The 72,089-nt window shown below is 34.3% G+C and overlaps 1 protein-coding gene across 1 annotated transcript; it reads right to left on the bottom strand.

Annotated features, from left to right (window-relative positions):
- Positions 1-6,890: 6,890 nt before the first annotated feature.
- Positions 6,891-58,035, bottom strand: LOC115571995 (M1-specific T cell receptor alpha chain). Its single transcript, XM_030401719.1, has 5 exons — positions 57,981-58,035; positions 9,089-9,298; positions 8,729-8,770; positions 8,530-8,637; positions 6,891-7,283 (listed from the first exon to the last, which is right to left on the bottom strand). Coding segments are annotated over exons 1-5 (402 nt in total). The 5' UTR covers positions 58,021-58,035; the 3' UTR covers positions 6,891-7,281.
- Between the last annotated feature and the right edge of the window lie 14,054 nt (positions 58,036-72,089).

Here is a 72,089-nt window from a genome sequence, read left to right on the forward strand (position 1 = left end):
CAGGTCAGTCTCTGTCCTCAGGTCAGTCTCTGTTCTCAGGTCAGTCTCTGTTCTCAGATCAGTCTCTGTCCTCAGATCAGTCTCTGTTCTCAGGTCAGTCTCTGTCCTCAGGTCAGTCTCTGTTCCCAGATCAGTCTCTGTTCTCAGATCAGTCTCTGTTCTCAGGTCAGTCTCTGTTCTCAGATCAGTCTCTGTCCTCAGGTCAGTCTCTGTTCTCAGGTCAGTCTCTGTTCTCAGATCAGTCTTTGTTGCCGCACTGTTCTGTGAAGTGTGTGTTTGCTTTGTTGTATTATCATTTATAGTACGAGTTTTAATTAGCTTTCATCACTGTCAGTGTCATCGTCCTGCTTTAACTTTAACATGTCTTAAATCACGACTGTTGTTTTAAACTTGTTTCCTGGTTTTCAGCTTCACATCTGATCTCAGGCGACAGGCGAAAACCAGCCTCTGATTCTGGTGTTTGTAAAGTGATGCTGGTTAATAAAGTTATACACTCTCACTGAGAAATAAGACATAACAATAAAAAAGATAAAACGGGAAAAGACAAATATATTAATCTCTTGTTTCTCTTCTCATGTGAATTTTGCACATTTTGAAAAGTTTAGAACTTTAGAAAGATTTAACATTCGTGATGATTTGAACTGATTTGATCTCCTCTCTTGACTTCGTGAGTTCCCTCTGTGGTGTTGTTGTTTGTCTGCCTTTTATTTCATCTTGTTTTATTTCATCTTGTTTTATTTCATCTTGTTTGATTTAATTCTTCGTTCTTCGATGTGTATTTGGTGCATATTTACAACAATATGATCATTAAAACAGTGAGTATGTAAGTAAAAAGCTTTAAAGGTTGTCGGGTCTCGTGTTGGCTTCTGACCTCTGAGCAGCTGTTCTGACGTCCACCTGGCTCAACGTTACACCTGAACACACACTGAACACACACACTGAACACACACACTGAACACACACACACTGAACACACACACTGAACACTGAGTGACACACTGATCAGATCTGTGTGACCTGCTGGTTTGAATTGAGGCGTCTGATCTGTTTTCTCACGCTGAGTCTGAGGCCACACCTGATGAGGCGTCTCCACCTCAGCACCGCCTGACCTCGATTTCCCCGCCCACACACACACACAGACACACACATGCACACACACATCCTGTCCCAGCAGGCTTTGAGGCTGAAACCGCTGCCGCCTTCGTCTGTGACGCAGGCGTCTTCGTGCAGCTCGTCTTCGTCGAGCGACCACATCCTGTGGAAACAGTGAGGCTGAAGATTTTCCATCAGCAGCAGCAGCCAATCAGATCACAGCTACAACATCCTCCACAGAATGACACATGATAATTAAAACTTTTATAAAACATACAAACTTTTTACAGCGTGATAAACCAGAGAGATGTTAGTGTGAACATCATGTTCTTTTTACGTGTTTGTTTATTTATTCATTTACTTCTTCTGTGTCATATCCATGTTTATATTAATTAATTAGGTTAAATGTTTTTCTTTCTCACAATAATCTCCAGTTCTATTAATTCATCTGATCACTCAGACAAAGTGCTGCGTGTCTTCTGAGTGTGAATGTTGACTCTCATGATTCGTCCTCTTCGACCTCCTGAGGTCACGTCAATATGTCACCTTTTAGAATTTTACCTCACTGAGAAACATTATTTAAAACATCAATGTTTGTGGTTATTTTCTTCCATTTTTCAGTTTGAGATGTTTTTATGCTGTTTTATGATCTGTTTTTTCCTTAAATCTAAAATAATATATATATTTATACACACATATGAATATATCATGTCTTCTCCTGCAGTGTTTGAGGGAGTCGGGTGACGTTAGATGACCTTATTTTTTTCTAACAGACACATGAATGTGACTTTCCTCTGTAAGATCTTTCATTTTTAATTATTTATTTGCTCATTTTCTTTCTCTTCATTGTTTATACTGTTTATACTCTACAGCCTTTAAAGCACTCTGAATGACCTCGTGTCTGAATGCTGCTTTATAAATATATTGTCACGTCTTACCTAGAAAATAATTAAATTAAAGGATACGTTCGAGGTCTAATTTCTACATTTGTTTCTATTTCTACCACACTATAAGCATCATTATAATCAGTGTGTCTGAACTTGTTTGAGCTCATTTAATAAAATGTCTCCATGACGCTTCACACTTCTGTAACATGTTTCCTGCTCTTAAAGGTCCATCTGTGATTTTGCTTTGAGCTCCGTAGATGTTTTATTATGTTTTTAAATGATTTGTCTACATAACAATGTTTCAATATGACCTTTAACCTTTACAGCTTCCTGTCTGCAGAGACCAGGTGTATGCAGATACACAACATGGCCAAAAGTATTTGGACAGAGAAACATTAATGACTAACAGTGTAATGTTTGATTGTGGCACCAAGAATCAAGCTCTAAAGATACCAGTTTAAATATAGTGCAGAATGTTTAAATACAAGAGGACGTAAATTATCAAGTCTATAATAAAACATGAGACATCTCATATCAGTCATGAAGGTTAAAAATATTATCATGATGAAATGATTAACTGGGACAAAGCCAGTGGAAACCAGGTGGAGTGGAAGTGGGCGCACACACACCCACACACACACACACAGACACACACACACACACAGCTGTGAGTTACTGTGGTTTCTGTTGTTTCCATGTTGATGATTCTGATGTTCTCAGTTATCATGTTAAAAAGTTCATCAGATAAAATGAAAACATGTTTTTAATCTCGACATTTCTTCACGATTGTTTTAAGAATAAAATGTCTGAATGATGAGAGAAGAAATGTGCGACTAACATCTGACTGGAGACGTTCACTGAAGTCTCTTCAATGTCCTGTTGTTTTGATGCTCCACAGCCTCATTATGATACGATAATAATAATAAAGACTTTATTTTTACAGCTAACACAGTCACAAAGTGCTTCACATAAATGATAAAGTGCACAGGTCAAAGCCCAGTACAACCCGTACATCCATCCAAACAAACACCAACACATGTACCGACATGGTGAAGCGACACCAGGAGGATCTATGAGAATTCTGTTGTTCTAAACGGACCACAGACTCAGTGGACCTGATGGACCGACGGAGGCTGTTCCAGTGTTTTGTTGCCACCACAAAAAGCACAATCACTTCTGGATTTGAACCGTGAGCAGGGAACAAATAAAAGGCCCTGATCACATGACTGAGAGGACGACCACGAGAACTCGGCCTGTGAAGTTCTACGTGCCGGCTGGGTTTGACTTAAGCAACGTTTCTTGACAGACAGAATCAGGACTGAGGCTCAAAGATCAACTGTCTGCAGCTGATTCTTTGAGCTGGTCTTGATGATAATAATATTGATCGACCTACGTGCATTTTGATTTTAATCCAATAAAAGATGAATAACGACCCACAGGATGGCTCAGTGTGCCGGTTCTGCCTCTGTCAGCCATTTCTAAATAAACTGTTTTCATCCTCTTCAGACCTTCAGATTCATTGATGGACGCTGATCAAGTAATTGATAAGTGATTATTATTTAATACACCTGCAGGGATGTCTGTGATGGCTCAATGAAAATGTTATATGGCCAAAAGTATGTGGACAACATTGATTGTGGACAATTCTGCAAAATCATCGATTACATTTTTATCCAAATCTGTGTGTGAATCATTTGTGTTTATTGGTGAGGAGCAGAGCAAACAGAGCTGCCTGTCCACACGTCTGTCCTGGTTCGGGTCTCTTAGTTTCAGCGGAGGTTAAATGTTGATGCTGCAGCTCAAAATGTTCAGTTTTGTGTCAGCAGTTCGTCTTTCACGTTTTAAAATGACGGTGCCACCGTCCACAGAGCAGCTCCAGAAGACAAGAGTTCTCTGCACAAAGCCCGACCTCGACCCGTACAGCACCTCTGAGACGAAATACAGCACCGAGTCAGACCTTATCGCCAACATCAGCTGTCAATAACACGTGTGGTAAACCTTTCTACACTCACTCACACACACACACACACACACACACACACACACACACACACACACACACACTCTTATCTTGCTGGTGTGTTTTTGTGCAGCAGAACAAACAGGAAACCACAGACAGAATCGCAGCATGATCCAGTTTGAGCTGCTCTGCTGATCACAAACACTGATAACACTGATCTGTCTGATCAATAATGTTTAACACTAACAGCAAGTCACAGCTATCAGCGTGAAAAAACAATTTAAACGAATAAGAATACAGCAAACAATTGAGAGATAAACCCCGCTGGGTGAAGCTGAGCAGAGTTTTGATGAAGTGGCTCGACTGTGAAGTTTGTTTTCCATCGATCGGTTCAGATCTGAAACACTGAGCCGGTTCTGAGAAACGGCCCACATGTTTAAGGAAATGATAAAAACATGGAAAGTGTTAAATCTGATAATTCATCAAATGATTCAGTTCATTCCTTTAAATCAACAGAGTTCATTTCTCAGCATCTCCTCAGCACAGACACTCATCTCTACACTAATGACACAACTCCAAAACATCACAGATGAAAAATGTTGACGATGGAACTGAAAACTGATTCATAATGAAACTGAAAAGTCTGAACACAGTTCATAATGCAGAACATCAGTATGAATGTTCCCTTCAGTGTGTTTAATGTAGAAACGCTTTCATCTTTTCAACACTCTGATCTTAAACTGGACTCTCGCTCAGTCTGGAGCACCAACAGTTGATCTCACGTCCAGAACTCAAAGCACCAAAACATGACAACAACTTCAGTTGCTTCTTTCTGTTTGACACTTTTCATTAAAGTGAACCATCATTAATTAAATGAGCTCCACCTGTGTGACCTGCAGAAAAAGGTCTCTGTAGAGTGAGTTTGATTAAATCTATTCAGTTGAACAATGAGACGAATTGTAGAAATAGACAAACTCTAATCTCTAATGTGATGTTTCACTCTGGTATCAGCGTCCTCAAGTCTGCTGACTGATGTTCACGTGTATCATTGAGGTATAAAAATATGTTTTATACCAAAAAAAAAACACTCGACCACAACTTAGAAACATTTCACGCAGCCGTGTGATTTCTTTTCTGTCACAGATGTTTAATCATGTGTCTTAAAGGAGAGATTAGAGTCAGTGAATATATCTGAACTCACTGATGACCTGTAACATCACCAGCTGCAGGTGTGTCAGGGTTCCCAGTGGATCTACTGGGTCTGCAAAAACTACAGAGGACTGAAACTGCAGAAATCACAAATAAATATATAAATAATAAAATAAATATGAAATGAATAAATTTTTCTGTTTTAAAATGAACTATATGAATAATATGATCAATTTCTTAGTTTTATAGATTATGATAATTTATGTAGCACTTTTCTTAACAAGGTTACAAAGTGCTTCACAGAAAAGAAAGAATTAACAGCAGATAAAAACAGTTAATGCAACATTCGGTGCATTCAGTGACAAATTTACAAGTTGAGCCATTTATTGGTTTCTTTCTTTCTTTTTTAATTTTGGTAGTTTCAGTCTTCCATAATTATCTGCGTTGGTTCTGCCTCTTACATACAAAACAGAATCATCTGCATACAGTCGGATTTAAACTTCAGGACAAACAGATGGCCGATCGTTAATATATTGAGTGATTATTAGCGGGCCGAGGATAGATCCCTGTGGTGCACCACCAGGTAACTAAAATGACTGATTAATTGAATGTTTATATTGTTGCACTTCAATCACAGCACTTATGCACTTAAAATATCTTTGACAAATAGCAGTTACGATCCTCAGATGAGAGCTTGACAATTGTTTCTATATTTCCTTTTATTCTATCGACGGTGATGTTGTGGTTTCTCTCTTGTGACAAATGTACTTACTATAAGTCGCTTTGGACAAAAGCCTAAACGTCATGAATGTAAATGAATCGCACCATTGCACGAATCATATGTTGTTTGCTTCACAAGGATTACTTTATAACTGAAGTGTCATAATCTTTCTGCCTGCACTGTGTTTCTGCAGTGACTGTTGTTTCCTGTTAACCTCAATCAGTCTGAAGGCTTCGCTGTGTTTAATGACACACTTTGACTCAAACAGGAAGCACATCAGCTCACATCAACACCTCCGCAGAGAACAACCGACATCTCAAATGTCTGATTACACAACACGTCCTGGTGACACACTGACAGTAAAACCTGCTCAAACTATTATCCCTCTTTTCATGTTCTGGTTTTTAAACAAGTGTTTCATATTTCAATGATTTATTATTGACTTATGAGTCCTTATGCACATCAGCAAACACCTGCTGGCTGCTGTTGTTCCAATCAGAGAAATATTAAAGCCCTAAAAACAGTCCTTCAATCAGTTTGGACATTAAATGCAATTTCCTGATACTTGTGTATTAAGGATGATTCAGCCACATTTATTAATCAGAACTTGATACCAGATGATCGGTTGTTTAGTACAGAAGCCCTGAACATCGTCAACATTGTGGGTCAAACTCCATCTCCTCCATTTTTCCTGGTTGTTCCCTCTCATTCCTGATGGCTTTATGTTTGTTAGATCAGCAGTGCCGTGACAACATGCACACACGGCCTCTTAACAAATGTACCATGTTAATGTTTGATTGAGGAGCGCTCATCATTAAACATGTGTTATCCCTTACAGAATAACTAAATAAATCAACAATTTCAACAAAACAAATATATGCAGGTTGTTATCACGATTAAACCATGTTTGACCCATGGCCATTCAGAGCTTCTGGAGCTGTTATCAATCAAATCTCATCAACTTAATCAATAATATCTTTACTTATACAGATGCAGCAGTGAAGTCAGTGTGACTCCAAACATGAGGAAGTCGAGTTAAAGCAGAAATTATACATTTTAAATAAACACAACAGTCATTCAGTTCATTTTATCTGATTTTTATTGTAGCAACACAGAAGAAATAATATCACACAGCAGTTTTTATAAAGTTTTCTTCAAAGATGTTTTCTGGCAGCAGGATGCTGTCAGACTGTCAGACTGTGACATGTAACTGATATTTACACCAGCAGGACAGAAAGAGTCAAGATTCATTCATCAAAAGCAACAGAAGCATCAACTTCTCCAACATAATAAAGATTACACGCACAACAGAATGTCCTGATGATATTCAGAAGCGAACAGATGATTTGATATTTATACTCGTTATTTTACACGATGAGACAATGATGAAAAAAGAGCTCAGTGATGACTTGATCCAAGTCCTTCTGTGTATCCACCATCTTGGATCTGTTTCTGGTGAAGGTCTGATGAGTTTCTGCAAGACAAACCAGAAAAAAATATTTAATTAATATGACTATTTAATTAATCTGACCTGATAAAGCTTAAATATACACATACATCCACATTTCTTACATTTACAATCTGTGGTTCAACTTGAAAAAAGCATCCACTTCTGTTTGCAGCCTTTTAAAATATTACTATCCGTCAAATTACAGAAGTCACAACAGAACATTTTCATTTATCTATTTTAATTCACCTTTATGTTTCCAATACATCCCACTGAGATCAAAATCTTTTACAAGACAGACCTGGCTGAGGCAGCAGCCGAGTCCAAGTCACAACATGAAAAGAAAACAATGCAGTTTTCACCACATCTGTCTAAACCCAGCGGTACATTACATGTTCACTCTGTGGTCACAGTTAACCGGTGAATCAGTGTGTTTCTGTCTGTTCTATCAAGATGTACACGTTTTTGTAGGCTAAGTGAAGTTAGCATCGTCCCCGGTTCCCTCCATAAAAGGTCTATGGGATTTTTCACTTGGATTTTGGACCATTGCTGAAATTAATTTCAAATTTATGATACTTACACATTTTTTCAGCAAGATAATCTTCACAGATGAACGCCACTTTATGATTTTTGAAGCGTAAATGAAATGGCCAGAATTAAAAAGCTAATGTTCGGCTATAACAAGATGATGATGCGCGATGACGTTTAATGTCCCCGACAACCTCTGAAGTCTCATTTTGACACTTGTTAGCAACCGCTAACCGTTTTTTAATTGTATTTTATGTCATTGAACAAAAAACTCTTAAAAGGTGCAATATGTAGGAATTTGAATGTCTCAAATTCATTCTCCAAACAAATAGGGGGCAGAATATGACCAAAGAAGCTGCTAACTGCTGCTAATTGTAGCAGTCGTTAGCTACTAAGTTCAATTAGCGTTTGTATCAGCAGACTCTGTCCAGAGCGCCGAGCACGGTGGAGTGTTGGTTTTATTTACCCTCAGTATACATCAGCCTACAAAGTGGCTCGAGGCTAGCTGGTTAGCATGCTAACTTCAATAGATATTTCTGCAACATGACACATCTTTTACATTATATTTGAACTGTTGTTTCTCCACGTTCTGTTAATACATAGTGCACCTTTAAGTTCCATTTTTGACATGTTCCTGTGACGCTCTATAAAACAGGACGACTATTAAAACCTGATTTAACATAGAGGAAACAAGCTTCCCTCAGACTTCATGTTCTTTATATGAGGCGTGAGTTTTTGTACTCACACTGACTGATCCACAGTCGGAAAGTCAACAGGACGTTGAAGACGATGGTCTTGATGAAGATCACTCTGAGGCACAGGACGGTCACAGAAACAAAGTTCACCGTTGGATCTGCAGACGACGACATGACAAAGATTAAAACTGAAGAACAAACAAACCTTTAAAACACAGAAACGTCTGTTCAGGCAGATTTAATACAAACCTGGTTTGATACTGTCTTCACATGGAGTGGCCTCACTTCCACCTGCTGAAAGAACAAGACGAGACACTTTTAGTTTTCACAGCGATCATTTCTCTGAGCGGTGACACGCGGCGTCGTTTCAAAAGTAAAATGGAAAACAAAAATTTCGACTTTTGCCCCATTTTATAATTACAATCCATTAAAAGTTTTCCATTTTGGACATTTTAAATGATCTGTCCAAAGTCATTTATTTCATGTTTTAACTCCATCTTCCTTCATGTTGGTTTGACACTTTCTGTTTTTTTCTTTTCCAGCTGAAATCACGATTCTTTAGTCTCTAAAATCATTTACTCAGATGTCAAATGTATTAAACTGTGTTATTACCTTTCTCACATTTGTCCCCATCGTCACTTAACAGAGCCACCTGGTTGTACACCTTGTCATCTCCTACACGGACGGCCGCTGTTTTGTTGAAATATTCCTCGAAGTATGTATGGTCGGCTGTTCCATTTTGTCTTGTGAAGCCAGTAGCGAGGCATGCCGTGGTCCCATTACCTTCCAGTTTGTAGTAGTCCGGTTCGGCCAGTTCCTCTGAAAACACACAAAAAGACGAATAACGGTCAGACTCCACTTCAATGACCGTGTGTCCAGTTCACAAGATGTTTTCTCAGTTTGATTATGACTGAACAGAAATCCAAAGAAGATGATGTTCACTCACAGACACACTGTGAGTGAAACACACTCGCAAACATCAGCCCTGAAATCAGACGACTGCTGGAAAACATTGCTCATTATTCCTGAACTTGTTTCTGCAAATTTAACGTGAAGAGCACATTTTTTGATTCCTCATAAAAATCTGGATCTAGTGGATTTCAGTGTGTTGTATTTGATATTGGATTAGGACTGGTTGAACTGAAGAAGACTGCTGGCCCTCAGTCGAGGCTGTTAATCGTCCTTTAAACCTGTTTTTGGAAGATTAACTTCATGTTTACATCTCAAACTGAACGTCTTCATATTTATTTTCAAATAAAGTCCACAGTGTGTTGTCGGGCTGTCACGATATCAGATCTTCACCACACAATTATCAATAACAATAGAATCCATGATAACGATATTATCGCAGTATCAAGAGAAATTTGAAAGAATATGCTCGTGATCAAATTAATCTTTATCTTTGTTTACTGTGTGTTTTGTCTCCTTTTGGAAAATAAATTAGGCGACAAGATGGAGCAAGTCTGTCACAAGTGAACAAAAGGACAATTACACTCAGTTATAGTAAAAATGCAACCAAACGAGACCTTCACTCGTTATTCACGCTATTTATCATTTGTATTTTTTACACTAGTATTTAGATTTTAAATATCACAGTTGGCATGATGTCGTTACATTCTGTTTGTGTGTCGTCCACACTTAAATTTTTCGGTATTTATTATCAATAACTTACTCAACGTGATGACGACCTTGGTTCCTGATCCAAACAGGATTTTGTTGTTGTTGTAATTCACACAACAGACCGAGTGATGACAGAAACCGGTCGTCTGAGTTTTACTCTTCATTAGACTCTTAAACCCTCCAGACAATCATGTGACTGATATTTAAAAGTGATAAGATTTAATTTAATATTTCATAACTCACTTTTTTCATCACAGTCCAAATATGAATTTGTTGTGTTGGATTATTACAGCTCGTCAGGTAGATTTGAGTTTTTGTTAACAGTAAATGTTGAAATGAGTCTGTTGTGCCGTTATGTTACGAAGGCATTTTGAATTTAGACATCAAGTCGTTATCGTTATCTTTCAGTCGAGGAGTTCTGAGTTCAGTTTTAACTACGATACATCTCTCACACTTACGCGTCAGAACAACAAGTTTAACTCCAGATCCAAACTCAGTCCGGACGTCGTTCACACACACATTTATCTGACAGCAGAAACACCAGAGAGCTGAGAGAGCGTTGACTCCGTGCTGCTTTTGTTAAACATTGTTAATTAGAACAAATGTCAATAAAACAGAAAAGTAATAAAATGTGATTGTCTGATCAGAACCTCGTAATGGTAAAAGTTTAGAATACGTCATTAATAAAGGAACGCGTACACAAAGTCACGCTGATGATTAGATTAATAATTAGTCTGAATGTAACAACCTGGTCATGAACATTATAAAACGCACTCACGTGGTGATACGATAACTTTGACTCCAGATCCAAACGTGAACTTGTTGTTGTTCTGATTCACACAGTCAGTCAGCCGCATTCAAAAACCTCTGCAGAACCTTCAGAACCTTCAGAACACTGAAGTGTCTCAGTTTGTTTGTTCAGCCCAACAAAACTACATATTTTATGTATGCTGATTTGTATCTAGATTTTATTAATGTGGAGAATTGAATAACGATTTATTATCAAAACTTTCAGTTAGTTTTCTCTTGATGATGGTGGTTTTAATCATTAACCAAACTATAACTAATATTAATTAATTCTGCTCATATTTGTTCTTCTTGACTCACTTGTTTGTACGATTAAATGGATTCCAGCTCCGAAGGTGATTTTAGAGCCGGCAGCGTTCACACAGTCAGCAGCCACCATACGACAAACACCAGCAGCTCACACAGTCAATGTTCATGCGATCAATCAATACCAAATCAATTATTAGTAATGTGTGGTTAATTAGTTTGTAAAATTACAAAGATGACAGTTTTCAGAGTGATTTGGACAAAATCTTTTTACAAATTTTTAAAGTTTCACCTCAGACTTCCTGACGATAACCGGATGAAGGCTAAATTATTGCTGTTGAAAGATTTACAGATGATGAACAACTTACGATCCTGGACGTGAAGTTTGATCCCGTTTCCAAAGACTAACTTGTATCCAACGTTCACACACTGATCGACTCCAGAACAACAAACCACCACACACTCTGATCCAAACACTTTCAGCTCCAGCAGAACTCGGGATCGCTAGTTTACAGCTTCAACACAACGTTTGGTAACGATGACGGACAGATTGAAGCTCGAGTCGTGTCCAGTGACCAACGTGCAGCTGGACGACAGCTTAATAAAACTGATGTTCGTCATCATTAGTTCATTATTATCATGTTAATGTTTGTTAAATGAGCCTCTGGTTGAGTTTCACCCTCTAAATGTTTTCATAAAGATGTTTTATCTGTGATCAAAATATTACAATGCATTTTATCTTGAACGTTTGATGGATTTTGTTGTGTCAGAGGGTCTAACTGCCGACTGAAGATTGTAAACCAAATTTTAAACTGAGGCACAGTTTGATGGTGAGGTGTGAAGATTTAGGAAAAATCTCTTATAAGATCACTTTTCATGTCGTGTCATGCAAAGAAGCATCTAAACATCAGCCTCCACATTTAACAAGTCATCGTGATTTTAATTCTATTTGTCGTCAATAAACATTTTTTTTTACTCACTTGTTTGAATTTTCAGTTGAGTTCCTGAACCGAAAGTCAGTTTTCTGTTGTTAGAATTCACACAGTGTCGGACGGCTCGACAACAACTGATGCTGCACTCAGACTTCATACTGAACTCACAGATGTTATTGATTATGAAGATTGTTCAGCAGTCATTTGTTAAACTCAGTGAAACATTTTATTGTAATAAATGGTTTGATGTTGTGACAGCAGATTACTTTTTATATTATTGTGTTTTTAATAGTTATTATTATGAACTAAATGTTGTTGTCAGTTCTTATTCTTATTGTCTCTCATTCTAATGTATAATTTAAGTGTTGTCTTGTTTTATATTTGCTCTGCTCGATGAAAAGTCTCGCTGTCTCGTCTCAAAGTATCTTATTCGTCTACTGTCAGTTTTATTACACCTGTTGATGGACTGCAGGTGAAAATTAGCCTCAATGGCTAAACTGTCACATTTACAGAGAGAATATTAATGTGCCTGTAACTTCAGTTGTGACATCTATATAAACCCACTCAGTCAACAAACCTGATCTTACTTTTCTTTTTCGTACAACAAGGAAATATGTCACAGTTCATTTTTGGCTGTTTTTAAATCTTGACTCACATTAAAAAGGCTGTTGATGTTTTTTCTTTGTAACATTTAAACTGTCGGGCTGTTTGATGAATTAAAACAGGACTCACGTGTTTGTACAGTGACGCGGATCCCTGATCCAAACAAGAGCTTTTGGACTCCAGACTGAGTCACACATCAGTCGGAGCTTTAACAAGAACTGCAGACGGATCAACACGTGCCCCTTGTTTTACTTTGAAGGGTTCTTACTCTTCCTGTCTGTTATTTATCATTTATTTATCAAGATTATAACAATCATGGAGACGCTTCCTCTAAATGATGCTTAATTTATGTGAATTAACAGAAAGCAGAAGTCAGATCTGACCTGTAAATGCAGATTCAATAAACATTAAAAAAACATATTTAATGTGAAGGTTCAGTTTAATGTTTTAATCATAAAATACTGTCACAAATCATGACCAAGATAATTCTGTGATAATTGTGATTATTGAATATGCACATTACAGTAATTCACCAATATTAACGACTATCATTGATTTTTTTCTTTTTTTATGTCAATAACTAATCAGTCCAGAAGTAATTGCCAAAGAAATATTTACATTAAAATGTGTCTGGCAGCTGATGTTGTTGAATTTAATGCTAATCTTTTAGACTAAACTCTTAATAAGCAACTTATCACTGATTGATTTGGTTATTTTTCGGTTGTTGAACAGAAAATCTTACTGTTCTGTATTTTCAGCTCGGTTCCTCGTCCGAACATCAGCCGTCGCGTTCCGTCATTCACACAACGAGACGCCTGATGACATGAACTCAGTGAGCGGCTGGACGGATGTTTGAGTCAGGACAGTTTTACAGGAGCCTCCGCAGGACAAATCACTAATTTAACTAACATTAACTTTGCATTTGGTGATTTTAATGGAGGATTGTAGTTCTGAGTGTTTTGTTTGATTTCACATCATAGTCAGATTGATTGTTTGTAATTTCTTAGTTTTGGTGAAATCCAGCAGTGACTCCCGACCAACTGCTGGAAGAAAAGTTTACCAGAACACAATAAAGATTCTGGTCCTCTAACCAATACTGATCAGTTTAAAGGTTACACACATCTACAGTTTTTTCACAAAGAGTTTGCTCCGTCTTTGAAACAATAAAACAAACTGGACGAGCTTCAACTCTACTTTTAAACAGACTGTTAGTTGGTTTCTATTTAAACTCCATGATAACTATATTTATATGTTTTACTTCCCGTTTTATTTGAAAAAGCACTTTGTAGCTTGTTGTAGAAAGTTCCTAACATAATTCAATTCTTAGTGTTGTGCCAAAAAACAAATATTCCATTCTTACTGGATTGTACGAAGAGTTTGGTTCCGGTCCCGAACACCAGCTTCTGTGTGCCATCATTCACACTGTACATGTGATCAGCTCACAAACCTCTCAACTGATAATCGCTTCGTATTTAAACTCTAGAATGTAACAAATAATAATCTCAACAAGGTTATAAACTGACACAACAATATATTGGTAAAACCATAATCATTCAATATTTAAATGTATTTATATAGTTATACTTTAAATATTTGTCCATTTTAATGTAATTAGTCATTACATTGACGGGAAGAGTTTCAACTTGATTTGCATTAATTTGACAATTATAATAAGTTGAAGGTGTAAAATAGAAATCTTAGTGTTGATAAACCGGCTGAGAGCAAATACTGATGTTCATATATGAGACTCGAGCTGTAACCCTGATTTAAAACAGTGATCACAGTCACACATTAATATTCACATTAAATAGATTCTTCAGAGACTTACTGATGTGAACTGTCAGTTTCGTGCCAGATCCAAAAATCAGTTTGTTGTCTCCATAATTCACACAGTGTCACAGTTCAGAGCAAATACACTGAGGAACACTCTCTTCACCTCAAACCTTAATCAGACCTTTAACCTGACAACTTCACTAAGGTAAATCAAACACAGTGATCAAGTATCTGATCAAACCTGTGATTAGTGCTCAGGTTTAATCCACCCAACACTTCAGATGTTAAATCAACACAGATCTTACAAACAGTTTGACTCACGGTCGTAGACGACGAGATTCACTCCTGCTCCAAACTGGAGCTTCTGATAACCAGCATCAGTCCCACAGTTCAGGAGGGCTGATCAATAACTCACATCTTTCCTCCTCAGCTCACAAACTCTCACAAATTAACATTTGTTGACAAAACGTGAGAACTCGTGAAAAGTTGGAGCCAACATAAGTTATTAAATTGGTGCTATAAGTGATTCCCGCAATTACACAACATGTTTTCATAAGACAATAATTCAGTTAAAAGGAAACTAGTTGTTTTTTTTACGCAGACGAGTTTTTCCCACAAATCTTTGACTCACTGTCGTAGACGAAGAGTTTCACTCCTGATCCAAACTGGAGTTTCTGGGCTCCAGTTCCAGTCACACAGTTCAGGAGGGCTGATCAATAACTCCTCACACACTCTGAAGGTGCTCAAGGATCTTATCAGAAACTTAAAGACTTGATTCAAATAACTTATTAACTATTATGAGGTTAAAAACACGGAACATTAAGGTTAACGGATTCTCACTGCAGTGTTTTAACATCAGTGTTATTCTATTTAATCTGACTGTAAGTTTTTACATTGATTAGCTGATTGTTTTGTTCATGTGTCACATATTGTCAGAAGTCAGCAGAGTTTGAAGGAATAACTCTGAATTTCTTATCAAAACATGTCACATGATATAATAATATCATTCTTTTACATGCTATTGTCTATTTTCACATGTGAACTGAGAGTTAGTGAAAATAAAATCATGTCACGTCAACTCGGCATTTTGACAAGAGATGTTATTGTTACATTTAAATAAGTCAGTTTTTTTAAGCAGAAGAAATATACATTTTTGTTTGTAAATTAGACATATTCATATGCAATGTGCATTTTCCGCTGTAAAAATGTAACTTAGTGATTGATTTGGTTATTTTCTGGCTGTTGAACAGAAAATCTTACTGTTTTGTATTTTCAGCTCAGTTCCTCGTCCAAACTTCAGCCTTCCAGTCCCGTCATTCACACTCTGACACACGTCACAACACAAACCCACAGCGCAGACGGAGATCTCATTTTTGACATTTTTAAAGAAAAAAAAAAGAAATGTGGATTCATGTTTTTGTATTCGAGTGGAAAGTATTTGAGCGTTGAATCAGTTCTGTCTGATGAATCTTATATATCTTTATTTATGTTTGAGTCTGATTCATATTTGAAATGTAAACTTTAGTTTTTCCTATTTTTTCATTGACGCTGTATATTAGTTCATGTAAGTGTTGATGGACCTTTGAGGAAATAACTTTACAAAAGATCCTCCAACAATAAATTATTTTGCCGTTAACAAATGTAAAAATTAAAAAGTAAAAAGCTGAATTGTACATATTTTTATATTCACTGTTGGTTTCCTTGTCTTCAAATATAGTGTTATAAACAGTTTTACTCACGATGGTGGACAATGAGTTTAGTTCCTGATCCAAACTGGAGTTTTTGGTAACCGCTTGTAGTCACACAGTTCAGGAAGGCTGAGCAAAAACTCTCTTCACCTTCTTATATTTTCTTTTTGTACGTTTTTAGTTTTTCTCAGGAACTATCAGGTGAAAACTTTGCCGTTTGTTTTATATTCATGTTTATATTTCATTTTTCCAAAATAAGAGAATTAATGAAAAAGTCATCACAACACACATTAAGTATGACGCTGTGAAAATGGAGCCAATAAACTGTCAAATTAAACTGATGAACATTTAAATGTTAGTCATTAAGATACTGCACACATAAACATAAGAGTTAAGAAGAGAGTTTAAGAGTGAAAACAGTCACGTCTGTTGTATGAATTCCAAGTAAAGTGAAAAAGATGGAAAGAGTCTATTTTGGAAAATAAAAATTTAAGATTTGACTCACTGGTTTCAATAATTAATTTGGTTCCTCTTCCAAAGGAGAGTTTTCTGAGTCCAGATTCAGTCACACAGCGCGCAACTACAAACCAAAAACTCTAACGCTAACCTTCAGTTCTTCAGTGACTTTATTGATCAGACAGGGAAATATTTTGTGGAATTGTTTCTATCTGGAGACGTAAAGTTGAATCTAAACTTTAAATATCCTCAGTTACATTTTACAGTCATGTTTCATTCTCGAGACAAAACATTTACAGTAAGAAGAATAAGTGATAAACTACTAAGTGAAGTAATTTGATTACTTTCCATATACATTCTGTAAGAAGAGATTTTCTTACTGTTTTGTACAGACAGAGTCGTCCCGCTGCCAAACAGAAGTTTTGTTCCCCCGAGATTCACACAGCAACAACAGGATGAACAAAACCGACTCAGCAGATTTTAAAGCTACAGCTGATTAAAACGTGGATTTACTGCTGATAAAGACGGACTTTGTAAATAAATGAACCAGATTTCACCTGGTCTGAAATCCATTACATATAAAATAATGTGGAATTATTTTGTCATTTTTAAAGAACATTACATAAACATTATCTTCTCCTTTCACCTAGTTCCAAGCAAGTATTTCATCATTTCTGATATGAATAACAATGTCGACATCGATGCGTTTAAGACTACTTTAACAACTCCTCAAGCATTGTTTGTATTCAGTGTAGCTGAAGCTATTTAGTCCAGCATCATGTTATTTGGGTAACCGGTCTCCTCACAGACCTCAAGACTAATCTGATCTAATCTACATCTTTATTTTGGACATTAGGGGGTAAATTAGCATGTTTCTGTTCTGAGCGTACATGGAACTGGGAAAAATCTTCAGAATGAGAATATGACAGATATCTGCATTGTGAGTTAAATTAGACAGTAGATCAATAATCAATCTTTGGATGATGATATGAATTAAAAACTTACTGGACTCGACAGTCAGTTTGGTGCCAGAACCAAAGAGGATCCTATAATTTCCAGTGCCAGTCACACCGTGACAGAAACAACTACACAAACACCGACACTGATCTCAGCTCAGCTCTAATTCCAAAGAATTTTAAAATGTTTTTCACGAGAAACGTTACATCAGCACTGCAATCAACAATAATTCATTTCTTTGTTTCCATCATCATGAGTATCAGCAGATTTTTCAATGTGGAAATATAGTTGATTGTTACGAAAAATGAGAATATGAGAAAAGTGTGAAGTGTTTGAAAAAGAGAGAGTGGAGAGTATCTCAGATAACGTTTGCTGTGATTTTGAAGCTTAAAACATTTACCTGTCTGTTCTTAAAGTAAAAACATATTTTTTCTTACTTGTTTCTATGTGCAGAGTTGTTCCAGTGCTGAAGAGGAGCTTCACTCCATCATTCACACACTGGAAACAGACTCAACAAAAACTACTGGCCCCTTTAAAGAAACACCACAGATACATAAACCAGATAAATAAATCATTAGGCTGGAACTGAAGATATCTTAAAGCTAGACAAGTCACAACTTATGTAACCTATTAAGTATTGTGAAATTCTAAGATAAAACATTACAGATATTCATCATTATGGGAATTAATGGTTTAAAACAAATCTGTTCCACAGTTTGATATATAAATGATTATTAAATTATGCCTTCAGTTAAACATGAATATTGACTTACTTGAAGCAACAATCAGTTTTGTTCCAGCACCAAAGATGATTTTGTAAAGGCCAGAATCAGTCACACACTCAGAAACTCTGATACATTAAATACTGACATCACTGGAACAAGACGGCTCAGTAACGATGATGAGGTTCAGAGAATTTAGGCTTTTGACAACAAGAACAAGTTGAATGTGCTGTTTTGCAGAAACAGTGTAACGTACTGTTGTTTTGTTTTTTACTACATTAGTTTTTTAGAACAATTTAGTCCGCTCACTGTGTTCTGATGTCAGTAGACCAACAGAATGAGAGATTTTCTCTCATTACTAGATAAACAAATCCTCTTCTGTAATTATTTTTCAGTTATATAAATACTGTGATGAATCATGTGTACCAGGTATTGCTTGGGTTTTTGAAAGTGAATATATTGATGAGTGTAATTCAGGCTCAGTGATCAAAGATAATATGATTCATTTTTAACTGGAGTTGTCTTTGCACTGCTGGTTTAGTGTGTTGCAGGTAATATTATCAGGCATTAACTTACATTTAAATATTCACTGTGTATTACAGGTTGTAGGTTGTGTCATTGTGTAATATGTAATTGTAATTGTAGTCATTAATGTTTACAGTGAAGGTAAGTTTGATAGTGTTATCATATATTCAGTTAATTAATCTAAAGTTCTTAAAGCTCTGTTTATGTCTATATTAAATCTGTGTTTAGAGATCTCTTGGAGCATTTAAATTGAAGGTGTAGACCAGCTGAAAAAATACCAGTTCAGAATGAAGGATGAGATTTAAAAGCCCATATAAATGTTAATATAAACTTATAAAGTAACTTACTCGATTCAACTTTCAGTTTTGTGCCAGAACCAAAGATGATCTTCTGCCCATTACCATTCACACAGTAAGAGACCCAATGACATAAATCACACGTCTCAGAACAAAAACTTCCTGACCAAACAACCAACAGTTTAGCATCATAAATACTGCATTTTCTAACACTTTGACATTACAGATAAAACATCCACTGTTTCTACTTTTATCTTCCTAATTTTGAATGCTGTATGACTTCAGTTAAAATGTGTAAATCAGTGTGTCCTGCTGACCTGTAGTTGACTGTTGTCCTCTGAGGTTTTAAAGTACAGAAATAAAGGTTTCATCACAACTAAATAATTCAGTATACACAGTAATAATATGTAAGAATGTTTAATACTAAGCACAATATCTGTTCTTGTGCTGGACTTGGAGTGAGGTATTAACATCAAAGTTCAACTTTCACTTTGCTGCATAATTAAAACAACATAACAGAGGGCTAATAACGCCATAACCTAAAGCTGATATTTCCCCTGTCGCTGGTTTTTAGTTAATTTGTGTCAACTGTGGATAAATTGCAACAATAATAATCAAACTTACTGTCCTCCACAACCAGTTTGATGCCCTTCCCAAAAATGATTTTCAGGTTACTCGTCCCAGTCACACAGTGTTTGTTTGTCAACAAAAAACTATGCAGCATAAATAACAGTAACATGTTAAATATACCACATTTGACTAATAAACTGGCAGCACTTACTGGAATCAACAGTCAGCCTGATTCCTTTGCCAAAGATGAATTTCTGGTTTGCAGTCCCACATTGTTTCAGTCTTTAACAACAACTATTGTGAAAACCTCACAGAAACAAACTCCATCACATCGTCTGCAAACAGTTTAACTTCTGAATTCCTACTCTTCTAGCTGAAGGGTTTGATTGTTAGTGAAAACCATCAAAATTCTTCATATATAACTGCATTATTTGTAACATTATTAACTTCGGTGGCAGATATTTTTGCGCATGCTGAATTCTTTAAAACTTGACGATGACTGATAACAGTTCGTCATTGTTTCGTGAAGACATTAAGAGAACATTTCTTCCAATGATTACAGGTCTTTATGTTAAACTTGTCTGAACTAAGGAGAAACAATGTGATAGCTTGTGAGAACTTATTGTAATTTACTAATTGAAAATTGTAACTCTACTTACTAAACTCTACAGTCAGTTTGGTTCCTTTCCCAAAAATCAGTCTCCGGTTCGATCCTGAGGCAGTCACACAGTGGATCTGACCTGATCAATAACTACAAACTGTTTCCTCATCAAGCTGTAAATCATAAACAGCCTAAAGATTTAGAGTGAGCACTAAGATATTAATAAATCATATATTATCATTATACATTCAGATCTTGCTAATTAGTATTAACTTAAATTCATAACTTTTTTAGTAGAAGCTGACGACTTTCTCATAAATCACACTGATTTGAGTCTATGAAGATTAATCTTTTAAATAAACAGTTTTTAAAAGGTTTGAGCAGCCTGAGGTGTCAGACATCTTTGTGATGAGCAATTTTGTCTACATCAAAATATGTCAGTAGACTTGTGATGATGCTATAATGTTACTATTTCAATTTCAGACACACAAGTCATTTTCCTTTTAACTATAAAGAGTTGATACTCACTGCTCTCTACTTTTAGTTTGGTCCCTTTTCCAAAACTCAGCCTCCCAAGTCCTGCAGAGTCAGTCACACAGTGGATCTACTCTGAACAATAATGACTGTTTCCTCATGCGGATTCTCTTTTTACTAAATAATGATCGAATCGTTTTAGGATGGCTTAAAACTAATTGGATTTGAGCAGAATGACTGCATGCGACTGAATAATTTGAAACAAAATAATAAAATACAACAAAATATTTCAAAATTAACACTACAGCAGTGAAAGGAGTTCTTTACAAAGCTGTTTGTATGTTGATTAGATCGAACATTCGTTCTTACAAATGAATAAAGTTACTTACTTGGTTCAATTTCCAGTTTTGTGCCAGAGCCAAAGATTAGCTTTGAATTGGAGTAGCCACTCACACAATACAAAACACAACTACATAAACCCTGAGGACCGTGACACAGACCATGCATTACCCCATGACAATGCTCTATTTATATTTTACAAGGAAGAGGGAAAAATATATCCCTATTAATTCTTATGTGGCTTTAAATTAACTCTGCTTAAGATTAAGATATTTGTTCCAAATTCATTAAAAGGAATGTGATTTTAGCATGTGGCTCTTCAAGGTAGAAACGTTGAATTTACAGTTTGTATTTCTTGCAAATCATTAAATAACTTACTTGATTCAACTCTCAGCCGTGTGCCAGCACCAAAGATGAGTTTTGCATTTCCAAAAGTAGTCACACAATGAGGAACCAAAGTGCATAAACCCAAAGACCAACGACATGAAGTACTTAATCGTGAAGCTACTCGATTCAAATTTAAATAAAGATAATATGCAAGTAATCCAGGTAATAGTAATTAGAAAATAAAATAGCCCTCGTGATCATTATGTGGCTTACAGGGAAAATCATTTCACGACTGGAACAGCTACATCACACAAAAATCTAAAGTGCTGCAATGAATGTGTATACAAACAATATACAAAAGATTAAAATGGACCAATTACACGGATGGAATAGAGAGTAAATGCTCTTTTACTGCCTACACTAAAGCTGCATCTAGAGATTTCTTAAAGTGTTTAAGTTGATTCTGTAGAATAGCCAAAAAATACCTAATTCAGACAGTTCGATCAAATAAAATCCCTCATAAATAAAGGAAGTAACTTACTCGATTCAACTTTCAGTTTTGTGCCAGAACCAAAGATGAACTTCTGCCCATAATTATTCACACAGTAAGAAATCCAATGACATTAATCACAAGTGTCTGATGAGAAGAGATTCTGTGGCATCAAACTAAAGCTGGACATCAAACCAAGCAGCATAGATACTGTATTTACATCTATTATTATTTTGTGTGTTATTTAGAAAGTCACTCAGAGCGTTATTTATTGAAGGAATATTGCAAAACAAGTTGTCTCATCGCCAATAATAAAAAAAATTCCACTGTTTAAAACTGTATCGTACTCATTTCTAACAGTGTATGACTTGTTAAAATGTGAAAATCAGTGTGTCCTGCTGATATTTAATTTGTGTACATTTTGGACCCATAAACTGGAGATCATTGGCAAATATAAAAAATAAACTTACTGTTTTCCACGACCAGTTTGATCCCCTTTCCAAAATGTATTTTCCAGTTTGCTGTCCCAGTCACACAGTGTTCGATTTCTCAACAGAAAACCCTGCAGCTTAAAAAACCTAACGGTAACACTAACATATAATCACATTGTCTGCAAACTGCCACAATTTCACTGATGATTACAGTACTGATACACGGTTCTTTCAGGTTAAATTAATGCATTGATCTAATTTGAAATAATCTGAATTATTTTGAGATTATGTTGGATTTAAATATGAATCAAGATTTTTCAGCAATGGCAAATATGAACATCATAACAGATGTGTCAATAACTCTTGAAAATATTTCTTTTTAATACTCACTGCTTTCTACTTTCAATTTGGTCCCTTTTCCAAAAATCAGCCTCCTGTCTCCTGCAGTAGTCACACAGTGGATCTGATCTGAACAATAACTACATGTTCTACTATATAATCAGTCTAATAGCAAAGACTGAGAAATGGCTTTTAGAAAGTGTTTCTTTAAAACTTTAAAACTCCAGATGATCACAAAAAGAGGGTTTATGTGTCATTATACCATATTGCTCATCAATTTTTGGTCAGTGACATAAAACTGTCTCATTTCATTTGTATGTCAATGGAGCTCCAGATGTACAGTTGTTATCAATATAAAATAAACAATAATATATTTATATTTATTTGTACTTACTGGAGCTAACTGTCAGCTTAATGCCGGATCCAAAGATGAGTTTAGATGCAGCAGAGTTTGTCACACTCTGGGAAATACAGCTACATAAACCCAGACATGCACGACTGATGTTACTGAATGTATTATTGTTTGTATTATTTATATGTATCCTGAATAACTCTGACAACCTAAAAACTTTACATGACGTCATACATGTAATCATACAACTAAAACATTTACATATAAAGAACTGTGCTCACATCATATTTTAACCATTCTATCATTGATAATATGTCGAAATTGATATAAAGCCATTTAAAGGACATTTGTGAGGTGTGATTTTGTGATTTATGAAGAAAATAGAAGTGAAGTGTAATGAAATCTAGCTGTTATGATAATATTAGCCATAGATGGTTTACTTTGCATTGTGTCAATACCATGAATACCTTGGGGTGAGATTACAACAACACAGTTTAACGCCTTTCATACATTACAATATATACAACTTTTTATACTAACAGTTCACCACAGTGCATTTTATTCCTTCTCCAAGCTTTTTTTTATTAGATGCTAAATTATTGGTATTAACATCATAAAATCTGTAGAAGTAAGACTTTTTCTGACACCAATAAATGCTTTCTGCACTGCCTCCTGTAATTTATCTCATTTGTTTTAAATGTGTATTTTATACCCTGCAGTGGACATTTGACTGATTTAAACTGCAAATTAAAAAAGGAGATATTTGTACTTACTGGAGCCGACTGTCAGTTTAACACCAGAGCCAAAGGTGAGTTTACTAACTCCAGAGCCAGTCACACTCTGAGAAATCCAGCAACAGAAACCCAGAGGGACCAGCAGGTTTATCTATGTGAACTCAGAGAACTGCAGGGAGTCTAAATATCTTGAACACGGATAAAACTTAACAAAAGTAAGTAGAAAGTCCTAAACAGTGATGTGTTCAAAATGTAATTCTACGGTCTGCTCTTTCTTGACAAATGACCCATCTATTTTAAATTGTTAATCACATCTGCCCTCTGAATTCAATGAAAGCAAAGGAAGAATTCAATTGTTCAGGGAAACATGTTTCCTTACTGTGCATATGACATTAAACACTTTGAATACAGAATATTTTCTGTTATATACATAAAGTATGTATCTGCCCTGTCTTGTTTAGATTCAAGTTTCCACTGTTTTCAATTCCTCCAATTAAGAATGTCAAATGTATGTTTACACCAACAAGTGACAGAAGTATGTTCACTGAATTTTGTGTTTGTTGTGGTGCTGAAGTTAATCAATATTTTGCATCCTGTCAAAAAATGTGATCTTCACCTTAATTGCAACTAATAAATGAATATGTGATGAAATTATGACAATACTCACTGGCCACTACAGTTAGTTTGACTCCTTCCCCAAATAATATTTTCCAGGATGCTGCCCCAGAACCAGTCACACAATGTTTCTGCTCAGATCAATAACTGATGTGCCATAAACAGGGACGATTTAATTAAACAATCTGCAAACAATCATATTTGGATTTTAGACATAACTGGCTGTTTCATATGTGTGGATGAATAGACTAATCTCAAAAATAAGTTTGGTCAGCATTTGATTACAAAAGGTCACAGCTGAATATTAAACCCACGACCATGATGTCCTCAGAAACTGACAATTGATGCCAAAGTACACAACCGCTATAATCATCATCTGATCACCTATAAAAGTTACACAACATGTCATGGACAGTTATTGTATCATCAATCTTATGAAGTTGTGCGGTCATGATATTTTTTTTAGCTATAGCTGATTTTATTCAACTCGTCAGAACTACCTAATGACTCATACCTACGCATAAACAGCTAACAGCATGTTTATTTTATCTAACGGTGATGTAGATTCTTGATACTCACTGGTTTCTACAGTTAGTTTGATTCCTTCTCCAAAAATGAGCTTCCAGTTTCCTCCAGTAGTCACACAGTGGATCTGATTTGAACAATAACTACATGAACTGCTGCTGCTTCATCCGACACTAATTACACCAGTTACTAATAACTAATTGAGTTGATTAATGAACAAGATGTAATGGCAGTTAACATGTTTTGCATGATGAAGGCTCAGAGCCAAAATATGTAATAAGGCAACGCATCAGCTTTTTTCACATTTGTAAGAATGTCATGTTTAAACGTGTGATTTTTCATACAAACAGCCATAAATTTGCATTTCTTTTGAGTTGTGTCAAAACTAATTCATATTTTGGAATAAATACATCAAATGCATATTGATTTGAATTGATGATACTCACTGGTTTCTATAGTTAGTTTGATTCCTTCTCCAAACATCAGTTTGAAGTTTCCAGATCCAGAAGTCACACAGTGGATCTTAGCTCAACAAAAACCACATAAACTAAAACTGCTTAAATCTGCTTCATTAACAACAACTAATGCAGCAAGTCAGCACAAAATCAATAAATAATCATCACAGTTAAATTAGAGCTAAAAATGGTTACAAACTTGTACTACATGAACAATTTTTTTAAGTTTCATAGTACAAGGAACCTTTAAGTTGATGAGTAAAAAAATATGAAACATTAAAAAAATGTTCGGGCACAACTTTGAATAAAACTGTCTCCATATAGATTTTGTATTTGTTACAAAATAAAATTAGCCATTTAATCTTTATTTATGTGTTTGTTTTGCCCTGGTATCATATTTAGGGCCGTCACAATATCTTGCTACATGATTATCATGGCCGAAAGAATGCACAGTAACTGTATTATCGCAATAATTTGAGAGTTTTTGTTTCCTTTCTGTCGGATGAATTACGCTCAAAATCTGATAGTAGAGTGGTTGAGAGAGTATAACTGTACAAAAGAATACAAAAAGAACGATTGTACTTTCTACATTTTTCTGTTTTATGTTGGATGGTTACCAGCCTTAAGGTGCATTACTGTCAACTACTTTGACAAATCAAGGACAGAAAGAAACGTAAATGACTTAAGAGGTGATGTATTATTTACACTGTATCAATATTTCATTTAAAAATAAATATTAAAATATTATGATTGCAATGCCAGTACATCATGACCCAATCAGATTATGTGTTTGTTATATATAGACAGAAACATTAACAAACAACTTACTTGAGCCAACAGTCAGTTTTGTTCCTGAACCAAAGATGAGTTTATCCAAAGAGTTAGTCACACTCTGACAAACACTGCGACATAAACACACCAACAGTCAGCAAGCAGCTGCTGTCATGTCCAGCTTAATTTGATATAAATTGTTAATCAAGACCAACCATGACTTTGAAATAATGGATTATATTTAAAGATCAACATCAGTAAATACTTGAAGACGGTGTAGAATAAAGTTGCTAAACAGAGGCTTTTCCCTTTGACAAAATAGATTATTAAATAAATGGCCATTTAATCTTTGTCTAAAATGCAAAAGTATCAAAACATGCCATTCTCGATATCTGATCATTAATCAGCGATACTAACAACAAAAGTCCGTTTGAAAAAATTATAAAATAACCTTTGAATAATTGATTTCTTCGTGTGTTGGTCGTTAGAGTTTTGTTTTTGTTTTTTTTTAATGATTTGGTTACAAGCTTCATGTTAACTCCCAGCAAACAGGATTACATACATGAAATAAAAGTCGATGTATCTTTTTCTTTCTTTATAAATACTATATTTATATTTGAATACTCACTGCTCTCGACAGTTAGTTTGATTCCGTTTCCAAAAAAGATTTTCCAGTTTCCAGATGAAGTCACACAGTCACTCTGATCTGAACAATAACTACATCAACTCGTTCCTCAGTCAGACGCAGGAGTTAATTAAACATGTTTTAACATACTACTTTAATTCAGTTTCAAAGTTCATAAACAAATTGAACAACTGTATTGCCAAATGTTAGTGGATACACTATTTTCTCAAGGACCAGGCTGTCATGCATTAAGAATTCCATCAAAACTAAACTGAGGTATTTCCAAAGCAAAAAGCAAGTTAAGTCATTCGTCAACAGTGAATGACTTATCATCATGGAGACTGAATGTTTGGGGGTTTAACAGGGTTTAGAATTTTGCATCTCTTTACACTGTTTGACATCTAAATACGGCAGAGATACATTAAAAGTTAAGTTGTACTCACTTGAGTTTACAGTCAACTGTATTCCTTCACCAAATAATATTTTTCTGTTTCCTGTCCCAGTCTCACAGTGTTTCTGTCCTCAACAATAACTTAAGAGGTTACACTAATGGAAATGATCACATCGTCTGCAATCAGTTTTAGTTTATGGATTAAATTTGCAATTTGTTTATTCATTATTGTTTAATGTTTAAAATATTTGGTTTTCCTGTTAAAAAAAGAAAAGAAAAGCCATTCCTTGAAATCAAAATGTTGCAGATATCTTTTGTCTTATGTTTGGACATTTTCCCCCAAATAAAACATATTGGGCATCTGTAGAAATTTAAAAGTTTTCACAATGCTGGAAGCTACTTAGTCATGATGATGATTTTTCACATTTGTTGGATGAGCTGAATGATGGCACGAGACAATTTTAACCATTTAGATTCCCATTACATAACAACAGAAATACTCAACCAGTTCAAACGCTGCTCCTTTGACCAGAAGAGTTGACCTTTTTTGAAGATACCCTAATCCTAGATTTCTGAAAGTTAGTTTAATATATGAAGGAAATATATTTAGTGCCACTCAATTATCTAAATAACTATCAATAAAAACTTCTGCTGAAATATTAGGCCACTGATTTCAACTGATCTCTACATTTTTAGGCAGCAAGACATGTTCAATAACGTAATGGAACAGCAGATTTGGCAGATAGAAGAATGAAATGGAAGAAATGTTATTCTTAATACTCACTGCTTTGTAAAGTTAGTTTGGTTCCTTCTCCAAAAAATATTTTGTTGTTTCCAGTAAGTGTCACACAGTGGATGTGATCTGAACAATAACTACATGACCTGCATCCTTGTGAACATACACTGATTAAAGATTAAAGAAAGCTTAAACAGTTAAACCGAGCTTGTATTTGGCTTGATGGTCTTTAATTCTTCAATGTGAATATGGGGCAACATATTTTATATGAAAAAAAACAGTGAGTAATATATCAACAAAAGAAATCTGGAATATTTCCATCAAGGAAAACTAAATATGTGAAACATTTAAGAATAATATTTTGTCTTCATAAGAAAATGAATAACGGATGAAAATCAAATAGGAAAGTTTCCAAAGACTAAAGTTGTTTACAGAGGTTGTGGTTCTTCTCTTCAGTGTGACCTCTGTACATTACATTACATTGACTGTAAATAAACTGAATGTAAGTTGTACAGCAGCCGATGTGTTTAAATTCTAAATCAGACCTGACATTTGAGATCTGTTTGATGTCAAAACAGATTTTTGAAATAAAACCAGACTGACTGGACTTACTGGCTTCAACGTTCAGTTTGATCCCCGACCCAAAGATGAGCTTGTAATTTCCAGTGTTCACACAACACAAAACACTTTGACATAAACTCTGCTTCACCTCAACAGTGACACGGCTCACAGTGAACTCAACAAACTTCTCTTATTCAGAAAAGGGAATCAACAGATATCAGCGTGGACTTACCTGCGTATTTAAAAAATCTGTTCATCGTGAATATAGCTGCGGTGTTCAGTCTAAACTCTGTGATTAAGTAGCACTAACTTTTTTCCTACATAAGTTTTGTATCTATGTTCACAGGATAAGATCCTAAAGTTAAAGTTACTGTTAAAGAGTTGGTTTCATTCATTTTGTTGATTAGTAGTTAGTTTAATCTACCGCCATAGCTGCAGAAAGTGAAGCACTTAAACATGTTTCTCTCACAACAAAAAGAGACGAAGTATCTATTCTATCTATTATGAGTACAATAACTGACTACAATAAAAAACTACAATAACTGACATTTAAGAAACAGTGATGGATGTATTGGACCGTCATTACGGATACAGGAGGCTGCATGTGTTTATAGAAGAGTCTCAATAATTTTGTGTATTTGAAATGAACTTTATGTGATATTTCAGTTTTATGAGCCCTCTATAAGCCCATTTTTATGTCAGAATTTAAGGATTAGTTTGTAACTGAAAGCTCTGTTACATTTGATCTATAAAAAGTGTCATTCAGTTCTGGAATAGAGCAGATCTGATTGATTTTATATCATTTAAATGAGTTGACTCACGTGTCTCCACAGTCAGTTTGATTCCAGCTCCAAACGTCACTCTCTGAGAGTTTGTCCCACAGTGCGAGCTGACAGGATAATAACCCTCAGAGCTCCGTCAGATCATACGGTTTTATTTTAACGAGGTGCCAGAATCGAAAAACTTTTGTTTTCAGTTTACGTTTCACATTTTCTGCAGTTGATTTTCTCATTCATATCTTCTAAAATCTATTTGTACAACTTTCATTGTAGACAAATATTACATTCATTATTACATTACATGCCTGTAAAAATGATAAAACAACTTTTTTGGGAACTAAGAAAAAAGTCTAGATTTCCGTTTTCCCCCTTTCTTCAGACATCCTGAGATATTTGAGATTTAAAATGTTCTTTAATTGACCTAAAAACTTATTTTCATAATTCAGATTTTTTAAGGTTAAACTTCCAAACATTATTTTATATATTGCTATCTATTTATGTCTGTTGTGTGAAAATCAAACATTAAAGTAATATGTTGCTTCAGTATCTTGTGTCTGTATGTTGATGGAAAATCTAAGTAACGATAATTTGAAACCTTGTCAACTTTAATTTGGAGCTTTTAACAACTTTGCAATCAGTAATTATCAACAAGAAGTTAAAAGAAATTAACTTACTGGCATAAACATGAAGTTTGGTGCCGCTTCCAAAGAAAATCTTGTTCACATTCACACAGTTTGAGACGTCAGTGCGTAAACCTCAGCAAACATGCGACGAGCTGATGCTATGTTAGCTTCACTTTTTGGTTCAGTTGATAATTTGGGGTCAAATTTAGTTTGTGCCGCATCTTGTTGGAAGAGGAGTTTCTTCTGCTCATACTGGGGAAATAACTCGACATTTTGAAAACAGCATCTCAAAAACCTCAAAGAAAGAGTGGAACTAATGGGAAGGAATTGAAGTCTGTGCCTCGAGATAAAACTTGATAAGTAATTAAAGCATGACCTGCAGCTCTTTTATCTGCAGAATTCCACCCTGAATATACAAAGTACGTTCAGCAAAGTTTCAGCTTGTTTTCAGACTTTCCACAAACTTACGTGACTGAAGGTTCAGCCTGATTCCTCGGCCGAACAGAAGCTTTTCCCCCACAGTCACACAGTGTTAGTCAGCCTGGTAAAAACCCTCAAAGACCGAACTAGTGCAGCTTTCATTTAAATGACAGACACTGAACTGAATCTGCAAACAAAATTATAAAAATCCAACCAAATATCTGCAAACGTCTGTAATAAATAAACTTGCCTGTAAATTGTTTTATAAACTAGAAATTCAGTTTTTAGTTTGTTCTAAAGACATCAAATTTTTCTGCTAGTTAGTTTTTTATTCATCACTATCAAACGTGTCACTTTCAATATTTATAATATGCTGCATGTTGATACTCACTGGATTCAATGTTTAACCTGGTTCCAGTTCCAAAGACGATCCTAAACTGGTTTCCAGTATTCACACAACATGCAGCACCAGCACACAAACTCAGCTACAACTGCAGCAAACTTCACCTGACGACTGACAAGTTATTTTAAACTTGATTGGCTATTTATTCTATTAAATATCTATGTTTATTGATCTATGATTTTAATGTTTAGGATGAAAAAGTCTTCCAACTGGTTAGTGTTCAAAAATAATCCGTAATGATTTAGACAACTCACCATCCAGTTAAAACAAAAACTACTCTCTATTTCACAACCAGTGTTCTATTGTCGTGGTTTTATGAGCCTGATATCAATTATATTTAACATTAATATCAGTACTTACTGGGTTCAATGTTTAGTTTGGTTCCACTTCCAAAGATGAGTTTATATCCACCTCCAGCATTCACACAGCATGAAGCACCATGACACAAACTGAACAGACTGAACAACAGAACCAGACTTCATTCAGAAACAATTGATCTTTAGTTTAGTTAAATATTGACTGTACAATACTGAATTAACTGTTTTAGAGATTCTTTTCCTTCAGTAGCCATTGATATGATTATTATGACTGTGCTCATTATGTTCATTAAACCATCTTTAAATATAACAACTTAACTGCAGCATCATTGCAATAAAACAATTTGTGTTTTTTTTACATCAGGCGTCTTATTGAAGTATTTTCTACGTTGTGCAGATTTTATGAAAATCATTTCCATCACTGTCAGCAGCTGCTAACACATCAATAAGTCCAGCTAAATACAACTTTGTTTGTTTTCTTGTTTTCATCTTCTTCAAGGTTTATTTGCTTTTAACAATTTGTCACACTGAAGTATTTTCTACTTTCTGCTGATTCTGTGAGATTAGCAGTTGACTTTTCCAACCTTTCATCTTTTTTATCTTTTAGTCAATTCTTTTTTTATAATATCAATTTGGATTAAACGATACTCCATATAAATATTGATTATGATGTTGTATCAGTACTCACTGGTTTCGATGTTTAATCTGGTTCCACTTCCAAAGATCATCTTGTTCTGATTCATTGTAGTCACACAACATGAAACACTATGACACAAACTTAGAGCTGCTAACTCAACCAAACAAAAAAAAAAATATTCATATCTGTATATTATTTACAAAATGAATAAAATGTAAATGGTGATATTTACCGCAAGACATAAAGTATGAACTCTTCATGCGCTTGATTAATACATCAAAGACTAGATTATCTCGATCGATGTTGTCATGTTAAACATGATAGTGTTTGCCATTAAAGAAAACATTTAAACCAAGTTTATGTTCTCTATCAGTGCTCACTGTGTTCAATGGTTAATCTGGTTCCACCTCCAAATGTGACTTTATTTGGATTCGTTGTCGTCACACAACATGAAGTGCCATAACACAAACTCAGAGTGACAACTCAACTAAACTTCAGTCAGAAAAACATTATTTTTACATTTGAGACTTTTTCCGATTTAGTGAAAATTTAAATGTTTGGACAAGAACCAAAACTGCAGCATCATGCAGATGATAATAATAACAATAAGAAGAAGAAGAAGAAGAAGATTGTCACACTGTAGTATTTTCTACTTTCCAATGATTTTGTGAGATTAGCATTTAACTTTTCCAACCTTTTATCTTTTTTATCTTCTAGTCAATTCTTCTTTTATTGAATATTATTCATTTGGATTAAATGAAGCTCCATATAAACAATGTTTATGATCTTTATCGGTACTCACTGGATTCAATGTTTAATCTGGTTCCACTCCCAAAGACGAACTTGTTTTGATTAGCTCCAGTCACACAACATGAAGCACCAGAATACAAACTCAGAGTGACTAACTCAACCAAACCTCATTCAGAAAAACATCATTTTTAGATTTAGGACTTTTGACAAAGAAATCAACTTTACTTTAAAAAAGACAATTATTATATCTACTTCAAGATATAGTTATGGTAATGAAAGTATGGGCAAAATGTTGACAATGTTATTATCTTGGCCCATGTTAAACAAAACAGTATTTGCTTTTAAAGACGCCTCATATGAATATTAATTATGATCGATATCGGTACTCACTGGGTTCAATGTTTAATCTGGTTCCACTTCCAAAGATGAACTTTTGACTGGTTCCAGTCACACAACATGAAGCACCAGAACACAAACTCAGAGTGGCTAACTGAACCGAACTCCATTCAGAAATACATTATTTCTCACTTTAGGATTTTTGTCCAAGAAATCAAACTTGTTGAAGTTCTAAACATTTTCTTGAAAGGAAGGAAATTATTATATTTTCTGCAAGATATAAATTATGGTCAAACTGTGGCCAACGTTAGTATCTTGATCAATGTTAAACACAACAGTATTTGCTTTTAAAGACGCCTCATATGAATATTGATTATGATGTTTATCAGTACTCACTGGGTTCAATGTTCAGTCTGGTTCCACTTCCAAAGATGATCTTATACTGACTTGACCCTCCAGTCACACACTGTGAGGCACCATGTCACAAACTCAGCTGTGATGAACTGAACCAGACCTCATTCAGAAAAACAGCATTTTTTACTTTTAGTTTGCATTTGAAGGTTAATTTTGACGCTTACTGTGGAGATTCTGACCAACGTGTTTTAGTGTTACATGTTTGATGAACACACTAATGATCTGATGAACTTTATCAACTGATTTGATTATTCTGATCAAACGGTTCACTCATCAATGAATCAAGACAAACACAGCTGTTTGTCTTATTTATTTTCTGATCTAATTTTGAGTTTAATAACAACAAGTTTGCTTTCAAAGATCTCATGTTCAAATATGAAATTTGTACCTCCTATTTAATTTTTATGCATAACACAGGTACATATTTGTTTTTATTAACCTGGTCTCTTGAATATTTATGTCCGACCCTGCAAAGTGTTTTAAGTGCTGCATATAAAAATTGTTTATGATCAATATCAGTACTCACTGGGCTCAATGTTTAATCTGGTTCCACTTCCAAAGATCATCTTAGATGCACCTCCAGCATTCACACAACATGAAGCACCATGACACAAACTGAACCAGACTTCACTGAGAATAGCCTGAAGACTTCTGTCCAGTTAAAAATGTCAATATTTTCATAAAACACATTTATTTGTCATATGTGTTAATGTTAAATCAAATGTAAACGGTCATATTTACTGTGCATCAGAGATATCGAACAAACTGATATAAAAGGATTCAACGTGTCGGCTGACAGAATTATACTGAAATATTTTCCACTTCGTTGATTTTATGAGTCTGAAGGGTCAAACGATGGTTTCAGTCTCTGTTAGCAGCTTTTTATCTTTTATATCTGTTATTCTGTATTTGTTTGTTTTCCTGTACAACATGTTCAGTCTATAATACATTTATCAGTACTCACTGGGTTCAATGGTTAATCTGGTTCCACTTCCAAAGAACATCTTGTTTATATTGGATCCAGTAGTCACACAACATGAAGCGCCATAACAAAAACTAATTCAACCAAAGCAAATTCAGAAAAACATTATTTTGAGATTTAGGACTTTTGTCCAAGAAATCAAACTTATTCAAGTTCTAAAAATGTGACAATTTCCTTGAAAAGAAGGAAAATATTATATTTTCTGCAAGATATAAATTATGGGCAAAATGTGTCCGACGTTATTATCTTGATCAATGTTAAACACAACAGTATTTGTTTTTAAAGACGCCTCATATGAGTATTTATTATGATGTTTATCAGCACTCACTGGGTTCAATGTTCAGTCTGGTTCCACTTCCAAAGATCATCTTATTAAAGCCTCCAGTAGTCACACAACATGAAGCACCAGAACACAAACTCAGAGTGACCAACTGAACCAAACTCCATTCAGAAAAACATTCTTTTTAGACTTAGGACTTTTGTCCACGAAATCAAACTTGTTGAAGTTCTAAAAATGTGACAATTTTCATGAAAGTAAGGAAATGATTATATTTACTGCAAGATAGAAATTATTGGCAAACTGTGGACGATGTTAGTATCTTGATCAATGTTAAACACAACAGTATTTGTTTTTAAAGACGCCTCATATGAATATTAATAATGATATTTATCAGTACTCACTGGGTTCAATGGTTAATCTGGTTCCACTTCCAAATAAGATCTTGTTCATATTGGCTCCAGTATTCACACAACATGAAGCACCATAACAAAAACTAACTGAACCAAAGCTCGTTCAGAAAAACATTATTTTTAGATTTAGGACTTTTGTCCACGAAATCAAACTTGAAGTTCTAAAAATGTGACAATTTTCATGAAAAGAAGCAAATTATTATATTTACTGCAAGACAGAAATTATGGGCGAACTGTGGACGACGTTAGTATCTTGATCAATGTTAAACACAACAGTATTTGCTTTTAAAGACGCCTCATATGAATATTAATAATGATGTTTATCAGTACTCACTGGGTTCAATGGTTAATCTGGTTCCACTTCCAAAGAAAATCTTGTTCATATTGGCTCCAGTATTCACACAACAAGAAGCACCATAACAAAAACTAACTGAACCAAACTCCATTCAGAAAAACATTATTTTTAGATTTAGGACTTTTGTCCAAGAAATCAAAATGTATTCAAGTCCTAAAAATGTGACAATTTCCTTGAAAAGAAGGATATTATTATATTTTCTGCAAGATATAAATTATGGGCAAACTGTGGCCGACATTAGTATCTTGATCAATGTTAAACACAACAGTATTTGTTTTTAATAACGCCTTATATGAATATTAATAATGATGTTTATCAGTACTCACTGGGTTCAATGTTCAGTCTGGTTCCACTTCCAAAGATCATCTTATTAAAGCTTCCAGTATTCACACAACACGAAGCATCAGAACACAAACTGAACTGACTGAACAACTGAACTGAACGTGTACCTTCTAATATTCACTGTACAGTAAAGATACAGTTTTACAACACTTCTCTGTTAAACCTACTTGGTTATCGTATTTATTACGATTAGTCTCATTAAACCATCTTTGAATGTTAGATAACAACAAAACTGCAGCATCATCCAGATTAAACTTCTTGGTTGACATATTGAGATATTTTGATATTTGATATTCTCGATTATCATTTCAATCACAGTCATTAGCTTAGTTTAGTTTAAATAATATCAGTAAAATTTCACTTTGAAGATGCTTCATATAAGCAATGTTTATGTTCACTATCAGTACTTACTGGGGTCAATGGTTAATCTGGTTCCACTTCCAAAGAAGATCTTGTATTGCGATGTTGCAGTCACACAACATTAAGCACCAGAACACAAACTCAGAGTGACTAACTGAACCAAACTCCATTCAGAAAAACATTCTTTTTAGATTTAGGACTTTTGTCCAAGGAGCCAAACTTGTTGAAGTTCTAAAAATGTGACTATTTTCATGAAAAGAAGGAAATTATTATATTTACTGCAAGATATAAATTATGGGCAAACTGTGGACGACGTTAGTATCTTGATCCATGTTAAACACAACAGTATTTGTTTTTAAAGACGCGTCATATGAGAATTAATAATGATATTTATCAGTACTCACTGGGTTCAATGGTTAATCTGGTTCCACTTCCAAAGAAGATCTTGTTTGTATTGGATCCAGTAGTCACACAACATGAAGCGCCATAACAAAAACTAACTGAACCAAAGCTCATTCAGAAAAACATAAATTTTAGATTTAGGACTTTTGTCAAAGAAATCAAACTTATTCAAGTTCTAAAAGTGTGACAATTTCCTTGAAAAGAAGGAAATGATTATATTTACTGCAAGATATAAATTATGGGCAAACTGTGTCCGACGTTATTATCTTGATCAATGTTAAACACAACAGTATTTGTTTTTTAAGACGCCTCATATAAATATTAATTATGATGTTTATCAGCACTCACTGGGTTCAATGTTCAGTCTGGTTCCACTTCCAAAGATGAACTTATTAAAGCCTCCAGCTTTCACACAACACGAAGCACCAGAACACAAACTGAACTGACTGAATAACTGAACGTTTACCTTCTAATATTCACTGCACAGTAAAGATACAGTTTAACAACACTTCTCTGTTGAACCTACTTGGTTAGCGTATTTATTACGATTAGTCTCATTAAACCATCTTTGAATGTTAGATAACAACAAAACTGCAGCATCATCCAGATTAAACCTCTTGCTTGACATATTGAGATATTTTGATATTTGATATCTTGAATTATGTCAATCACAGTCATTAACTTAGTTTAGTTTAAATAATTCCAGTAAAGTTTGACTTTAAAAATGCTTCATCTAAACAATGTTTATGGTCTCTGTCAGTACTCACTTTTATCTTTTTTATCTTCTAGTCAATTCTTCTTTTATTTAATATTATTCATTTGGATTAAACGAAGCTCCATATAAACAATGTTTATGATCTTTATCGGTACTCACTGGATTCAGTGGTTAATCTGGTTCCACTTCCAAAGGTGAGCTTGCTTTGAGTCGTTGCAGTCACACAACATGAAGCACCAGAACACAAACTCAGAGTGACTAACTGAACCAAACTCCATTCAGAAAAACATTATTTTAATATTCAGGACTTTCATCTAATTTTTTTTTTTAAAAAGCTAAATTTTCCTAAAAAGTCATTAATCATTAAAAGGTATTTATTCAATTTAGTTTAAAATAAAAATAAACTGAATTGATAAAACATACTTTAAGATATAAATTATGAACAAACTACTCGAGCTCTTGATTAACATCGATGACTTGATTATCTTCATCGATGTCTTCATGTTAAATGAGATGATGTTTGGTTTAAAGGACCGTGCATATAGATATTAATTATAATCTGATTCAGGACTTACTGGGTTCGATGTTTAATCTGGTTCCACTGCCAAAGATCATCTTTTGAGTCGTTGTAGTCACACAACATGAGGCGACATAACACAAACTCAGAGAGACAACCTAAACCAAAGCTCATTCAGAAAAACTATTATTTTTAGATTTAGGACTTTTGTCCAAGAAATCAAACTTATTCAAGTTCTGAAAATGTGACAATTTTCTTGAAAAGAAGGAAATTATTATATTTTCTGCAAGATATAAATTATGGCAAACTGTGGACGAAGTAATTATCTTGATCAATGTTAAACACAACAGTATTTGTTTTTAAAGACGCCTCATTTAAATATTGATTGTGATGTTTATCAGTACTCACTGGGTTCAATGTTCAGTCTGGTTCCACTTCCAAATAACATATTACACCAGAAAGATCAAATGTATTTTCAACATAAACTGAGCAGTAGAATTATTGAGGTGTTTATATTGATCAATACATTGATGACGTGAGTATCATGATCAGTTTCTTCAAGTTAAACACTACAGTTTTAACACATTAAGATGATTTATATGTATATATTGATTATGATCTGTCTCAGTACTCACTGGGTTCAACATTCAGTCTGGTTCCACTCCCAAAGAAGATCTTATTTACACCTCCAGTATTCACACAACATGAAGCACCATGACACAAACTCTGACTGAACAATTGAACCAAACTTTAGACATTTAGAAAAACACGAGGCTTCTGTTCAGTTTTAAGAACACTATTTTCATTAAATACATTGATTATTAATGTCATTTATCATTTAAATTGGTATCATAACTCCACAATCGACACTGAAAACAAACACAACCAAACTTAATTTAGAAAGTAGTTGTTTTTATAATATAAACAATGATGTGTTGACTGTGATTAAAGACTGAGATAATATTTTAACATTTAGTTTTTAAAACTATCTTTAATACGAACAGAATGCCTGCTGAAGAAACTGCGGTGAGTGATGGATGTGGAGACGTTGACACTAAACTACATTAATGGCTTTAAAAGTAAAATAAAACCAATAATGTATGAAAGATCTGGAATATTTGAAGGTTTGTTGAAAAGCTTTGACTTTTTTGAAGTAGCGTCTGAAGTAGAATCGATAGTGGAAAAGAAGAAGAGTTTAAATGTTTGAATAACTCGAAAACTGTAAACCCAATATATTAAATCTACATCAGTACTCACTGGATTCAATGTTTAGTCTGGTTCCACTTCCAAAGATGAGTTTATTTACACCTCCAGCAGTCACACAACATGAAGCACCAGAACACAAACTCAACAGTGACCAACTGAACCAAACTTCATTCAGAAATACATTATTTTAATATTTAGGACTTTCGTCTAATATCAAAAAAGGTCACAATTTTCCTAAAACGTCATTAATTATTAAAAGGTATTTCTTTAATCTAGTTTAAAATAAAAAAATAAACTGAATTGATCAAATGTAGAGTAAGATATAAATTATGAACAAACTACTCGATGACTTGATTATCTTCATTAATGTTTTCCTGTTAAATTAGATGATGTTTGCTTCAAAGGACACCACATATAGATATTAATTATAATTTGATTCAGGACTTACTGGGTTCGATGTTTAATCTGGTTCCACTTCCAAAGATCATCTTTTGAGCCGTTGTCACACAACATGAATTACCAGAACACAAACTGAGTGACAAACGGAACCAAAGCTCATTAAGAAAATTATATTTTTACATTAGAATCTCTTGTCTAATTAAAAAAGTATTTTCTTCCCAAAAAATCACTGATTATTAATTAATTAAATAAACTATCCATAACTTATAATCTCCAGTTATTAGAACAATTTTACAAACTGTTCATGATTAAAACACTGATGACTAGATTTCTAAAATGAAGACAATATTTCAACAATTTCAGCTCATAAAACTTGACGTCTTTGTTTGATCTGGATGTTGATGTATTTTGATGTTCTCCAATCGTCTTCTAAGAATTATTATTTTTTACTTTCTGATGATTTTATGAGCCTGAAGAGTCGACTAAAGTGCTCAACGATCCAGTCTTTGATGCAATACACAGGTAACGTTTGTTTCTGAAGATACTTCATACAAATATTGATTATCATCTCTATCAGTACTCATAAAGATGCTTTATATAAATATTGATTATGATCTCTATCAGAACTCACTGGGCTCAACGTTCAGTCTGGTTCCACTTCCAAAGAACATCTTGTATCCAGCATTCACACAACATGAAGCACCAGAACACAAACTCAGCAGTGACCAGCTGAACCAAACTTCACTTAAACTCTGTGACATTTACACCATGAAAATAAAATGTATTTTTAACACTAACTTAACAGTAGAATTATTGAGGTATTTATATTGATCAATACATTGATGACGTGATTATCATGATCAGTTCGTTCAAGTTAAACACTACAGTTCTTACTCATTAAGATGCTTTATATGTATATATATATATATTGATTATGATCTGTCTTAGAACTCACTGGGTTCAACGTTCAGTCTGGTTCCACTTCCAAAGAAGATCTTATTTCCACCTCCAGTATTCACACAACATGAAGCACCATAACACAAACTGTGACTGAACAACTGAACCAAGCTTTAGACATTTAGAAAAACACAAGGCTTCTGTTCAGTTTTAAGAATACCATTTTCATTAAATTCATTGATTAATATGATTTATAAATATAATTTCAATTGGTATAATAACTACACAATTAATAATGAAAACAATCATAACCAAACTTCATTCTGAAAGTAGTTGTAGTTGCTGAAGTAGCGTCTGAAGTAGAATCGATAGTGGAAAAGAAGAAGAGTTTAAATGTTTGATTAACTAACAACGGTAAACCCAATATATTAAATCTACATCAGCACTCACTGGGTTCAATGTTCAGTCTGGTTCCACTTCCAAAGATGATCTTAAATTGACTTGACCCTCCAGTCACACACTGTGAGGCACCATGTCACAAACTCAGCTGTGATGAACTGAACCAAACCTCATTCAGAAAAATATCATTTCTTAATTTGGTTTGCGTGTGAATGTTAATAATGCCATTTACTGTACAGCAGAGATTCTGACCAACGTGTTTTAGTGTTAATGTTTGATGAACACACAGATGATCTGATGAAATTAATCAACTGATTTGATCATTCTTATCAAACAGTTTTTGCATTTTACAACAAGTTTGCTTTCAAAGATGTTTCATGAATAATATTCATAGTCTCATGTTCATATATGAAATGTGTACCTGCTGTTTTCACACAGTATATTTAGCAGAATATCAATTTTACATGTGAGATCTCGATTGATACATCCAGTTAGGCCTCACCTTATATTACATTTTTAATTTTTAGGCATCACACAGGCAAATTTTTGTATTGATTAACCTGGTCTTGTGAATATTTATGTCCGACCCTGCAAAGATTTCTAAGTGCTGCATATCAATACTGTTAATGATCAATATCAGTACTCACTGAGCTCAACGCTTAATCTGGTTCCACTTCCAAAGATCACCTTAGTTGCACCTCCAGTATTCACACAACATGAAGCACCATGACACAAACTCGGAGTGACAAACTGAACCAGACTTCATTTAAAAAAACTCCAACTGAAAAAAATCTAATATGATTTAACTTTTTAAATAATCATGCATTTTATTATCACATTAATTTAAGCGGTTTTGAACTATTTACTATTCACCACACTGATTATTCTGATTCTGATAAACTTTTAATTGAGTTTGTCTTTGTTTCAGTTGACTGATTCTTCATTTTTGGTCTTTTCTAAAGTTGTTCCTGTTCCAGACAACAGACTTATACTGAATAATGTTCTTCTCTGTTCTGATTTATTGACACTGCAGAGTCCAGAGAATCATTTCCATCACTGACAGCAGCTTCACTCATCAATAAATCCTGGTAACTAAAAGTCTTTATCTTCTTAATATATTACTCTGGTTTGTTTATATTCATGTCAAAATCTGTAAACCGTGAAAATATGCTTCATTTAGATGATTGTTATAATAAACTACTCACTGGGCTCAATGTTTAATCTGGTTCCACTTCCAAAGATCATCTTAGTTGCAACTCCAGCATTCACACAACATGAAGCACCATGACACAAACTGAACCAGACTTCATTGAGAATAGCCTGAAGACTTCTGTCCAGTTAAAAAAAGGTCAATATTTTCAATAAATGCATGTATTGGTGATATGTGTTAATGTTAAATCAAATGTGAACAGTCATATTGACTGTACATCAGAGATAGCGAACAAACTGTTTTAGTGTATAATCAATCAATTAATTATATAAACAATCTCAATCTTTGCTCTTAAAAGCTTGAATATTCATAATTTCTTATATTTTTAGACTGTTATCTGAGTTTCTATTCTGGATATAAAAGGATTCCAAATGACGGCTGAAAAAATTATACTGAAATATTTTCCACTTTGTTGATTTTGTGAGTCTGAAGGGTCAAACAATGATTTCAGTCACTGTTAGCAGCTTTTTATCTTTTACATCTAATGTTCTGTATTTGTTTGTTTTCCTGTACAACAACTTCAGTCTTTAACACATGTATCAGTACTTACTGGGTTCAATGGTTAATCTGGTTCCACTTCCAAAGAAGATCTTGTTTTGATTGTATCCAGTATTCACACAACATGAAGCGCCATAACACAAACTCAGGAGTGACAATGGAACCAAACTTCACTTTAAAAAACATGATTTTTACTGTTGAGACTTCTGTCCAGTCAAATAAACATTATTTATGATTAATAATTATGATATAATATGAATTGATACATGTATTTAATGCCGTGTGTACGTGTGTGTACAAGTATTTAAGTCAGTGATTAATACGTGAATGTTTAAGACGATCTGTCAACAATTTCTGTTTGTAGCTGATGATTCTTCATTGTTCATGTTTACTGAAGACATGTTGGTGATTTATATTTACACCTCGATCTTCTACTGTTGCTGTTTTTGATGATTTTGAAAAGTCAAATTAATAATTTCCGTCTCGTCAGCAGCTTCACTCATCAATCAGTCCAGATAACGACCAGCTTTCACCTCCTTTATCTGCTGCTCTACACTGAAGAGTTTAAATATGTTTCATTTAAATTATAATAAACTGACTTCTTATGAATAACAGTTATAATAAACTACTCACTGGGCTCAACGTTCAGTCTGGTTCCACTTCCAAAGATGATCTTTTGAATTCCATTAGTCACACAACATGAAGCACCATGACACAAACTCAGACTGACAAACTGAACCAGACTTCCTTTAGAAAAACTGCAACTGAAAAATTCACTTTGCACATAAAATATCAAGATATGATTTAACCATTTAAATAAATATGCATTTGATTGACATTAATTTAAGAGGTTTTGAATTATCTACTATTTATCACACTGATTATTCTGTTTAACAGTTTTAAATTGAGTTTGTCTTTGTTTCAGGTGGGTGATTCTTAATTTTCCATATTGTCTAAAGATGTTCTGACATTTTTACCTCCAGACAACAGACTTATACTGAATAATGTTCCTCTCTGTTCTGATTTATTGACTCTGCAGAGTCCAGAGAATCATTTCCATCACTGACAGCAGCTTCACTCATCAATAAATCCTGATAACTACAAGTTTTATCTTTTTGATATATTATTCTGGTTTGTTTATATTCATGTCAAACTCTGTAAACTGCGTTTAAAGATGCTTCATATAAATAATTATGATGATAAACTACTCACTGGGCTCAACGTTCAGTCTGGTTCCACTTCCAAAGATCATCTTGTCAATTCCAACATTCACACAACATGAAGCACCATGACTCAAACTCAGAGTGACAAACTGAACCAGACTTCATTTAAGAAAACTTAAGAAAAACACTGACACACAAGTATCTAAATAATCATGCATTTTATCATCACATTAATTTAACAGGTTTTGAAGTATTTACTATTCACACTGATTATTCTGGTTAACAGTTTTTAATTGAGTTTGTCTTCATTTTAGTTGAATGATTCTTCATTTTTGATGTTTTCTAAAGTTGTTCCTATTCCAGACAACAGACTTATACTGAATAATGTTCTACTCTGTTCTGATTTATTGACTCTGCAGAGTCCAGTGAATCATTTCCATCACTGACAGCAGCTTCACTCATCAATAAATCCTGATAACTACAAGATTTATCTTTTTTATCTTCTACTCTGGTTTGTATATATTCATGTCAAACTTTGTAAAGTGTGTTTAAAGATGCTTCATATGAGTAATATTTATAATAAACTACTCACTGGGCTCAACGTTCAGTCTGGTTCCACTTCCAAAGATCATCTTAGTTCCAGTATTCACACAACATGAAGCACCATGACACAAACTCAGACAACAAACAAACTGAACCAAACTTCATTTAAAAAAACATGACTTTTGTTATTGAGAATTCTATCCAGTTAAAGATGTTTACTTTCAGGGTGACTACTTATAAATATAGCATCAATTTTAATGATTAAATTCAGAAAAAATTTAAATGTTTGCATGTCCTGTAAATTATTTAATGTAAAAGAATGATTAATAGTCAGTGATTAATACATGATTGACGCTACCTGATTTTGATAACTTGATTATTAAGATCAAGACAATCTGATGATATTTTCTAAAGATGTTTCTGTTCCTGACATTTTTACCTCCTGACAACAGATTTATACTGAATAATGTTCTACTCTGTTCTGATTGAATGACTCTGCAGAGTCCAGAGAATCATTTCCATCAGTGACAGCAGCTTCACTCATCAATAAATCCTGATAACTACAAGTTTTAACTATTTTATCTTTACTCTGGTTTGTATATATTCATGTCAAACTCTGTAAACTGTGTTTAAAGATGCTTCATGTGAATAATAGTTATAATAAACTACTCACTGGGCTCAACGTTCAGTCTGGTTCCACTTCCAAAGATCAACTTATTTCCAAGATTCACACAACATGAAGCACCATGACACAAACTCAGAGTGACAAACTGAACCAGACTTCATTTAAAAAGACTATGACTGAAAAATTCACTTTGTACATCGATACTAATAGATGTGACTGAAAATTCTGTAAATCATTTCCATCACTGACAGCAGCTTCACTCATCAATAAATCCTGATAACTACAAATTTTATCTTCTTCATCTTCTACTCTGGTTTGTATGTATTCATGTCAAACTCTGTTTTAACTGTTGTTAAGAAGGTTTCATGTGAATAATAGTTAGGTTAAAAGTTAAAAATATTGTCTAGTTTAAAAGGTCAATATATTTCATTAAATGTATTCATAACTGATATATTCTACATAAAGTCATTATATTATGATTATGTGATCGATATACTGAACAGTCTCATTTTGTGCTCATGCTCTTGATTAATACATTGATGATTTGGTAATTACGATCAACAACAAGTTTTCTTAGTTCCTCAAATGTTGGATGCACAACTTTTCCACCTGACCACAGTATTTTAACTCAGTATTGATTCACGACCCTGAAATCATCATCGCTATTACACGCTGTTTTCAGTCGTCACTGACTCTGACAATTCTTTTTATTCACGTTACTACTCAGGTTTTGTTGATATTCCTGTAAAACACAAGAATACTTTGAATATCCTCTATATGGGACATCTGTGATATTAATGTGTACTCACTGGCTTCAATATTTAATCTGGTTCCACGTCCAAAGATCATCTTGTATCCACCACTGTCAGTCACACAACATGAAGCACCGTGACACAAACTGAACTGCATCAATCTGAGCACTGTGTGTTTACGCTCATATAAACAGTGTTTTACTATTACAACTAAATAATGAAAGTTCTGTTACCAAAACACAACATTAATTATATTAATCTTCATACATTGATTACTCTCATTAATACTTTCTCAGCTGCTGATTATTACTGTCAGGATTAAAACAATCTTTGATCGGTCCAAAACTGCAGCTTCATCAAAAACAATGATACCAAATCCAACCGAGCTCCAGAAGAAATGTCAGCCGCTGTGTTCTGCAGAAACGTTCACTGCTAATATTCTGGGCCGAACAAACTAGTCTCTGCTTTGTGCTGATTGTATGATTTCATATTAACATTGATAATAACCAATTTCAGTACTTACTGGGTTCAATGGTTAATCTGGTTCCACTTCCAAAGAACATCTTGTATTGATTGGATCCAGTAGTCACACATCATGAAGCGCCATGACACAAACTCAGACTGAACAACTGAACCAAACTTCGCTTAAAAAAACATGATTTTTACTATTATTCTCCTTTATGATGAATAATAATGATACCATATGAAATACATGTATTTAATGCCGTGTGTACGTGTGTGTACAAGTATTTAAGTCAGTGATTAAAACGTGAATGATCAAAGACGATCTGTCAACGATTTCTGTTTGTAGCTGATGATTCTTCATTGTTCATGTTTACTGAAGACATACTGGTGATTTACATTTACACCTCGATCTTCTACTTTTGCAGTTTTGCTGATTTTGAAGAGTCAAATTAATAATTTCCGTCTCGTCAGCAGCTTCACTCATCAATCAGTCCAGATAACGACCAGCTTTCACCTCCTTTATCTGCTGCTCTACACTGAAGAGTTTAAATATGTTTCATTTAAATTATAATAAACTACTCACTGGGCTCAACGTTCAGTCTGGTTCCACTTCCATAGATCATCTTTTGATATCCAGTATTCACACAACATGAAGCACCATAACACAAACTTCTGACTGAACAACTGAACCAGACTTCATTTAGAAAAACTACTGCTGAAAATTCCACTTTGTACATCAATACTCAGATGTGACCGAAGAGTTTGTGAATCATTTCCATCACTGACAGCAGCTTCACTCATCAATAAATCCTGATAACTACAAGTTTTATCTTCTTTATCTTCGACTCTGGTTTGTATGTATTCATGTCAAACTCTGTAAACTGTGTTTAAAGATGCTTCATATGAATAACAGTTATAATAAACTACTCACTGGGCTCAACGTTCAGTCTGGTTCCACTTCCAAAGATCATCTCGATATCATTCACACAACATGAAGCACCATGACACAAACTCAGAGTGACAAACTGAACCAGAGTTCATTTAAACTAACTACGACTGTAAAATGCACCTTGGACATAAATATTCGGACATGATTTAAGAGTTACTACTTATTATTTATCACACTGATTATTCTGATTAACACTTTTTCAATGAGTTGTCTTTGTTTCAGCTGGACGATTCTTTATAATTGGTGTTTTATAAAGACAGTCTTTGGAAATCACCAAAGCTGAGGAATCATCCATCATAGTTCCTGACATTTTGATGACAAGTGTCTCACCTGACAGCGTGTGCTGAATTATTTTCTACTTTGTGTTGATGCCGTGTTTTGAAGAGTCATACCAATCATTTCTATTACTGTCAGCAGTTTATTATTATTTCATTAATAAACTCATTAATAAGTCAAGTTAACTACCAAGTTTTTATCTTTATCTTTTACTCTTTATAAATTCATATCAAACTCTGTAAACTGTGTTTAAAGATGCTTCATATGAATAATAGTTATAATAAACTACTCACTGGGCTCAACGTTCAGTCTGGTTCCACTTCCAAAGATCATCTTGTCATATCCACTCTTCACACAACATGAAGCACCATGACACAAACTCAGAGTGACAAACTGAACCAGACTTCATTTTAATAAATTCACTTTGTGCATAAAATGTCAAGAAATTATTTATCTGTTTAAAATTATCATGCATTTGATTATCACATTTATTCTTCAGAAAATAAATTGAATTTCAGTTTATGATGTGAAAATATTACAGCTGTTTTTTGTTTCAGCCGGAGGATTCTTCATATTCTGGTGTTTTTTTGGTTCCTGACATTTTTCAGATGCACTTTTTTCCATCTAACAGCCGTGTTATATCATTTTCTACTGCATCGACTTAATGACTCTGCAAATACAAGTTCTATCTTTTTTATCAACTAGCCTGATTTTGTCTATATTCATGTCAAACTCTATAAACTGCATGTTTAAAGATGCTTCGTGTAAATAATTATGATGATAAACTACTCACTGGGCTCAACGTTCAGTCTGGTTCCACTTCCAAAGATCATCTTTTGATTCGCATTATTCACACAACATGAAGCACCATGACACAAACTCAGAGTGACAAACTGAACCAGACTTCATTTAAAAAAACTGCAACTGAAAAATTCACTTTGCACATAAAATATCAAGATATGATTTAACTATTTAAATAATCATGCATTTTATTGACATTAATTTAAGAGGTTTTGAACTATTTACTATTCATCACACTGATTATTCTGATTAACTGTTTTAAATTTTTCTTCATTTGAGGTGCATCATTTTCATTTTTGATTGTTTCTAAAGATGTTTCTGTTCCTGACATTTTTATCCCCTGACAACAGACTTATACTGAATGATGTTCCACTCTGTTCTGACTGAATGACCCTGCAGAGTCCAGAGAATCATTTCCATCACTGACAGCAGCTTCACTCATCAATAAATCCTGATAACTACAAGATTTATCTTCTTTATCTTCTACTCTGGTTTGCATGTATTCATGTCAAACTCTGTAAACTGTGCAAATTAATTCATGTGAATAATAGTTATAATAAACTACTCACTGGGCTCAACGTTCAGTCTGGTTCCACTTCCAAAGAACATCTTAGTTACAGATCCAGTATTCACACAACATGAAGCACCATGACACAAACTCAGCAGAGCTTCAAACTGAACCAAACTCCATTTAGAAAACCATGATTATCTAGTATTAAAAATACTGTCTGGTTAAAAAGGTCAATATTTTTCATTAAATGAATCAATTACTAATATACTCTAAATAAAGTGATTATATTTTGACGATATCATGGATATACTGAACAGTCTCTCTTTGTGCTCATGCTCTTGATTAATACATTGATGATTTGGTAATTACGATCAACAACAAGTTTTCTTGGTTCCTGAAATGTTGGATGCACAACTTTTCCACCTGACCACAGTATTTTAACTCTGTATTGATTCACGACCCTGAAATCATCATCACTATTAGACGCTGTTTTCAGTCGTCACTGACTCTGACAATTCCTTTTATTCACGTTACTACTCAGGTTTTGTTGATATTCCTGTAAAACACAAGAATGCTTTGAATATCCTCTATATGGGACATCTGTAATATTAATCTGTACTCACTGGCTTCAATGTTTAATCTGGTTCCACGTCCAAAGATTATCTTGTATCCTCCATCAGTCACACAACATGAAGCACCGTGACACAAACTGAACTGCATCAATCTGAGCACTGTGTGTTTACACTCATATAAAAATTGTTTTAATATTATAACTAAATAATGAAAGTATTGTTACCAAAACAAAACATTAATCATATTTTAATTTCAGTGTATACGACGGAGAAAGATATTGTTTTACATTTGAGACTTCTGCTGGAAACTTACGTCTGCATTTTGAATCATATATAATAAATTTAGGTCATAAAAATTATATAGCAAGTTTTTCGTCATAAAATTACTTTTGATTTATTTTTGTATTTTGAATTAATTTAGTTTAAATGATCATTTTCTGGGTTCAGTGTTCACTCCGGCTCCAGAGTGACAAACTCAACCAAACTTCGTTAAGAAAACAAGCTTTTTACAATTCAAACACATGCAGTTTAATATTAGTGGTCGAGCTAGTGAAGTGTTTCAGTGTTGACGCTCTGAATCAATACATTGATTACTCTCATTAATACTCTCTCAGCTGCTGATCATTATTATTAAAACAATTTTTGATCGGTCAAAAAATGCAGCATCATCAAAAACTAAGAGGAATTATATCAAATCCACCCGAGCTGCAGAAGAAATGTCAGCCGCTGTGTTCTGCAGAAACCTTCACTGATAATATTCTGGGCCGAACAAATTAGTCTCTACTTTGTGCTGATTTCATGATTTCATATTAAATGATCATTTTCTGGGTTCAGTGTTCACTCCGGCTCCAGATTGACAATTTCATAACCAATTTCAGTACTTACTGGGTTCAATGGTTAATCTGGTTCCACTTCCAAAGAACATCTTGTTTTGATTTGTTGTAGTCACACAACATGAAGCGCCATGACACAAACTCAGACTGAACAACTGAACCAAACTTCACTTAAAAAAACATAATTTTCACTGTTATTTTTCTTTATGGTTAATAATAATTATATGATACAAAGTGATACATGTATTTAATGCCGTGTGTACGTGTGTGTACAAGTATTTAAGTCAGTGATTAATACGTGAATGATTAAAGACGATCTGTCAACAATTTCTGTTTGTAGCTGATGATTCTTCATTGTTCATGTTTTCTGAAGACATACTGGTGATTTACATTTACACCTCGATCTTCTACTGTTGCTGTTTTTGATGATTTTGAAGAGTCAAATTAATAATTTCCGTCTCATCAGCAGCTTCACTCATCAATCAGTCCAGATAAAGACCAGCTTTCACCTCCTTTATCTGCTGCTCTACACTGAAGAGTTTAAATATGTTTCATTTAAATTATAATAAACTGACATCTTATGAATGATATTTATAATAAACTACTCACTGGGCTCAACGTTCAGTCTGGTTCCACTTCCAAAGATGATCTTTTGATTTCCACTCGTCACACATCATGAAGCACCATGACACAAACTGTGACTGAACAACTGAACCAGACTTCATTTAGAAAAACTACAACTGAAACTTCAACTGTGTATATCAAAAGTTTGTGAATTACCTACATTATGTTTTGATAATCACATTGATTCTTCTGAAAATCAATTGAATCTCAGTTTATGATCGACACAATATTACAGCTGTTTTTACTTGTTAAACTTTGTCGTTCTACATTTCTGGAGTTTTCAAACACTGTTTGCTTATTTTCCGACATTTTTACTACCTGACAGAGTTTCAGTGGATTATTTTCTACTCTGTTCTGACTGAATGACTCTGCAGAGTCCAGAGAATCATTTCCATCACTGACAGCAGCTTCACTCATCAATAAATCCTGATAACTACAAGTTTTATCTTCTTTATCTTCTACTCTGGTTTGTATGTATTCATGTCAAACTCTGTAAACTGTGTTTAAAGATGCTTCATATGAATAATAGTTATAATAAACTACTCACTGGGCTCAACGTTCAGTCTGGTTCCACTTCCAAAGATCATCTTGACATTATTCACACAACATGAAGCACCATGACACAAACTCAGAGTGACAAACTGAACCAGAGTTCATTTAAACTAACTACGACTGTAAAATGCACCTTGGACATAAATATTTAGACATGATTTAAGAGTTACTACTTATTATTTATCACACTGATTATTCTGATTAACACTTTTTCAATGAGTTGTCTTTGTTTCAGCTGGACGATTCTTTATAATTGGTGTTTTATAAAGACAGTCTTTGGAAATCACCAAAGCTGAGGAATCATCCATCATAGTTCCTGACATTTTGATGACAAGTGTCTCACCTGACAGCGTGTGCTGAATTATTTTCTACTTTGTGTTGATGTCGTGTTTTGAAGAGTCATACCAATCATTTCTATTACTGTCAGCAGTTTATTATTAGTTCATTAATAAACTCATTAATAAGTCAAGTTAACTACCAAGTTTTTATCTTTATCTACAACTCTTTATAAATTCATATCAAGCTCTGTAAACTGTGTTTAAAGATGCTTCATATAAATAATTAAGATGATAAACTACTCACTGGGCTCAACGTTCAGTCTGGTTCCACTTCCAAAGATCATCTTGTAATTTCCACTCTTCACACAACATGAAGCACCATGACACAAACTCAGAGTGACAAACTGAACCAGACTTCATTTAAAAAAACTGCAACTTATAAATTCACTTTGTGCTTAAAATGTCAATAAATGATTTAACTATTAAAATAATCATGCATTTGATTATCACATTGATTCCTCTGAAAATGTTTTGAATTTCAGTTCATGATGTGAAAATATTACAGCTGTTCTTTGTTTCAGCCGGAGGATTCTTCAAATTCTGGTGTTTTTTTGGTTCCTGACATTTTTCAGATGCACTTTTTTCCATCTGACAACAGTGTTATATTATTTTCTACTGCATCGACTTATTGACTCTGCAAATACAAGTTCTATCTTTTTTATCAACTAGCCTGGTTTTGTCTATATTCATGTCAAACTCTATAAACTGCATGTTTAAAGATGCTTCATGTAAATAATTATGATGATAAACTACTCACTGGGCTCAACGTTCAGTCTGGTTCCACTTCCAAAGATCATCTTTTGATTCGCATTATTCACACAACATGAAGCACCATGACACAAACTCAGACTGACAAACTGAACCAGACTTCATTTAAAAAAACTGCAACTGAAAAATTCACTTTGCACATAAAATATCAAGATATGATTTAACTATTTAAATAATCATGCATTTGATTGACATTAATTTAAGAGGTTTTGAACTATTTACTATTCATCACACTGATTATTCTGATTAACTGTTTTAAATTTTTCTTCATTTGAGGTGCATCATTTTCATTTTTGATTGTTTCTTAAGATGTTTCTGTTCCTGACATTTTTACCTCCAGACAACAGACTTATACTGAATGATGTTCCACTCTGTTCTGACTGAATGACCCTGCAGAGTCCAGAGAATCATTTCCATCACTGACAGCAGCTTCACTCATCAATAAATCCTGATAACTACAAGATTTATCTTCTTTATCTTCTACTCTGGTTTGCATGTATTCATGTCAAACTCTGTAAACTGTGCAAATTAATTCATGTGAATAATAGTTATAATAAACTACTCACTGGGCTCAACGTTCAGTCTGGTTCCACTTCCAAAGATCACCTTAGTTGCAGATCCAGTATTCACACAACATGAAGCACCATGACACAAACTCAGCAGAGCTTCAAACTGAACCAAACTCCATTTAGAAAACCATAATTTTCTAGAATTAAAAATGCTGTCTGGTTAAAAAGGTCAATATTTTTCATTAAATGAATTGATTACTAATATACTCTAAATAAAGTGATTATATTTTGACGATATCATGGATATACTGAACAGTCTCTCTTTGTGCTCATGCTCTTGATTAATACATTGATGATTTGGTAATTACGATCAACAGCAACTTTTCCACCTGACCACAGTATTTTAACTCAGTATTGATTCACGACCCTGAAATCATCATCACTATTAGACGCTGTTTTCAGTCGTCAATGACTCTGACAATTCTTTTTATTCACGTTACTACTCAGGTTGTTGATATTCCTGTAAAACACAAGAATACTTTGAATATCCTCTATATGGGACATCTGTAATATTAATCTGTACTCACTGGCTTCAATGTTTAATCTGGTTCCACGTCCAAAGATCATCTTGTATCCACCACTATCAGTCACACAACATGAAGCACCGTGACACAAACTGAACTGCATCAATCTGAGCACTGTGTGTTTATGCTCATATAAACATTGTTTTAATATTATAACTAAATAATGAAAGTTCTGTTACTAAAACACAACATTAATCATATTTTAATTTCAGTGTATACGACGGAGAAAGATATTGTTTTACATTTGAGACTTCTGCTGGAAGTATTTCTGATTAAAATCAAACTTACATCTGCATTTTGAATAATATATTATAAATTCAGGTTCGTCATAAAAAATAAAAAAATAACTTTTGATTTATTTAGTATTTTGAATTAATTTAGTTTAAATGATAATTTTCTGGGTTCAGTGTTCACTCCGGCTCCAGATTGACAAACTCAACCAAACTTCGTTAAGAAAACAAGCTTTTTACAATTCAAACACATGCAGTTTAATATTAGTGGTCGAGCTAGTGAAGTGTTTCAGTGTTGATGCTCTGAATCAATACATTGATTACTCTCATTAATACTCTCTCAGCTGCTGATTTTTATTATTAAAACAATTTTTGATCGGTCAAAAAATGCAGCATTATCAAAAACAAGGAGGAAATTATAACAAATCCACCCGAGCTGCAGAAGAAATGTCAGCCGCTGTGTTCTGCAGAAACCTTCACTGATAATAATCTGGGCCGAACAAATTATTCTCTACTTTGTGCTGATTTTATGATTTCATATTAACATTGATAATAATCAATTTCAGTACTTACTGGGTTCAATGGTTAATCTGGTTCCACTTCCAAAGAACATCTTGTATTGATTTGTTGTAGTCACACAACATGAAGCGCCATGACACAAACTCAGACTGAACAACTGAACCAAACTTCACTTAAAAAAACATGATTTTTACTATTGAGAATTCTGTCCAATCAAATAAACACAGAATTTTCATTTATGATTAATAATTATGATATAATATGAATTGATACATGTATTTAATGCAGTGTGTACGTGTGTTTACAAGTATTTAAGTCAGTGATTAATACATGAATGATCAAAGACGATCTGTCAACAATTTCTGTTTGTAGCTGATGATTCTTCATTGTTGGTGATTTATATTTACACCTCGATTTTCTACTGTTGCTGTTTTGATGATATTGAAGAGTCAAATTAATAATTTCTGTCTCGTCAGCAGCTTCACTCATCAATCAGTCCAGATAACGACCAGCTTTCACCTCCTTTATCTGCTGCTCTACACTGAAGAGTTTAAAGATGTTTCATTTAAATTATAATAAACTACTCACTGGGCTCAACGTTCAGTCTGGTTCCACTTCCAAAGAAGATCTTTTGAATTCCACTCTTCACACAACATGAAGCACCATGACACAAACTGTGACTGAACAACTGAACCAGACTTCATTCAAAAAAACTATGACTGAAAAATTCACTTTGTACATCAATACTCAGATGTGACCGAAGAGTTTGTGAATTATTCACATCGTGTTTTGATTATCACATTAATTCTTCTGAAAATCAACTGAATCTCAGTTTATGATCAACACATTATGACAGCTGTTTTTACTTGTTAAACTTTGTCTTTGTTTAACTTGATCGTTCTTAATTTCTGGTGTTTTCAAACAATGTTTTCTTATTTTCTGATATTTTTACTACCTGACAGAGTTTCATTGGATTATTTTCTACTCTGTTCTGATTTAATGACCCTGCAGAGTCCAGAGAATCATTTCCATCAGTGACAGAAGCTTCACTCATCAATAAATCCTGATAACTAAAAGTTTTATCTTCTTTAACCTCTACTCTGGTTTGTATATATTCATGTCAAACTCTGTAAACTGTGTTTAAAGATGCTTCATATGAATAACAGTTATAATAAACTACTCACTGGCCTCAACGTTCAGTCTGGTTCCACTTCCAAAGATCATCTTATTTCCAGCATTCACACAACATGAAGCACCATGACACAAACTCAGAGTGACAAACTGAACCAGACTTCATTAAAAAAACATGATTTTTACTACTGAGAATTTTGTCCAGTTGAAGAAAGATCCCATTTACCTTTATGGTGAATAATTATCAATATATAATCAATAAAACATTTTATTAATTTATGTATTAATGATCAATGTTGAAATGTACTGTGCATTATTTAATGTAAACGTATTAAAGTCAGTGATTCATACACGATTGACACTAACAGATATGACAATCTGATGATATTTTCTGTTTCAACTGGATGATTCTTCATTTTTGGTGTTTTATAAAGACTCTTTTCATAATTCCTGATATTTTTCCTCCTGACAACAGACTGAATTATGTTCTACAAGTTTTAATCTCTTTTAATATTCTACTCTGGTTTTGTATATGTTCATGACAAACTCTGTCAACTGTGTTTAAAGATGCTTAATATAAATAACAGTTATAATAAACTACTCACTGGGCTCAACGTTCAGTCTGGTTCCACTTCCAAAGATCATCTTTTGATTGTTCACACAACATGAAGCACCATGACACAAACTCAGAGTGACAAACTGAACCAGACTCCATTTAGAAAAAACTGCAACTGAAAAATTCACTTTGTGCTTAAAATATCAAGATTTGATTTAACGATTTGAATTATCATGCATTTGATAATCACATTGATTCTTCTGAAAATCTACTGAATTTCAGTTCATGATGTGAAAATATTACAGCTGTTCTTGTCCAGAGGATTCTTCATATTCTGGTGTTTTTCTCAGTTCCTGACATTTTTCAGATTCACATTTTTTCCATCTGACAACCGTGTTATATTATTTTCTACTGCATCGACTTATTGACTCTGAAAATACAAGTTTTTGTTTTTTTTATCAACTAGCCTAGTTTTGTATAAATTCATGTCAAACTCTGTAAACTCTGCATTTAAAGATGGTTTATATAAATAATTATGATGATAAACTACTCACTGGGCTCAACGTTCAGTCTGGTTCCACTTCCAAAGAAGATCTTATTCGCATTATTCACACAACACGAAGCACCATGACACAAACTCAGAGTGACAAACTGAACCAGACTTCATTTAAAAAAACTTGATTTTTACTATTGAGAGTTCTGTCCAGTTAAAGAAAGACCCCATTTACCTTTGATCAAATGTAAATGTTTCCATGTACCCGAAATGATTTAATGTAAAAGTACTAAAGTCAGTGATTAATACACGATTGAAACCAACTGATTTGACAATCTTCACCTGACAGAGTTTGACTGGATTATTTTCTAATCTGTTCTGATTGAATGACTCTGCAGAGTCCAGAGAATCATTTCCATCACTGGACAGCAGCTTCACTCATCAATAAATCCTGATAACTACAAGTTTTATCTTCTTTATCTTCTACTCTGGTTTGTATGTATTCATGTCAAACTCTGTAAACTGTGTTTAAAGATGCTTCATATGAATAATTATTTATAATAAACTACTCACTGGGCTCAACGTTCAGTCTGGTTCCACTTCCAAAGATGATCTTATTTCCACTCTTCACACAACATGAAGCATCATGACACAAACTCAGAGTAACAAACTGAACCAGACTTCATTTAAAAAAACATGACTTTTGTCATTGAGAATTCTATCCAGTTAAAGATGTTTACTTTCATGGTGAATACTTATAAATATATCATCAATATATTTATCTTAATTATTACATTTTGAAAAAATGTAAATGTTTGCATGTCCTGTACATTATTCAATGTAAAAGAATGATTAATAGTCAGTGATTAAACAACAACTGACGCTACCTGATTTTGATAACTTGATTATTAAGATCAAGAGAATCTGATGATATTTTCTATAGATTTTCCGACATTTTTACCTCCAGACAACAGACTTATACTGAATGATGTTCTACTCTGTTCTGAGTTATTGACTCTGCAGAGTCCAGAGAATCATTTCCATCACTGACAGCAGCTTCACTCATCAATAAATCCTGATTTTCGTATATTACTCTGGTTTAGTATATATTCATGTCAAACTCTGTAAACTGTGTTTAAAGATGCTTCATTTGAATAATTATTTATAATAAACTACTCACTGGGCTCAACGTTCAGTCTGGTTCCACTTCCAAAGAAGATCTTATTTCCAACATTCACACAACATGAAGCACCATGACACAAACTCAGAGTGACAAACTGAACCAGACTTCATTACACAAAAAAAAACATGACTTTTGTTATTGAGAATTCTATCCAGTTAAAGATGTTTACTTTCATGGTGAATACTTGATCTACTCTGTTCGGATTTAATGACTCTGCAGAGTCCAGAGAATCATTTCCATCACTGACAGCAGCTTCACTCATCAATAAATCCTGATAACTACAAGTTTTATCTTCTACTCTGGTTTAGTATAAATTCATGTCAAACTCTGTAAACCGTGTTTAAAGATGCTTCATATGAATAACAGTTATAATAAATTACTCACTGGGCTCAACGTTCAGGCTGGTTCCACTTCCAAAGATGAACTTTTCATATCCACTCTTCACACAACATGAAGCACCATGACACAAACTCAGAGTGACAAACTGAACCAGACTTCATTTAAAAAAACATGATTTCTACATTAAAGAGGTCTGTTAAGTTAAAATAGGTCAATATTTTGTAATGAAATTAATGTATTTTTATATATGTTATAAATAAATTGTAAATGGACATGTATATACTCAGAGATACTGAATTAACTGATTAAGTGTTTGTTAATTAATATTTAATCTTTCAGCATTATCTGCTCATGTTTTCATTTTGGATGTTAAAAACTGTTTTCGTTGTTCCTGACATCCTGACAGCAGAGTTACACCGAGTCATGCTCTGAACTGAGGTGACTGAGTCAAACACATTTTAAACAACACTGAACTACCAAAAGTCAAACATCCACCACTTTTAGCAATTAGCTTTTTTAGCTACTATTCTGTTTTTTGTTTGATTAGTCATTAAGTCAGTCATCAGAACTCACTGGGCTCAACGTTCAGTCTGGTTCCACCTCCAAAGATCATCTTAGTTCCAGCACCAGCATTCACACAACGTTCAGCACCAGAACACAAACTCAGCAGAGTAACTGAACCAGACTCCATTTAAAAAATGATTAAAACGAAAAAAAGATTCATTTTACAATCAGGTTTTTTAAATTTGATTTTAAAATAGCTACTTCCTAAATTATTTTATAAAATGTGGTCAGTTTGTTTCATCACTTTTACCTTTAGGATTTTTGTCTAAAAGAATTATGATCAAAACTAACCAGCGGCGTCTTTCATTCATAATAAATTGACTATATTTTTGTATAAATTATGCCTAAATAAAAATTTTGACATTTGCTTTCATTTAGACACACAACCCATGTGTTACAATTTTAAATATTCTGGTTGAACTTTGTAAAATAAGCTTCATATGAATGTTAATTATGATCAGTACTCACTGGGTTCAATGTTTAATCTGGTTCCACCTCCAAAGATCATCTTATTTCTGTTTTCATTCACACAACATGAAGCACCATCACATGAACTCAGCAGTGACCAACTCAACCAAACTTCATTTAGGAAAACGTTATTTTTACATTTGGGACTTTTGTTCAATTTAAAAAAATCACGAATGATTATTTCAAATGATTTAAATAAATTGCAAATGGTGATTTTTACTGTACAATGTAAGTTATGAACAAGCTGCAGACTGATTAATACACGGATGATTTCTTATTATGATTAAGACAGTGATTGAAAACTTTACATGTTGATGGATGTTGTTGTCTTCTGACATTATGACTCGATTATTACTTTATGAGGATTTTATGAGCTTGAAGATTTGAGTGAATCACTTCCATCACTGTCAGCAGCTTCACTCATCCATCAGTCCAGATTAACAACTACCGTAGGCTTCATCGTATTATTAAATATTATATTTTTTATGCAGCACACTGTAACGTGTTTAAAGATGCTTCATAAGGTAATATTTATGATCTCAGTACTCACTGGGTTCAACGTTCAGTCTGGTTCCACCTCCAAAGATCATCCGATACCCAGTATTCACACAGCATGAAGCACCACAACACAAACTCTGACCACCAGAACCAAACTTCATTTACAAAATGTGACTTTTACACCAAAAATTAAATGTAATTTTAAATGTTAGCAGCATTATTGAGGCGTTATAGTGTTTCTGTGTTCTTCATTTACACATTGATGACTTGATTATCACGATCAGTGTGTCCAAGTAAAACACATTAATGTTTACCTTTAAAGAAGCTTCATATAAATAATGTTAATGATCAATATCAGTACTCACTGGGATCAATAGTTAATCTGGTTCCACTTCCAAAGATCATCTTTCGATTTCCAGTATTCACACAACATGACGAATCATAACACAAACTCAGCACAGCAACAGTCTGAACCAAACTTCATTTAGAAAAACACAATTTTAACATTTGGGACTTTTGCCTGAATGATGACATCATCATCACAAAATAAGCAGTTTTTTATAACTAAATTAAATTTTGATTTTAATAATTTTTTGATGTTGACTTTACAGTAGAGAGAGTGACTGAACTGTTTCACTAATGAGGCTCGTAAAGTATCATCATGGATGTTTTTCAATCAATCAATCAAATCAATTGTATTTGTATTGCGCTTTTCATACAGAAAAGTAGCTCAAAGTGCCTTACATAGATTATTTTTATGATTTTAAGTTGTGTAATATTTGTAACTGCTCTGTTAAAAAAACAAACATGTTTCTCACTCAGTTGATTTATCTGTGAATTCATGTTAAAATCAGATCAGATTAGCGGTTTTTGTGAATTTGAGCTTAAAGTTTGTGTGAATGGAAATGATTCGACTTACTGTCATTAACGTGCAGTTTGGTGCCGCTTCCAAAGATTAACTTGTTTCCACCAGAGTCGTACGTCACACAGTCCGAAGCTTCAGCACACAAACCTCACTGAGTTTCTACCTGACAGCAGCATTATACTCACTTACCTTCACTTCAGCAGCCTGACCAGCTGAATGAACAATATTCATCAGCTGTCCACTCATCAATAACTCATCAACACTACCTCACTGATGACTTCATGAAATAAAGATAAAGTGAAAGACTTACTGGACTGAACCACTAACAGGGAACCAGAACCAAAGATGAGTTTCTCACGTCCGCCGGTAGTCACACAACATGAGAGCACTGAACAAAAACACTGACGCACCAGACTCCACTATAAATATCCAAACTTTAAACTGACTGATATCAGAGTTGAAAGCTCCGAGACAACACATGGAACAAATGTCACCAAAAAACCATCAGAGACTTAAAGTGTGAATTTAAACTCTGGTTCAGACAAGTTCTGTTAGACCTGGAGTATATAAACCTAATTAAATAAACCGGGTTCAACCAATAGAATACAAGCAGCAGTGCAACATATCCACCACAGACTCAGATAATTCATGTACAATCTGCTTTTAATATAAATAATATTTATCATCAGTACTTACTGGGTTCAATGGTTAATCTGGTTCCACTACCGAAGATGAGCTTATTGACGGACGCAGTATTCAAACAAAATGAAACACCACAACACAAACTCAGCAGGGTGACTCACTGAACCAAAGTCCATTTGGAAAAACATCATTTTAAAATGTGACTGAATATTTGTGCATTATTCTTTATTATAAGTAGAACATATATTTTAATATTCTTATACTTTATTACTTTAAGTATTTAACATTATTATGATCTTTTGTCGTGTTTGAACTTTTTCAGCTGTTGAGGGTTAGAGTTAGGGTTTTATCACTACACATTACAGAACAGGTTCTTCTTGTCATCGAATTTTCTGATTGAAAATAACTTTAAATATTAAAAAAATTAAATATATTTGAGTTTTTGCCCATTTTACATGCAAACCTTTCTCACATAGCTTCATGTAACATTCAGATATTTCACATTAAGTCTGCTTTTTATATAAACAGTGTTTATGATCTGTGTCAGAACTCACTGGGTTCAATGTTCAGCCCGGTTCCACTGCCAAACAAGATCCTACCGGTGACTCCAGTATTCACACAACATGAAGCACCAGAACACAAACTCAGCACGGTGACTCACTGAACCAAACTCCATGTGGAAAAACACCATTTTTACATTTGACTGAATGGTGAAATTCTATTCACATAAAGAAACAGATACTGGTACATTATTCTTTAATATCAAGATTAAAATATACATTTTTATATTCTAGTGTCACATGAGTGATACTGTATCACATGTATTCAACATTATAATGATGTTCTTTCGTCTGTTTGACCTGTTTTTTAATGTTTTTAGTTTCCTTTTTTTTAGTTTTTATCACTGCAGGTTCTCTGAGTGGAAACACCTTCACGTGTTTTGTGAGAAAACAAACTTTATGTGTGAACTAAAACATTTTCATGGTCTGAGACTCGTATTCATTTATAGGATTATAACAGTTACATTTTCAGCTGTAAAACAAATATTATAAAAGCCTATTTCAGGAATGTGAGCGTGTTGGTTTGATTGCTGCTGTTTACCTTCACAGACCCAGAACAGTTTTTGTTCACCTATATCTAATTAGTTCTTCAGTCAGCTGTCAGACATCATTTGGTTCTGTTCTCATACAAACTGACTGCACATCAAATCTGTTAGCGTTAGTAATTTATATTATATAATTTTCTCAACATGTTTTTGAACGTCACTAAGATTAAAACAATTCACAGAGATGAACATTTCCTATCTCTTGAAGCCATCAGTGTGTTTTCTTCGTGCTGACATGCTTTAATGTGCGTATTAATTCTTTGTGTTCCTATTGATGCTACTTCTGGTTTTTAAGGTCTTCTTGTCGAATCTAATGCTTCATGTTTTGTATCCGTCTTAGTTTTAAAACATCTTATGATCATGTTGGGAATGTCACTTTAAAAAGTACAAAAACAAAAACTCAGACTCACTGGACTCGACGGTCACTTTGGTTCCGGAGCCGAACAAGATTTTGTCGTAGCCTCCAGAATTCACACAGTGTCGAGTCTTAGCACAGAAACCTCAAACTACAAGAGCTCATCAGCTGCGAGTCTGAACCACGACGGCAAACTGAAAATCATCTGAAAACAACGTCGACTAAAACTTTTTAAAAACTTCACATGACGAACAACTCAACGTAAAACACAACACAAACTGGAACCGGATCAATGAAAAGAACCAACTGTTGGATTTATCAGACCCAGAGACCAGAACTCAAACCAGTAATTCTCACTTTGGTCCAATCAAACACTTTTCTTCTCTGTTTTGTGTTTTCTGTATTAATCAGACAGAAAGTTCTTACTTGATTCGACCGTCAGTCGAGTTCCTGAACCGAACATCGTCTTCTGTCCTCCTCCAGTATTCACACAGCACCAAACTCTTCAGCAAAAACCTCAAACTCCAGACAGAAAACTACATCTGACCAGTTCTGATCCAACAGCAGTAAAACTATTTCATAAACCCATTATAGTTTTGACATTTAAACATAATTAAAATGCATTGAAGAACATAATTTCCCTTTTTCACTTTAATAACTCATTTGATAAATAACTTGGTCTGATTAATTTAAGTTAGTATAACACATAAAGTAATGAAACATAGTTTGATCTGGTTTGTAAATTCATGTCAAACTCTGTAGAAAATTAATTTAAAGATACTTCACAGAAATAATTCTGATCTTTATCAGAACTTACTGGACTCAACGTTCAGTCTGGTTCCACTTCCAAAGATCATTTTCGCTCCAGTATTCACACAACATGAAGCACCATGACACAAACTCAGACTGACAAACTGAACCAGACTTCATTAAAAAAAAACATGATTTTTACTATTAAGAATTCTATTCGGTTAAAGAAAGCTGCGCCCCATTTACCTTTATGATGAATTGTTATAAATATATTATCAATATATTTATTTCATTTATTTTGTACATTATTTAATGTAAAAGTACTAAAGTCAGTGATTAAAACACGATTGACACCAACTGATTTGACAATCTGATGATATTTTCTGTTTCAGGTGGATGATTCTTCATTTTTGGTGTTTTATAAAGACTCTTTTCATAATTCCTGATATTTTAGATATATAACTTTTTCACCTGACAAAGTTCACTGGATTACGACCAGCTTTCATCTCCTTTATCTGCTGCTCTACACTGAAGAGTTTAAATATGTTTCATTTAAATTATAATAAACTGAAATCTTATGAATGATATTTATGATAAACTACTCACTGGGCTCAACGTTCAGTCTGGTTCCACTTCCAAAGAAGATCTTTTGATTTCCAGTATTCACACATCATGAAGCACCATGACACAAACTCGGAGTGACAAACTGAACCAGACTTCATTTAAAAAAACTCCAACTGAAAAAAATTATAATATGATTTAACTTTTTAAACAATCATGCATTTTATTTTCACAATTTAAGAGGTTTTGAAGTATTTACTATTCATCACACTGATTATTCTGATTAACAGCTTTTAATTGAGTTTGTCTTCGTTTCAGTGGACTGATTCTTCATGTTTTATCTTTTCTAAAGTTGTTCCTGTTCCAGACAACAGACTTATACTGAATAATGTTCTACTCTGTTCTGATTGAATGACTCTGCAGAGTCCAGAGAATCATTTCCATCACTGACAGCAGCTTTACTCACCAATAAATCCTGATAACTACAAGTTTCATCTTTTTAATATATTACTCTGGTTTGTTTATATTCATGTCAAAATCTGTAAACTGTGAAAATATGCTTCATATAAATAATTATGATGATAAACTACTCACTGGGCTCAATGTTTAATCTGGTTCCACTTCCAAAGATCATCTTAGTTCCACCTCCAGCATTCACACATCATGAAGCACCATGACACAAACTCAGACTGACAAACTGAACCAGACTTCATTTTAAAAAACTCCAACTGATAAAAATTAAATATGATTTTACTTTTTAAATAATCATGCATTTTATTATCACATTAATTTAACAGGTTTTGAACTATTTACTATTCATCTCACTGATTTTTCTGATTAACAGTTTTTAATTGAGTTTGTCTTCATTTCAGTTGACTGATTCTTCATGTTTTATCTTTTCTAAAGTTGTTCCTGTTCCAGACAACAGACTTATACTGAATAATGTTCTACTCTGTTCTGATTGAATGACTCTGCAGAGTCCAGAGAATCATTTCCATCACTGACAGCAGCTTTACTCATGAATAAATCCTGATAACTACACGTTTTATCTTCTTTATCTTCTACTCTGGTTTGTATGTATTCATGTCAAACTCTGTAAACTGTGTTTAAAGATGTTTCATTTGAATAATAGTTATAATAAACTACTCACTGGGCTCAACGTTCAGTCTGGTTCCACTTCCAAAGGTCATCTTATTTGCAGCATTCACACAACATGAAGCGCCATGACACAAACTCAGAGTAACAAACTGAACCAGACTTCACTTAAAAAAACATGATTTTTACTATTGAGACTTCTGTCCAGTCAAATAAACACCTTATTTATGATTAATAATTATGATATAATATGAATTGATACATGTATTTGATGCAGCGTGTATGAGTATACAAGTATTAAAATCAGTGATTAATACGTGAATGATTAAAGATGATCTGTCAACAATTTCTGTTTGTAGCTGATGATTCTTCATTGTTCATGTTTACTGAAGACATATTGGTGATTTATATTTACACCTCGATCTTCTACTGTTGCTGTTTTGATGATTTTGAAGAGTCAAATTAATAATTTCTGTCTCGTCAGCAGCTTCACTCATCAATCAGTCCAGATAACGACCAGCTTTCACCTCCTTTATCTGCTGCTCTACACTGAAGAGTTTAAAGAGGTTTCATTTAAATTATAATAAACTACTCACTGGGCTCAACGTTCAGTCTGGTTCCACTTCCAAAGATCATCTTTTGATTTGCAGTATTCACACAACATGAAGCACCATGACACAAACTGTGACTGAACAACTGAACCAGACTTCATTAAAAAAAACTACGACTGAAAAATTCACTTTGTACATCAATACTCAGATGTGACCGAAGAGTTTGTGAATTATTCACATCGTGTTTTGATTATCACATTAATTCTTCTGAAAATCAATTGAATCTGTTTATGATTGACACAATATTACAGCTGTTTTTACTTGTTAAACTTTGTCTTTGTTTAACTTGATCGTTATTAATTTCTGGAGTTTTCAAACAATGTTTTCTTATTTTCTGACATTTTTACTACTTGACAGAGTTTCATTGGATTATTTTCTACTCTGTTCTGACTGAATGACTCTGCAGAGTCCAGTGAATCATTTCCATCACTGACAGCAGCTTCACTCATCAATAAATCCTGATAACTACAAGTTTATCTTCTTTATCTTCTACTCTGGTTTGCATGTATTCATTTTAAACTCTGTAAACTGTGTTTCAAGATGTTTCATATGAATAGTAGTTATAATAAACTACTCACTGGGCTCAACGTTCAGTCTGGTTCCACTTCCAAAGATCATCTTGTCATTTCCAGTATTCACACAACATGAAGCACCATGACACAAACTCAGAGTGACAAACTGAACCAGACTTAATTAAAAAACCTGCTACTGAAAAAATAACCTTGGATATAAAATATCAAGATATGATTGAATTATTTACATAATTATGCATTCTATCATCACATTGATTTAACAAATATTGAACTATTTACTCTTCATCACACTGATTATTATGATTAACAATTTCTAATTGAGTTTGTCTTCATTTCAGGTGGATGATTCTTCATTTTTAGTGTTTTATTGAAACTCTTTTCATAATTCCTGACATTTTTGATAGACAAGTTTTTCACCTGACAGAGTTTCACTGGATTATTTTCTACTCTGTTCTGATTGAATGACTCTGCAGAGTCCAGAGAATCATTTCCATCACTGACAGTAGCTTCACTCATCAATAAATCCTGATAACTACAAGTTTTCTTTTTTGGTATATTACTCTGGTTAAGTATAAATTCTTGTCAAACTCTGTAAACTGTGTTTAAAGATGCTTCATATGAATAATAGTTATAATAAACCACTCACTGGGCTCAACGTTCAGTCTGGTTCCACTTCCAAAGATCATCTTTTGATTTGCAGTATTCACACATCATGAAGCACCATGACACAAACTGTGACTGAACAACTGAACCAGACTTCATTTAGAAAAACTACGACTGAAAATTCACTTTGTACATCAATACTCAGATGTGACCGAAGAGTTTGTGAATTATTTAAATTATCTATTTTTGATTATCACATTAATTCTTCTGAAAATCAACTGAATCTCAGTTTATGATCGACACAATATGACAGCTGTTTTTACTTGTTAAACTTTGTCTTTGTTTCACTCAATCATTCTTCATTTCTGGAGTTTTCAAACAATGTTTTCTTATTTTCTGACATTTTTACTACTTGACAGAGTTTCATTGGATTATTTTCTACTCTGTTCTGACTGAATGACTCTGCAGAGTCCAGAGAATCATGTCCATCACTGACAGCAGCTTCACTCATCAATAAATCCTGAATAAACAGCTGAAACTGTTGAATCTTCTCTGAGTGAAAAAGTTTCTCGGTGTAACACATGAGAACAGTCCTCTTGTTCACTCAACTGAAGTTTGTATGCAATTTAAACATGATATTAATATTCAGACTTATTAAACCGTGCAGTCTGTGATCAGTCGTATAAAACATGACGTTTTCTCTCACCGGAGTCGACGATCAGACGAGTTCCTTCTCCAAAAATAATCTTTTCTGCTCCTCTGGTCACACTGTGACTGACAGCTGACTGAAAACTTCAAACTGTCTCATATTTAACTTTCAGTCACAGGGTTAACTTTAAACCTGGTAATAATCTCAGTTTATTTCTCTGCCACTTTCATTTTAAAGAAAGTTTTAAAGTTGAACTTGAACCAGTTTTTATTCTTTTGTTGTCAATGTGATTCTTTGTGTTTGTGTCGATCTTTAAACTGAGCTCAGATATTTAAACCTGGATTAAATCATCTCAGGAACTCAACATTTCTCACATTTTCTTTGAGTTGTTAATTACATTTTTTGTTTTTCTGTTTTTGGGATAAAACATTAGAATCACACAGAACAACTGTTTGAGTTTCTGGTTTCGAGTCGACTGGATTTTCTCTTCAGTGTAAAAGCTTCTGCAGCCGCTTCAGGTTTAAAAATGTTCAGATGTTCGTCAGCCATCATTAAAGTTTAACAAACAGCTGAACAGAAAAGTGGAGACTCAGACCAAACAATCAGGATTTTAAACTCTGGAAGAACAGAGAGTTTGAGACCAGCTCATTTCAAAGTAAAACTTTTTACACTCACGGTTCTGAACGTTCAGTCTGCAGCCCGATCCGAACAGCAGTTTACCGTAAGCAGCTCCAGAATTCACACCGTCACACGCAGCAGCACAAAAACTGGATTCACTCACACGTCTTCATTAAACTCTCAACCTTCAGTTTTTACATCATCTTTCCTTCAGTTCAGAATGAACAGCCTTCATGAACAGCAACACTAAAGGTTTTTCTTTAACACAAGAACAGAATGACACATGTCATCTCTAACTTATATATCATATCATCATCATTATCATTATCATTATCATATCATCCTAAAACTGAGTGAAACTCTTCAGAATCGTCTTCTGATTCATTTCCGCAAAAAACTTTGAGAAAAAACAAACTGTGTGCTCTTTTTTCTTTCTGTCTGTCGGAGGTTCATGTTTGAGTTCAGATTGTTGGCTCGACCTCATGAACGCTTTCACGACTTTTAGGACTTCATAAAGTCAAACAGACTCGACAGGATCGACATTTGTTCAGTGTTGGTTTAAAAACGTTTTTATAAATATTTGTGACTTTTTCATCTCACCTGAGTCGACTATCAGCCGAGTTCCTCTCCCAAAGATCAGTTTCCCTGTGTTTCCTGTCACACTGTGACGGACGGCTGACTGAAAACACGTCACCGTCCAACAAGCAGTTTGTCACAAACCAGCTGTAAAAATCTTCATTTTAACAGCTTTTATTTTCTCTTTTAAAAGTTTAATTTTCTATTTTTTAAAAAAGGGAAAATAATCTTCCTGGTGAAAACGAGTCAAACTGGTTTAAGAGTCATTTTGTGTTTCTTTAAAGTTTCAGACTCATTTCTTCTCAGAGGAAAGTGAAGAATCAGCAATTATGACTGCAAACTAATGTAACAGCAGATTTTTATCAAAATTACAACATTTAGGACTCAGTTGTCGACACAAACTGTTTCGTAAGAAGGAGTGTCTTGGAGTGTTGGTTTATCATTAATATTAAATATTGATTTCTGTCTCACCCGAGTCGACGATCAGCCGAGTTCCTCTCCCAAAAATCAGTTTCTCTGCAGCTCCTCTCACACTGTGACGGACGGCTGACTGAAAACCTCACTGAGCTTCTTCATCACATCAGTTTAAGTTTGAACTTCTAAACTTTCTAAACTTTTAATTTGACATGAAGTAGTTTATTTTTTAATATGTTACAAAACTAGATTTGAACTGGTTTCATAGTTTTCTGATGACTTGAGTTGTTAAAATGATGAAAACCTATTTTAAAAATAAAGTCTCTTTTATTTCGAGTCCTGAACAGAAATGAGTAAAGTTGTATTTTGTTGTATTATAAATGTTTTATTGTTTTATTCTAACAGTTGTTCAACTCAAACATTCAAACCTGAATCATATAAACCGGGTTTAAGAAATCTCGACTTCTCCAGTTTATCTGTGTGTTTATTTTGCATTTTACTGACTTTTTACTGAAAGCGAGAGTTTTCAGAACCGTCAGTCTAATTTAACCCTGAACACATTTAATCATCACAGTGCAACAAGACAAACACGATTAATCTGAGATTAAAAACTTAATCCTGCTCTGTGACAGAACTGAAAAGGCAGAACATTCTGCTCTTACGAAACAAGACCAGGTCCAAACAACACTTACTGCTTTGTACAGTCAGTTCTGTTCCGGGTCCAAACACGGTCCTGTACCCTCCCTGACCAGTCACACTGACATACACAGCTCAACAAAAACCAGCCAGAACCACCGACCGAGACTGGGACCAGTTTCACTCCAACAAAAGGTGAAATATCACAGTTTTCATGTAGAACCGAACCCGTTCGTGACGCCACGTCCTCGACTGTCATTCTCACAATTAAAACTACATTTTGTGTTAAAGATCAGATTCTTTCCACCGACCTGTCGACACGACGAGCTTCGTGCCGCCGCCGAAGATCAGTTTGTTTCCACCTCGATCCACACCACCACACACACTCATACACAAACCTGTCTCACACACACACACACAATCAGTGTTTCTGTTGAACTCAATAAAACGACGGTACAGACGATCGGTTCTGACCCGAACAGGAGCAAACGTTATTCAGAGTAATGGATGAAAAAAATTTTCATTTTGAGTCAAAGTTATGAGTTTTTCAGATGGAGGCTTCTTTACTCACTATTTGGTGAATATATTCTTTTTTCCCTTTTATAAATATCTATATATCTTTTCCAGGCGTTATCGGACGTTCAGACATTTGGGCTTTGTGATTTTTATCATATGTAACTTTTTATTTTCAATTTCATTGAACTTCATTGTTATTAATTGTTTAGTTTTGTCCATTTGCACATTTTAATATAAACTAGTTTATTGTATTTTTACGTTATAGTTTATAGTTATAGTTTACGTTTCATATTAATCTGATTGTCTGGATTATTCTCTCTCGCTGGTTTTTAGCCAATTTACAATCAGATTTTTTTTGCGCGTTCATTTTCAACTTTAACATTCATCATCACTCTGTGCAGTTTTGTGTCAGTTTACAAATGTTTTGTACATCTGTATTTTTGCATAATGTCAAAACCATAATGTGATAAAAGAAGAACCGACATCTCCAATCAGCGTTTTACAGTGTGACGTCATTAAAATGTGAATCTTACCGGTCTGAACGGTCAGTTTGGTTCCTCGGCTGAAATAAAGTTTCCCAGCTGCCTGATTATTCACACTGTGACTCACACTGGGACAAATACTGCTGCTCCACTCTGAGGACGAACATCCTGATGATCTGAGTTTAATCTGTGAGGGTTCATGTTTCCTTCTTGTCTCAGTTTGTTTGCAGCGTTTTCATTCTAATCTAAAGAGTTTATTGTAATATTCATCTCGTGCAGCTGAGGCTTCACTCTGCGTCTGCTGCTGCTTTTACATGAACTCCAGAGAGTTTTTAACTTCAGCTCCTTGGAACCGTTTCATTATAATTTATAGAACAGACGAACGGCTGCACAGCCTGCGAGTGTTCACGTCAGCTTGTTTCAGTCAAACTCTATAAAACTGGAATAAACTGAACTAAAATGTCAAAAGGCAATATACACAATTTACAGTGTGAAGTCATTAAAATATGAATCTTACCAGTTTGAACAGTCAGTTTGGTTCCTCGGCTGAAATAAAGTTTGTTTCCTCCCTGAGCATTCACACTGTGACTCACACTGAGACGAATACCGCTGCTCCACCAGTCTTTGTTTAAACGTGTATTTGTTGTTGTATTTCATGTTGTTTACTTGTTGTTGTATTTTATGTTTTGTACTTATTGTCACATTTCATGTTGTGTATTTGTTCTCGCTCTGTTAAATCCCTTCGATCCTGTTGTATGTGTTGTAACGTTTGACTTCATCATCACTGCTGTTCAGTCTGCTCGTGTTCACATCAGACTGTTTCACACTGAAACTCAAACTAAACAACCAGAGAAGATTTTCAGTAACAAAACTCAAAGTGTGAGGTCATCAAAATCTGAATCTTACCAGTTTGAACAGTCAGTTTGGTTCCATGGCTGAAATAAAGTCTGTTTCCTGACCGAGTGTTCACACTGTGACTCACACTGAGACGAATACTGCTGCTCCAGTCTGACGACGAACATCCTCATGATCTCTGTCACTTTAACAAACATTTCAATTCTCAGTTTTCAGTTTTAGCTCCTGGTTCCTCCCTGCTGGAAAAACAGCTCCAAAACACAACATGTGCTGGTGACCAGCTATGTTGTGTTTTGGTGCTGGTCTTTGCTGGTCTTGGTGCTGGTTTTGGTGCTGGTCTTGGTGCTGGTTTTGGTGCTGGTCTTGGTGCTGGTCTTGGTGCTGGTCTTGGTGCTGGTTTTGGTGCTGGTCTTTGCTGGTTTTGGTGCTGGTTTTGGTGCTGGTTTTGGTGCTGGTCTTTGCTGGTCTTGGTGCTGGTTTTGGTGCTGGTTTTGGTGCTGGTCTATGCTGTTATTCCAGCAGGGTTGTCTGCTTTGTATAAATTCAGTTAATTCAGTCCTTTTTTAAAACTACTCAGAACCTCAGTTAAACTTTCTACTACTACTTTCTTACTTCTCTCTTGGACTCAGTCGGGTTTACACAGAAGAATGAGGTTCTGCTCTGGTGTCCATGTTCTTTAACACAACGTCTGTTTGAGGTTCTAATGTTTTAGAACGTTACAGAGCGTTTGTGATGCAGCCGGCTGAGTCCAGACGACCCGATCAGAACCTTGTTCAGCAGTGACTTCATCTCATTCAGTGGTTCACCTGCACAGATCTAATCCGTCACAGAGGGTGTGATGTGAGCTGAGCAGAGCAGTCCTACCTGGTGCTGAGGAGAAGTCCTCTTGGATCCGTCCTGGTGCTGATCAGGTTCATGACTCCTCTTCAGCTTCTTCCACTCTGACATCAAACCTCCTCCAGGACTCAACCTAAAGTTTCTGTAGCAGACAGGAAGGAAAGAGCTAAACTGACTTGACCTGATTCAGAACCAGACTTCACCTGCGGCCTAAAAACAAACTGATCCTGAGAGAAGCTGTTTGATATTCATCATGTTACAGCAGATCGTACAGTTCTGTACCAGACTCATTCATCAGACGATGTTTATTTACTCCCACGATGCAGTCGAGCTCCTGCAGCGCTAACACTGTTAGCCCTGCTGAACTACCTGATGCTAACACTGTTAGCCCTGCTGAACTACCTGATGCTAACACTGTTAGCTCAGCTGAACTACCTGATGCTAACACT

The sequence above is a fragment of the Sparus aurata genome, chromosome 21 (assembly GCF_900880675.1).
Source record: "Sparus aurata chromosome 21, fSpaAur1.1, whole genome shotgun sequence".
In the NCBI taxonomy this organism is placed as follows: domain Eukaryota; kingdom Metazoa; phylum Chordata; class Actinopteri; order Spariformes; family Sparidae; genus Sparus; species Sparus aurata.

Coding starts and splice junctions, on each gene's coding strand:
- LOC115571995 (XM_030401719.1), bottom strand. CDS start 58,020: ATGATCTTTGGAGGTGGAACCAGACTGAACGTTGAGCCCA. Junction 9,299..57,980: donor CAGACTGAACGTTGAGCCCA/GTGAGTTCTGAT, acceptor GTGTGTTTTCAG/AGGAACTGGCCGAACCGGAC. Junction 8,771..9,088: donor GGACAAATGTGAGAAAGGTA/ATAACACAGTTT, acceptor TTCTTTCAGCAG/GTGGAAGTGAGGCCACTCCA.